This window comes from Equus quagga, chromosome 5 (genome assembly GCF_021613505.1).
Source record: "Equus quagga isolate Etosha38 chromosome 5, UCLA_HA_Equagga_1.0, whole genome shotgun sequence".
In the NCBI taxonomy this organism is placed as follows: Eukaryota; Metazoa; Chordata; class Mammalia; order Perissodactyla; family Equidae; genus Equus; species Equus quagga.
The window spans coordinates 50,473,425-50,545,513 of NC_060271.1; the positions used below are offsets into that span (position 1 = coordinate 50,473,425).

At 41.2% G+C, this 72,089-nt stretch overlaps 1 protein-coding gene and 1 pseudogene across 1 annotated transcript; both read right to left on the bottom strand.

Annotated features, from left to right (window-relative positions):
• Positions 1 to 18,642: 18,642 nt before the first annotated feature.
• LOC124239610 (wiskott-Aldrich syndrome protein family member 1-like) lies at positions 18,643 to 19,845 on the bottom strand (annotated as a pseudogene).
• Positions 19,846 to 32,175: 12,330 nt separating this feature from the next.
• LOC124240172 (sulfotransferase 1C1) lies at positions 32,176 to 56,191 on the bottom strand. The gene is made up of 8 exons (XM_046662936.1): positions 56,129 to 56,191; positions 54,678 to 54,877; positions 52,061 to 52,189; positions 37,890 to 37,987; positions 34,871 to 34,997; positions 33,863 to 33,957; positions 32,529 to 32,709; positions 32,176 to 32,295 (listed from the first exon to the last, which is right to left on the bottom strand). Exons 2-8 carry the CDS (start codon positions 54,847 to 54,849, stop codon positions 32,183 to 32,185), a joined length of 915 nt encoding a protein of 304 aa, XP_046518892.1. The 5' UTR covers positions 54,850 to 54,877; positions 56,129 to 56,191; the 3' UTR covers positions 32,176 to 32,182.
• Between the last annotated feature and the right edge of the window lie 15,898 nt (positions 56,192 to 72,089).

The following is a 72,089-nucleotide window of genomic DNA, read 5'->3' on the forward strand; positions in this document are numbered from 1 at the left end:
GAACAAAATTCTAGAGCCCAGGTGTGTATTTATTTGTACCTTGCTTTGTCCTACAGAGGATATACTTTCATGGAGGAAGATTATATTTCCTAGTTTTCTTGGCTACCTGGAAAATCAAAATGATCACTGTATTAAACAATCTCTGGGGGGCCGGCCCTGTGGCTGAGTGGTTAAGTTAGTGTGCTCCACTTCAGTGGCCCAGGGTTTTGCTGGTTCAGATCCTGGGCGTGGACATGTCACCACTCATCTGGCCATACTGAGGCGGCATCCCACATAGCACAACCAGAGGCACTCATGACTAGAATATACAACTATATACTGGGGGGCTTTGGGGAGTAAAAAATAAAATAAAATAAAAAGAAGATTGGTAACAGATGTTAGCTCAAGTGCCAGTCTTTAAAAAAAAAAATCTCTGAACTGTTAACAGTTCTGCCAACACCCTACCTTGCTCATGTAGGGGAGGAAGACATTTCCTCTACTCGCTCTGCGTTCTTCTGCCCGGAGAACGAATGAATTCACATGAGATTGAATAACAGGAGAAAATTAAACAAAGCTTTATAACATGTATACATGGGAGAGGCTCAGGCAAACTGAGCAACTTGCCAAAATAGTGGAAGTTCTCCCCTTAAATACCACCCTCAGGTAAAGACAAAGGAGGATGTTGGGGATGGGAGGAGTCATCATGGGAGGTTACCAAAAAGTACAGTAAATAAGGGTAAGGTTATTATGCAGATTTAAGTCCTTGCCTTCCACATTGATTAAGAGTTTCTAGAGATAAGTTCATCCCCCCTTCTTCCTGGTACAGAGAGGGAGACACCTTTACAGATGGAGATTTCCTTTACAAATATAAACGTATCTTAACAAAGGGTAAGTAAATTCTACTTTTCAGAGTAGAAAGAGTTTTCCTGTCTGCAGTTTTTTTTTCTGTTTTATCTCCCCAACCCCCCCCGTACACAGTTGTATATCTTAGTTGCAGGTCCTTCTAGTTGTGGGATGTGGGACGCCGCCTCAACGTGGCCTGACGAGCGGTGTCATGTCCGCGCCCGGGATCCGAACCCTGGACCACTGCAGCGGAGCACGCGAACTTAACCACTCGGCCACGGAGCCGGCCCCTGCAGTTTTTTTAAAAAAGTAGCCAGCCCCAAATAATCCTCATGTCAAAGAGACATATCTTGGAGTGGTCAATTCCAGTCCCTCACACTCATAACCCACTGCTTTTCTTTCTGGAATTAAGCACAACCGTGCACCCCAGCTGCCGTTCCTACCAAAGCTTCTCTTGGCTTCTTTGAATCTGTTCCCATGATGCTTCTTCACTGACACCTCTTCCTCCTGTTTTCAAAAGATTTTTTTCTTTAAATCTCAATCCATTTTTCTTCTTTCTGCTCTCTTCTCTCGGATAATTTCACTTATTCCAGTCCTGTCAACTCTCAGCAACATTTGGTGAACTCACAAGTTCTGAGCATTGACTCACAATCTTTTTCTATAAAGTCCCTGATTCCCAGCTGCCTGCTGAGGAGTCTGGCAGTATCAGAGTGTCCTGCACTGCATGTAGCATCTCTCCCCACCTCCGCTATCTGTGTGCTCCGTGCTCCTTGTCTGGTCACGATATCACCATCGTCCACACCTGAAACATCACCTTGGACTAAGGAGGGGGAACGCCCCCCACTTAACAGTGTCATTTATTAATTTAACATTGTGAAATGTGAAGCAAAACAGAGTCACTTATGTCCAAGGGCTTTAAATTGGAGCTGGGGAGCCATGAAGGAAATGGGTCTTGTGCACGTCCTCATGGGGCAGAACATGAACTTTGGAACTGAGTAATGCTGCAAGAAACCACATCACAGTGCTCATCACAGTGATGGACTTTTGCCTCCCTCTAGCTGGACTTAGCAGTCAATTTGTTAGCCAAGATTAGCTTTCTGCTGCCAACCTTCAGTAACATTCTTTGTAATACAAACCTCTCTTCTTTGCCTGTAAAAGCCCCTGATTTTTACTCCCTAGCAGGGACACTATTTGGGTTTCTATTTGAATTCTACTTGAATTGCAGTCCTTTGATACCAAAATAAATGCCTCTCTGCCTCTCATTTTGGCTCTTTATCTTTAGGTTAACAAAATATATTTACTGAGTGCAACTGTAAACAGTGAGTAAACCCACAGTCCTTTTGATCACAGAATTTACAGTTAGTAACTTACTGCTCATATCTGCTTCCTCCACATTCACACATGAACTGCAACATTGCAGAACTTTCTAGCAGATCTTCTCTTCTCTGACCTCTTCCTTTCTGGTTTCTCATGCACTTAGCATATAAATTTTTATCAGCTCACATCAAGTTATCCCCTGTTTGTTTATGGGCCAAAGTTTGGATGCTTTTGACTGGAATTCAAGGCCATCTTTAACATGACACAGTGCCCTCCATGGACCTCAAATACTAGCTCAACTGAATAACTTACTATCTTCTGTATGCATCCCATAATTCCTGCTTCCCTGCTTCACTCTTGTTCTCCTGCCAAAAATGCTCTCAATCCAGTTCCATAAAGAGTCAATGCTTTAGCTTTAGCATTTCCTTGGAGCCTTTTTTAAGTTCCACCTGAAAACACTTCTACTGTGAAGCCATATGCTTTTTTAAAATAACAGTTTTGTTGAAATCTAATTCATGTATTATACAATTCACTCATTTAAAGTGTACAGTTCAATGGTTTTCAGTATATTCACAGAGTTGTGTAACCATCACCACAATCAATTTTAGAACATTTTCATCTGTCAAAATTGACTATAGAGGAGGTGTTTTAAATGCAGTCGGAGCTGCCTTTCCAGAGAAATTGCCTTGCTGTCTTGAGCTTCAGACTCGGTCAAACCTTTGGACTGGGCCGAAAGGGCAATTGTTTTACAAGCAATTAGTTAAGAAGTCATCAGGAGAACTGGCATCCTGATCACAAAGGCTGAGGATCGTGGACTCTCTGAAGGTGGAATCAGTAGTGAATCAATGTTTAACCAAGACTAGCTCTTCTGCCTCCAGCTGAAATTTAAATTCTTTGTAATACAACCTCCCGTCTTTGCATTCAAAAGTCCCTGACTTTTACTCCCTAGCAGACCATCTTTTGGGTTTCTATCTGAGTCTCTGTCTCCCGAATTACAATTCTAATTGCCCAAACAAATATCTGCTGTTTAAATTGCTGAGATTTTTCCTTGGTCTACACATTACCCCATAAAAAAATCCCATACCCATTAACAGTCACCCCCATACCTCCTATGCCCCCAGCTTTAGGCCGCCACTAATCTACTTTGTGTCTATCGATTTGCTTATTGTGGACATTTTATGTAAATTGAATATAATGTGTGGTCCATATGATTTACTTGCCTTTCTTGTACAGCAATTTTCCTTTTTTACTTTAATGAGCAAATCACTTATCCTCCAGGGCTCAAGTGTCTTAGCTGTAATATTGGGACTTACAGGAGGACTAGCTCTAATGTCTACTTTATATCATTTTTTATGAATATGTCTTTTCTCCCAATCAGAATGGGCTACTGTGATGTTGTCATTTATAGTAAATATCTATTTTGGCTTCATCCCTGTTTCTGACAGACAGCTCCTAAAACCCTGGGAATTTCCAGTGTTGAGAGTGATAAAGGTGTCTTTTGTTATGCTGATAGGATGCCTTGGAAAGCACCCAAGGATGGAGATTTGTTGCCAGTGGAGGGACCATGGGATTAGAAGGTTGTAACTTTCAGTCCAACCCCCTGACCTCTGGGGAGGGGAGAGGGGCTTGGGATTGAGTTCAATCACCCAAGGTCAATGATTTAATCAGCCATGCCTATGTAATGAAGCCTCCATAAAAAACCAAACGGACAGTGTTTGGAGAGCTTCTGGGTTGGTGAACACTTGGAGTTTGGCAAGAGTGGTGAGCTCAGAGAGCTTGGAAGCTCCATGCCCTTTCCTCATACCTTGCCTTATGCATCTCTTCCATCTGGCTGTTCCTGAGTTACATCCTTTTATAATAGACTGATGATATAGTAAGTAAAATGTTTCTCTGAGTTCTTTGAGCCACTCTAGCAAGTTAATTGAACCTGAGAGGAGGTCATGGGAACCTCTGATTTATATCATTTGGTCAGAAACCCACGTGACAACCTGGACTTGTGACTGGCATCTGAAGTGGCTTGGGGGCCTGTTTTGTACAACTGAACCCTTAATCTGTGGGAACTGAGTCTATCTTCATGTAGATAGTGTCAGAACTGGGTTGAAATCTAGGACACCCAGCTGGTATCCAAGAATTGTTGGAGGTATGGGAAAACTTCCCCCATACACATTGAAATTGGGTTCAGGAACCCAAGAAGACTACCTAGCAGGATAGTAGTTTTTCACTATTTACCCATTCAGCTGGATTGATGAGACATTTATTGAATAGATAAATGAATCAACAAAAACTTTAATTTACATCAGGACAGGGACCAGGGTAGGCAAATGAGGTGCTAGAGTGCAAAGCGTAAGGAAACACTCACTCCCAGGGTTGTGCCCTTACCAGTGAGTGAGTGCTTTTTTCATTTTGTGCCCCATGGTTGCCTCACTAGTCCTGGCCCTGGTTTATGTGTAAGTACCATCCACATTGATTTTTCCTTCGTATAGATTCAGTGTTCCTCTTTGGAAATTTCTCAGAACCAGGTAAAGACGGCTCACTTTGGAGTTAGAAGAAATTTTCTACAGCAGCTTCTTTCTACCAGAGAGACCAAAGCTGCCATTGCCTCCTTGAATCCTTCAAGAGCTTCTTGAGAGATCTGATGGGGTTTACAGTTGGGAGGAGTGGCGAATTGCCTACTGCCACTGGCACAAAGGGGATGGTGTTTGTTTTCCCAGGGAGCTGGCTCTGAGGAGGGCTAAGAACAAAGGTCTCTCCCCATCTGACTCAGCACCTGTTCCTCTTTTCCTGGGAGTTCAGAGCTGCATCTCCTTGGGGGGACTTTGTATTATTGGTCAACCCCACAGGCACTCTGACCCAGCCACCAGTGAGGAGAGGAACTGTTTCTGGCAGCAGCCATTGTGCTGACTGGGGCAAAACTCTGACTGCTTTGTTAGGTCTCGGATGTTGCTGATAGACTGGGAAGCCAGCTCAGCGTTGTCCCCCTCTGTCCCCTCCTCTGTTTTTTCTTCTATTTTGGACCATCTACATACAATTCACTTAACTACGTTACTCAGACCATTTTTCTCACATAGCTCACTTGCTTTAAATCTGCCCTCCTTTTCCTTGTCCAGTTCTTTCCCAGTCACCTTGGGAAAGATGGATCAAATCTTTCTCTCTCCTTCACTTATCTCCTTTCTTTCAGTTTCTGCTTCTCTCCCTTCCATTTGCTGGCCCAGCCCCTACAGCCTTGGCTGATGGCTGTAGATACGGGGAAATGACATATTGTGTTAAGGAAAGGAGAAGCTCTGAGATGTGAAGCAAAGTTAGAAAGAATGAAGAACTGCTGTCTTAATTTCCTAGGGTTTTATACCAAAGTACCACCAAAGGTGGCTTAAACAACAGAAATGTATTGCCTCACAGTTCTGGAGGCTAAAAGTCTAAGATCAAGGTGTGGGCAGGGTTGGTTCCCTCCGAAGCTGTGAGGGAGAATCTGCTCCAGGCCTCTCCTCAGCTTCTGGTGGCTGCCGATGATCTCTGGTGTTCCTAGGCTTATAGATGCATCACCTTGATCTCTGCCTTCATATTCACATGGTTTTCACCCTGTATGTGTCTGTGTTCAAATTTACCCTTTTCATAAGGACACCAGTCATATTGCATTAGAGCCCACCATCATTAACCTCAATTTAACTCGATCATCGGCAAAGATCGATTTCCAGGTAAGGTCATATCCACAGGTACTGGGGTTAGGTCTTCAGCATCTTTGCTGGGGAACACAATTCAACTCATAACATGCTAATATCAACTTTTAAAGCTCTGAAAAAATAGCCAGAAGTCTTTTTCAAAATTTCTGTAAAAGCTTTCAACTTTGTTTACCATTTCTTCCAACTAAGTTAGCTCTTTGTCCTAAGGCATTGACATTCGAGATAAATGTAGTTGTCTCTTATTTTGTTTAATACCTAGTTTTGCAGTAGTATTGTGTTTTTCCTTTGATTCATTTAGAATGCATGATGTTTATGAGTTAACTGTGGTTTTTGTCCTAGCCTTGGGAACCTGTACTTATTTTAACATTGTTTCTTGGGAAAATGTCTTCCAAGTGTCAGAAGTCTGAAGGAAACTCTGGAGCACATTTGATTTTTAACTGAGGACTTTCTGTGCAGATTTCTGAATCCTTGCTGTCCCTGACGTGACGATAATTGTACCCTTCTAAGGCAGAGAAAAGCAGCCACATGACCAATAATTCACCTGGTGTTTGGATAGTGCCAACACACTTTTAGGATTTCTCAAATTACTAGTAGTGCTTTATAGACATGTTAGGACATTGAATGATTGAGCAAATTCTGATAAGGTAGCGAGTGAAACATCATATTACAAAATAATGTGTTCAATATGATTCTACCTTTGTAAAAAATGCTTTGTTTATCTATAAGTGTATGAAAAATCTATACATTAAAGTGTGTACCTCCTTGTTAGCCACAGGTTATCTCTCAGCATTGGGGGACCACCACTTGTCAGGTGTGATCAAAACGTAATCTGTCTCCTGATGCTCTTTCCATTTGTTTCAGTGGAGATAACCTTATCCTAACCCTGGGTGGGATCTTGGGCAGTTCCCATGATTTTTCTGCTCCCTTTTGGTTAATTGATGGTACTATTGTTCCTCTAACTCAGAGCAGTGGTGACTCCATAATTAGAATTTTTTAAATTGAGGTATAATTGACATACAATTTTATCTTAGTTTCATCATAATTAGTCTTTAAACTTGGATCAGTCTTCAATTTTCATCAGAACTAAGACTTCTGCCCATTCCCATGCTAAGGCCTGAATTGAGAGAACAGGATGGGATTGGATTTTGCTCTCTCTGTGCACCCCAGCTCATTTCCCACTCACTAGCTACATGTTTGGAACCCACCTGGGTCAAAGACGGGAAAGGGAGAAGAGGTAAGGGGTTAGGAAATTTCCAACATGGGTGGGGACCTTTGTGATCTCTTGGTCAGCGGCTCTCCTCTCAGTTCATGGCTCACTGTCCTGGGGTCCTGGGTGGTCCCTGGGCCTCTCTCATGTGGCCCACATGTGGTCCACGGGAAACACTCAGACATCCTTTGTGTGTGTAGGGCAATCCCAACCTGGCAGTCCTGTCTGGTTCCCTAGATTTCCCAAACGAGGCTTGGAGTCTGGAGTCCACAAGGCTCCCCTGTTGCAGAGCACCCCAATCACACTCTCCTTGAAGTCTATACTCTTCAGGCTGGAGACAAAGGAGGGAGCACCTCACCTATCCTTCCTGTCAGCGCTGGTTTGAGGATTCACAGCACACTAACAGCTCTCTCCGAAGAGATCTTGTCTCAAATCCTCTCTTCTTTCCACATCCCAACATCTTTTTATATTCTTGACCTGAATAAGAGTTCCAAGAATTAAGGAGAAATTTCTTGGCGATTTTATTTTAAATCCTGGATATGTGAATTCTATTTCATACTTATTTTGGTATTTAATATTTATTATATTGGTGCCTAAATCATAACCAAGGCAAGCAGAGTACTGTTTTTCAACTTTGTAAATTACACAAGTAGCATACACACAAAAAGGTGTTCAAATAAGCGTACAGCTTGATAAATTTTCACAAAGTGAAAACACCTGCATATTAGCCCCCAGATCAGAGGTTGGATATTACCAGCACCCCAGAAGTCCTTTGTGCATTTTCCTAGTCACTTCCTCCTTTCAAAAGTAACCCTGATCCATGGGGCTGACCCCGTTGTCTAGTGGTTAAGTTTGGCATTCCCTGCTTTGGCAACCTGGGTTCAGTTCCTGGATGCAGTCCTACACCATTTGTTGGTGGCCATGGTGTGGTGGTGACCCACATACAAAATAGAGGAGGATTGGCACAGATGTTAGCTCAGGGTAAATCTTCCTCAGCAAAAAAACAAAACAAAACAAAACAAAACAAAAACCTTGATCCTGACTTCTAATATTACTGCTTAGTGTGGCCTATTTTTGAACACTATGTTCTGTTGAACCAGATGAAATGGCTGATACTCATCTATATCTTTTCCCTTCAACATGGCGATGCTATTTTGTTCAACCTAATATAAATAAAATAAGATAAAGGTACACTGTGTAGGTATTTGTCTTTTGCTCAACATTTTGCCTTTGAAAGTCATTCATGTTGTTACAGGTAGTAATAATTTGTTCATTCTTGTTGTTTAATTTTTCCATTATATTGCAAAAGGGTGAAAAGTAATCCTAGGAGATCTGAGGACGATCAACAAATTTGTTTGCTACATAGAGTTTGAAGATGTTCAGCTTTAGTAGATATTGTCAATTTTCCAAAGCGATTGTGTCAGTTTACTCACTTACACTACATCCCAGCAACAATAAAGAATGAAAATTTTAAAATGATACAACTTATAATAACATCAAAAGCATCAAATACCCAGGAATAAATCTAATGTAAGATGTATAAGACTGCTGCACTATAAGCTGCAAGACCTTGTTGACAGAAAGTTAAAAATACTCAAATGGAGGGATATACCATGTTCGTACATTAGAAAACTTAATAATGTAAGGATGTCAATTCTTTTCAAATTGATTTATAGATTCAATGTAATCCTGATCAAAATCTTAGCAGAATTTTTTTCCCTGGGGTAGACTTGACTCTAAAATTTATATGGAAATACAAAAGGCCAAAAATGGTCAAGAAAATCTTGAAGAAACACAAAGCTGGAAAACTTAAGTTACCTAATATAAAGATTTATTATGAAAGTACATTAATTAAGACAGTGTGGTATTTGTGCAAGGATAGGCAAATAGTCCAATGAGGGAGAATAGAGAGTCCAGAAACAGATCCACAAAGAGATAGCCATTGGATTTATGATGACAGTGGCCCTGCAATGAAGAGGAAAGCATGACTTTTCCAATAGATAGTGCTGGGTCAATTGGATGTTCAGTTGGAAAAACCCTGAATTTTCACCTCATTGTATGCCAAGCATAAAAATCAGTTCTAGCTGGATTGCAGACCTAAATGTGAGAGGAACAACAACAAAACTTTTAGAAGGAAACACGAGTGAACATTTTTATGACCTTTGCGAAGGCCAAGCTTTATTAAACAGGCTAAAACAAGCATCTACCACAAAAGGAAAGCAATCACAAAATTAGATTAAATTAAAATGAAGAACTCTTTTCACCAAAACACCATTAAGAAAGTAAAAAGTCACGCCACAAATACTCTGATATTTGTCGAAACCTCCTATCCAGATTATATAAAAAATTCCTACAAATCCATGAGAAAAACACTAACAACCCAATAGAAAAATGGGCAAAAGATTCAAAGTGGTACTTCACAAATGACAACATGGCCAATAAATACATGAAAAGATGCTAACATCAGTAATTACCAGAGAAATAGGTTAAATCAATAGATTAATAAATCAATTCACATAAATTAAATTAAATCACAACCATTATTCACAATAGCCAAGACTTGGAAGCAACCCAAATACCCACCAACAGATGAATGGATAAAGAAGTGGTGTATATATATGATGGAATACTACTTAGCCATAAAAAGACAAAATCTTGTCATTTGTGATAACATGGACGTACCTTGAGGGTATTATGCTAAGTGAAATAAGTCATATGGAGAAAGACAATTACCTTATGACTTTGATCACATCTGCAAGATAGACAAACACATAGATACAGAGACCAGAAAGGTAGTTACAGAGGGGAAGGGGGTGGGGGGAGGGCACAAGGGGGAAAGGGGCACATGTGTACGGTGATGGATGGTAAATAGACTTTTGGTGGTCAACATGATGTAGTCTATACAGATGTTGAAATACAATGATGTTCACCTGAAATTTATATAATGTTATAAACCAATGTGACCTCAAAAAAAAAAAAATACTACAAGCCAGCCACCAGAATGTCTAAAATAAAAGAGTCAGGATATACAAAGTTTTGATGATGATGAGAGGCTAGGATCCAATTGCAGTTGATTTTCTTTTCTTTCTATTTTTCTGTATTTTCCAAATTTTCTACTGAATTTATGTTCTTTTGTAATAAGAATATAATGATATTTTTCTCCAAAGCAAATTCTTGTTTTCTTAGTGCTTCTCAGCTCTGCATCCAAAAGCAAAGGATGGACAGAATGGAGCGATATATCCAAATAGATCTGGTGGGTTTACACTAGATCCTCAGAGTGTGTGAGGTAATTTCATAGAACCAGGCTGTGGAGGGTAATTTAAGGGGCAGAATTTCTGACTACTGAAGGAAGAAGGTCAGGAACGATTCTGGGTTGGTGCATCTGAACAGGTAGAGTGTGGATGACTTCAATCTTGTCAGCTCATCGTACCTCTGAACTCTAATCATTTGATGCGGGCAATGACAGAGTCTTGGCTGTTATTGCTGTTTCATTGGCCTCAGTTCTTCCAGGCCTTTCTACTCTCATATCCTTCTCTCCAGAAATTGTTACAGTCCTTGGCTGTCCAAGTACTCAGCAGGGTCACCTAGTCCATATTTTGTCTCTAGGTACTTCTGCATGATGTAGACCTCAGCCAATGTGAGTGGCTTTAAAAAAAATATATATATATATATATATATGTTATAGTTATTGTTCTTTCAGATGTTGTTCTTTGAGGTTCTTTGAAGTAAGGTGAATAAATCACCTTAGCTCATTGTTTAGTAGCTTCCCTACTTTGAATTAACATCTCTCTTTTTATGACATTAATGATGAGATACTATAAGGCTTATTATATGACTGGCACAGTTCTAATAATTTCACATTTTTACTATTTTATTTAGACCTCCAGGAACCTTGTGGAGTGGCTGCTATTTTTGTCTCATGGCATGAAGACACTGAGGCACTTGAGGGGTAAATACCCTGCTCTACAATACAGCAGAAGAACCAGGATTTGAAGCCTGCAGGCTACATCCTTAGTCCAGGTTTTTGAGCACCACACTACTCTATGTTTTAAGTCCATCCTTTAGACCTTTGTTTCCTGGTGAATGTAGAGTAGCAAGACTGGCATCAGCATGAGAAGTATCCCAAACTGGGTCACTTCCTTTGAGGTCAGACCTCCGGAATTGATTTCTGGATGCAAAGGGCCTCAGCTACTTCCTCACAGCACAGCCTACTTCTGGAGCCCCTCCCCAAATGTCTGAGGGAACTCTGGGCCATGTCTCTAAAGCGGTTATTCACCTTATGCTCTAGAAAAATTATTTCATCATCCTTGTGGTCTTATATTTTAGGTGTAAAGGGTAATTTGATAGTTCCAAATATGGTGTAGTATCAACTTTTTTTTGAGGAAGATTAGTCCTGAGCTAACATCTGCTGCCAATCCTCCTCTTTTTGCTGAGGAAGACTGGCCCTGATCTAACATCCGTCCCATCTTCCTCCACTTTATTTGTTGGATGCCTACCACAGCATGGCTTGACAAGTGGTGCCATGTCTGCACCTGGGATCTGAACGGGTGAACCCTGGGCCACTGAAGCGGAACATGTGAACTTAACTGCTGGGCCACTGGGTCGGCTCCAGAGCAGTATCACTTTTTAAAAACATTTCTCTCACAGAAGAACTGAATGGACATTTTTCCAAAGAAGACATACAAATGGCCAATAGGCACATGAAAAGATACTCAGCATCTTGAATCATAAGGGAAACACAAATCAAAACCATAATGAGATATCACTTTGCAACTGTCAGAATGGCTATTATCAAAAAGACAAGAGATAATTGTTGGCAAGGATGTGGAGAAAAGGGAACCTGCAGTGTTGGTGGGAATGTAAATTACTATGGAAAACAGTATGGAGTTTCCTCAAAAAAAGTTAAAAATAGAACAACCATATTATCCAGCAATTCCATTTTTCTTTTTTTTTTTTTATTAATGTTATGATGGATTACAAGCTTGTGAAATTTCAGTTGTACATTTTTGTTAGTCATGTTGTGGGTACACCTCTTCCCCCTCCGTACCCTCCCCCCACCCCCCCCCTTTTCCCTGGTAACCCCCGATCGGATCTCCTTCTCAATATACTAATTTCCACCTATGAGTGGAGTCATATAGAGTTCGTCTTTCTCTGACTGACTTATTTCACTTAACATAATGCCCTCGAGGTCCATCCACATTGTTGTGAATGGGCCAATTTCGTCTTTTTTTATGGCTGAGTAGTATTCCATTGTGTATATATACCACATCTTCTTTATCCAATCATCAGTTTCTGGGCATGTAGGCTGGTTCCACGTCTTGGCTATTGTAAATAATGCTGCGATGAACATAGGGGTGCAACGGACTCTTGAGATATCTGATATCAGGTTCTTAGGATAGATACCCAGTAATGGGATGGCTGGGTCATAGGGTATTTCTATTTTTAACTTTTTGAGACATCTCCATACTGTTTTCCATAGTGGCTGTACCAGTTTGCATTCCCACCAACAGTGTATGAGGGTTCCTCTTTCTCCACAACCTCTCCAACATTTGTCGTTCTTGGTTTTGGATGTTTTTGCCAATCTAACGGGGGTAAGGTGATATCTTAGTGTAGTTTTGATTTGCATTTCCCTGATGATTAGCGATGATGAACATCTTTTCATGTGTCTATTGGCCATATTCATTTCTTCTTTTGAGAAATGTCTGTTCATGTCCTCTGCCCATTTTTTGATCGGGTTGTTTGTTTTTTTGTTGTTAAGCAGTGTGAGTTCTTTGTATATTATGGAGATTAACCCTTTGTCGGATAAGTGGCTTGTAAATATTTTTTCCCAATTAGTGAGCTGTTTTTTTGTTTCAATTCTGTTTTCCCTTGCCTTGAAGAAGCTCTTTAGTCTGATGAAGTCCCATTTGTTTATTCTTTCTATTGTTTCCCTCAACTGAGGAGTTACAGTGTCCGAAAAGATTCTTTTGAAACTGATGTCAAAGAGTGTACTGCCTATATTCTCTTCCAAAAGACTTATTGTCTCAGGCCTAATCTTTAGGTCTTTGATCCATTTTGAGTTTATTTTGGTGTGTGGTGAAAAAGAATGGTCGATTTTCAATCTTTTGCATGTGGCTGTCCAGTTTTCCCAGCACCATTTGTTGAAGAGGCTTTCTTTTCTCCATTGTAGGCCCTCTGCTCCTTTGTCGAAGATTAGCTGTCCATAGATGTGTGGTTTTATCTCTGGGCTTTCAATTCTGTTCCATTGATCTGTGGACCTGTTTTTGTACCAGTACCATGCTGTTTTGATCACTGTAGCTTTGTAGTATGTTTTGAAATCGGGGATTGTGATTCCGCCGGCTTTGTTTTTCTCCAGCAATTCCATTTTTGGGTATACATCCAAAGGAAATGAGAAAAGGATATCGAAGAGATATCTGCACTCCCATGTTTATTGCAGCATTATTCACAATAGCTAAGATATGGAAACAACCTAAGTGTCCATCAACAGTTGAATGGATAAAGGAGATGTGATATATACACACACATATATACATTATATATAGTCTATATATATATGGTGGAATACTACTCAACCATGAGAAAGAAGGAAATTTTGCCATTTGTGACAACATGGATGGACCTTGAGGGCATTATATTAAGCGAGATAAGTCAGATAGAGAAAGAAAAATACTGTATGACCCCACTTATATATGGAATCTAATAAAGCTGAACTCACAGAAACAGAGAGTAGAATGGTAGTTACCAGAAGCTAGGGGGTGGTAGAAATGGGAAGATATTGGTCAAAGGGTAAAAATCTTCAGCTACAGGATGAATAAGTTCTTGGGATCTAATGCACAGCATTGTGATTATAGTTAACAACAATGTATTATATACTTGAAAGTTGTTAAGAGAGTAAATCTTAAATGTTCTCACCACAAAAAAGTAATGGTCGTTATGTGGCATGATGGCGATGGTAGGTAACGCTGTGGTGGTAATCACTTTGCACTATATGTGTGTCAAATTAACACTCTGCACACCTTGAACATACACCATGTAACATGTCAATTATATGTCAATTAAGCTAGGAAAAAATAAATAAAATTAAAAAAATAAAAGTTAAAAACATTTTTTCTAATTGGTCAAAGTGACCTGAAATTTATTCTTGTCTTTTAAGGGGCTAACAACCCCACTCCCTTTCAAAATTAATGGCATAGTTTATTTTCAATGTTTTAATCCATTTCCTTTAAAAGACTAACTAAAGGAAGAGCTACAAATACATTCTCTCTGTTATGGTTACTTACAGTTGACGTTTAAAGGCAAGAGGTGTATCACCAGGCGAGGAAGTTGGGGACCAGGTCCTGGTTTCGCTGAGAGAGACTTTACCCAGGGCTCACATTCAGGCTGTCTGAGCACCCTGACCCAGGTAAACCGGCAGCGTGGAGGTCCAGTCACATTGGCCCCACCACTGAGTGTGTGGCCATAGTCTTGGCAAAGCTGCAGCCTGTATGTTGCTACAGTTTTTTTATCCAAGAACTCATTTTCTGGTAGCACCCTATCAGGGCTGTGACTAAAGAGTTTACTTTTGATAGCATTGACCACACCTAGGTACAGAATCAGGGTTGGGTTTCTGTCCTCTGGGGACAAGTGAACACAGGGTGAATTCATTCCCAAGTGTGGGAGGAAATTATGGAATGAGTACCCTTCCATGAGAATCAGGCCACAGTGAGAGGACAGGGCACTCTCTCAAGTTCCTATGAAATTTAAGGGAGTCTGTTGGGGATACCTACTAGTTTACATATTTGCTTCTGGCATCATGACACAGTTTGGAAAGCTGGAAAGTGCTAGAGGGCGTAGGGGGTAACTGGAGATTCTGTACAAAGGTGGAGAGGGACCCAATGGACTCTGTCCTCAGAAACAAAAGAGAACAAAGAGATACTGAGACTTCCATAGTAAACTGGTGGCTACTCTCATTTATCCATTCATTCAAGATTTGTTGATCACCAGGCACTGTGTTAGGTACTGAGAAAACAAAGAAATAAGAGCTTTCCATGATTTCTGGAATCTTTGCATGTGTGAATTTTGGTACTCCTCTATTTTCTTATAGTGATAATATCCTATATATAATATATATAAAAGTCTTAAAACAAAAGAGCCCTCATATGAATCAACAGCAAAAATTAATCCAATTAAAAAATGGGAAGAGAATCTGAATAGACATTTTTCCAAAGAAGACATACAGAGGGCCAACGGCTACATGACTAAGTGCTCAACATCACTAACCATCAGGGAAACCCTAGTCAAAATCACAATGAGCTACCATCTCACACCTGTCAGAATGGCTATTATCAAAAAGACAAGAAATAACAAGTGTTGGCAAGAATTGGAGAAAAGCAAAACCTTGTGCACTGTTCCTCAAAAAATTCAAAACAGAACTACCATAGGATGCAGCAATTCTACTTCTAGGTATTTATCCAAAGGAAATGAAAACATTAACTCAAGAAGATATCTGCACTCCCATGTTCACTATAGCATTATTCACAATAGTCAAAATATGGAAACAACCTATGTGTCCACTGATAGATGAATGGATAAAGAAGATGTGATACACAGGCACACATATGCAAATAATGGAATATTATTCAGCCATAAAAAGGAAGGAAATCAGAGGCCGGCCCCATAGCCAAGTGGTTACATTCACGTGCTCCACTTTGGCAGCCTGGTATTTTGCTGGTTCAGATCCTGGGTGTGGACATGGCACTGCTCATCAAGCCATGCTGAGGTGGCATCCCACATAGCAGAGCCAGAAGGACCTACAACAACAATATACAACTATGTACTGGAGGGCTCTGGGGAGAAGAAGAAGAAGAAGAAAAAAAGAAGATTGGAAACAGATGTTAGCTCAGGTGACAATCTTTGAAAAAAAAAAGAAAAGAAGGAAATCCTGCCATTTGCAACAACTTGGATGGACCTTGAGGACACTAAGCTGAGTGAAATAAGTCAGAGAAAGAGAAATACTGTATGATATCACTTATACGTGGAATTTAAACAACAACGAAACGAACTCACAGATACAGAAATTGAGGCTGCCAGAGGTGGGGCATGGTGGGTGGGTGAAAAGGGTGAAGGAGGTAAAAAAGTACAAATTTCCAATTATAAAAGAAATGTCATGAGAATGTCATGTACAACATGGTGACTATTGTTAATAATACTGTATTGTATATTTGAAAGTTGCTAAGAGAATAGATCTTAAAATTCTCATCATAAGGAAAAAAAATTTGTAATTATGTGTGGTGATGGATGTTAACTCAACTTATTGTGGTGATTATTTCACAATATATACATATATTGAATCATTATGTTGTACACCTGAAAGTAAGATAATGTTATATCTCAATTAAAAATAAAAATAACACAAACAAACAAAAATCAACCAACAAAACAAAAGGGCCTGTGTCCTTAGTCTCAGGACAGCTGGAAATAGAGTGCTGGGCTGTGCCTTTCTTTCTATAGCCCTGAGCAGAGAGAAGAGCAGAAGGTTCAAGTAGAGAGTGACAGCTCTGAGGAAGAGAAGGCAGTAGACAGAATTCCGAGGGCCTGTGAGAAGAAAGCATAAGGTCCAGGGGCAAGCATCTCTCCTTGTTTCTCCTCCATCAAATCTGCTCTCCAAGCAGCAACCAGAGTCATCTTCCTGTAAACCATCGATGGCTTCAACCTGCACACAGCAGGGTTAGCAAACTTTTCCTGTAAAGGATGAATGAATGAATATTTTAGGATTTGCCAATCATACAATGTCAGTTGCAACTACTCAACTCTCCATTTTAGCACGAAGCCGTCATAGACAATACGTAACTAACGGGCATTGGCTGTGTTCCAATCAAACTATATTTTCAAAAACAGAGCCATTGTTTGCCCACAGGTGTGTAGAATACAGAAGAAGCTCTTCATCTTGAAATAAAAGCCAAGTTGAGTAAACTCCTTCCTAACTACACCTCTAGGTTCTTTGCTGCTGTTCTTCCTCATTGCCCAGTCAGCCAGCCATCATCTTGAAGGCCTCAATGTCTTTTTTGTCTTTTTGTAACAGCTTTATTTATATATAATTCGCATACCATATAATTCACATATTTAAAATATACAGTTCGGTGGTTTTAGTATCCACAGAATGGTGCTATAATCAATTTTAGAACATTTTCATCACCCATAAAAGAAATCCCTTATTCTTTATATACCACTCCACAGTCCTCCCACCCTCCCTGGTCCCAGGCAACCACTAATCTACGTCATGTCTCTGAAGATTTGTCTATTCTGGGTATGTCATATAGACGGAATCATGCAATACGTGGCCTTTTGTCACTGAGTGCTCTTGAGTTCATAATATTCTCAATCTTATAATTTCAATTTCGTAATCTTTTCAAGGTTTATCCATGTTGTAGCATGTATGAGAACTTTATTCATTTTTATGGCTGAACAATATTTCATTTTATGTATATACTATGTTTTCTTTATCCAGTCGTCAGTTGATGGACATTTGGGTTGTTTCCAATTTTTGACTGTTATAAATAATGCTGCTATGAATCTTTGTGTACACATTTTTGTTTGAACAGATCTTTTTAATTTCTCTTGGGTATATACCTAGGAGTGGAATTGATCAGTCAAATTGTTACTCTGGTTAACTTTTTGAGGAACTGCCAGATGATTTTCGCAAGTGGATGCACCACTTTACATTCCCAACAGCAATATATGAGGGTTCCCATATCTTCACATCCTCCCCAGCATTGGCTGTTATCCACCTTTTTACTATAGTTATCGTAGTGGATTTGAAGTGGTATCTCACTGTGGTTTTGCTTTGCATTTCTTTAATAACTCAGGATATTGAGCATCTTTTCGAGGGCTTATTGACCATTTGTATTTCTTCTTTGGATAAATGTGTATTCAAGCCTTTTGTCTATTTTTAAAAAGCAAACTGTTTATTCAGTCGGCTGTTATTCTTCACAGTTATGTAAGTTACATGTCCGTTTAAGCCAGCCTTTCTCACATAGAAAAATGTTAAACTTTTATAAGCAAGCAAAATAGTTCCACACAGTATATAAGTGGAAAGTGGATATTACTAAACATTCAAATAAGGTAAGTGTTTAAAACCTATAAAACAATAATTTTTAAAAATTCAAATATTTCCTTAAGAGAATTTAACACTACAAGCTAAATATTCTTTCTGAGTTGTTCTTATAATCAAGGCAGTGTTTCTCCTTTTAAAACATCAGCAAACAGACTAAGGCTCATTAATAGGTACAGCTGCCCTCAAGATTTCAATCTCAGTGGTTTTCTTTAAATTAAAACACACAAATTGGATGATTAAGGTATATCAAAAACTAAATCTGCTACTCTAACAACAGATTTCTATGCTTAATACTTAGTGGTTTATTTGACCAAATTAGGTCTCTTCAGGAAAAAACCTGATAGTCCACTGTAAGACATTTAGTTTGAATGTATTTTAATATTTTCTTGAGAATAAAACATTATGGAGGAAAGGGATTATCACAAGGAAAAGAAAGGGAAGCACTAGAATGTCCAAAAATTTTCAAAGAACAAGCACCACAAGGGATGCTTGCATTCAGTTTTGTGATATTTATCAATGCATTTTTCTTATTCCAACTAATCTCCTTCATCAAATTCTGAATCATCTTCTGAATCACTATGTTCCACAGCAATACAGGGGGACAGGATGATGGCAACATCATTTTTAATGTGTTCATGTTTAGCTCCCTGTCCACACTGCTCTTCTACTTTGCATAGCTGAATACCTTTTGTTTTGGTTCCAGAAATACGTTCTCGGCATCACTGATTACAAGTATAATTGATTGGTGACACTTTGGCTCAGAAACAGGTATAACTTGTGATGGGGGAGATGGAGGCATTAATGGAACATGGGCACTTGGGGCAGTAGTAGGTGTTGTTGGATATAGCCCAGAGGGAAGATGAACAAAGAGCTGTAACTGTGACTGCTGGTGATGGTCAAATGCCAGGTGGAGGCAGAGGGGGAGGTGGTGGAGGTGAAAGCAGCCCCTGGACTTCAGCTTGTGGGAGTGGATGAACTGGTACAGTCTCACATACCAGTACAGGTCTAGCAACAGGTAGAGAGGCTGTACTAGAGGAGGTGTAGTTGGAGAAGGAGTTGGATGGAGAACTCCAGGGACAATCTGAAGAGGAGCTGGAGGTGGTGGTACTGTTGCAGCTTGCAAAACAGCAGTTGGAGCTGGAGGTGGGGGAAGTACTGGTGGGCGAGGAGTTGAAGTCATTGAAGCGTTTAATGAAGAAGTTGACAAGGGAGACGGAAGAAGTGGTGGACGAAGTGTGTGGGGAGTGGGACTCACAAACATAGGAGTTCTGACCGTGGTTGGTGACTGAGGGCAAATTTCTATCAAACCTGTAGCAGAACTGATACAAGTAGGTATAGGTTTCACGGCTTCTGTTCCATGCATTGGTGGAAGCGGAGATGACTCTTGTGGTCTGGGTAAGACTTTTTCCTCAGCTGTAGTTCACTCATCTGACTAAATGTCAAGGCAGAAAGAAAATAAAATCCATCCACATGATCACATATGGGGAGGCTGGGCCATTAGCAACTTGAATATGCTTCTGTAAGAGATCAGCACTGTCTTCAGCCAGCTCTGTATCTTGGGTCAGCTTCTGCCATTCCCTCTGCCTGCTGTGAGGTACCCTTGGCCTTTTTCTTACTTATGAAGATCAAGATTGTTTTGTGTTGGCTTCTTCCTTTCCTTCCTCTTATCTTCTGTATCTAACAACATTTTCTTCTTTTCATAGATCAAAGAAATATGAAGGATTGGCATATGTTTGCCCATTTTAAATTGGGTTATTTGTCTTTTATTATTGAGTTGTAAGATTTCTTTATATATATATATATATATTTGTGTTTTTTTTTTGAGGAAGACTAGCCCAGAGCTAACATCTGCCAATCCTCCTCTTTTTGCTGAGGAAGACTGGCCCTGAGCTAACATCCATGCCCATGTCTTTTTAATATGTGGGACACCTACCACAGCATGGCTTGCCAAGCGATGCCATGTCTGTACCCAGGATTTGAACTGGCGAACCCCGGGCCGCCGAAGTGGAACATGAACACTTAAGCACTGCGCCACTGGGCCGGCCCTCTAAATATTTTAGATATAAGTCTCTTGTCAGATATTTGATTTGCAAATATTTTCTCCTTTTCTGCTGTTTCGCTTTCTTGATAGGGTCCTTTGAAGCACAAAAGTTTTAAATTTTGATGTTCAGTTTTGTTTTCTTGTTTGTGCTTTTGCCTCTGTTCTTGATGGTCCTGGTCTTCAAGGTCTAGCCTCTCCTTTTCTGCTTAATAAACTCCTCTGCAGCCTTCATATTTCTGCTTTGTGAGGGTTTTCTGACTTTCCTCTTAACTTTCCCAGCATGTAAATCACTGACCACATCACATTGTAAGTATCTCTTCCCCAAGACAGTGGACTGCCTGAGGGCAGTTCTGGGTCCTCACTACCTATACCTATACCCATGATTAGAGGCACCAAATTCTGCCCTTTCCTCCTGTTTTGGCTTCCAAGTAATCTTCAATTGTCATCCCACACAGAGAGAGGGATGACATTAAATTAAGACTGGGATGAAAAGAAATCATTTTAAAGGAATTTTTCTTTTGGAATAGAAGTTGATGTGACTTATTATTTGTGTGGTTATTTTGTGTAGTGTGTGTGTTTGTGTGATGTTAGGGAGCAAGATTGCACTTGCCCTTTTCTCGTGTGTGGATTTATATATGTGTGTATTGAGGCAGGGGGTTATCTTATTGGAGTTACTTGGTTGTAAGCAACAGAAACTGACCATAGTTAAGTTAGACACAAAAACATTTTATTTAAAGGATACAGGATAGCTTGCAAAACTGAAAGAAGACAGGAACAACTAGGACAGGAAGCAAAGTAGCTTTGGGAATCCAGGAAGCAGGACCTAAAGGACAATCTTTCTTCAAGGCACTTCTCTCAAGTTGAGTGGGCACCAGCTAAATTTAGTAACTGCTCACAATTACAATTCCAGGGCTGAATATCTGACTGGTGTAGTTTGGATGGTGTGTTTACCCTTTGGCCAGAGAAGAGTGGGGTTCTTTGACTGATAATCCCATGAAATTGTATACATTTGGGGAGTGGCAGTTCCCCAAAGTAAAATCAGGATGATGAAGTCAGAACGAGGAATTAGTGTTGGAAAGGCAAAAACAATAGGTATGTACAAGAAAGGAATAAGACGAATACATAAACAGCAATAATGGATGGAGAAATGTTATAAGTACCATAAAAGAGATATAAGCAAAATACTTTGAAGATTCTAAAGAAGGACACACACACACACACACACACACACACACACGTGCGCGAATGGTGGTGGCCCATCATGGAAAACTGCACAAGGGCGAAGGCATTTAAGTTCCTCTTTCACAGGAGAAGAAAGAAGTCTTTTGACGTGGAATAGAGGTAGTGGGGCAGGCAGAACTCAGATTGAGGACGCAGCTTCAGTAAAGACAAGGAGATTGGAATGGGTGAGATCAATCAGGGGAATGGAGACTAGTCCTGCTTACTTTGATATTGAGGAGCAGTTCCCCAAAGTATGCTCTGGGGATCCCTAGCGATCCCTGAGACTCTTTCAGGGAGTCTGCAAGGTCAAAACTATTGTCATAACAATAAGATGATGTCTGCCTTTTTCAGGATCATTCTTTCAGGAGTATGCAGTGGGGATTTCCAGAACTATACATTATGTGTGATGATGCCATTATTTTGATGACAAGTGGGATGATGGAAGGAGTATTGTGTATTTCTGTGTTTTAAAAATTTCTCAGTTTTAATTTCTAATATTGAAACTATTGATAGATATAACCCATATAAGCAAAATATATTTGGGGTCCTTAATAATTTTTAAGAGTGTGTGGGGATCCTGAAACCAAAAAGTGTCAGAAACACTAGTATAGATCATATGGGGTAGAGAAATGGAGGTACAGTAGGGAGGCTCTTTGAGTTTCATGCCAAAGAGTGTGTGATTAGTTTGATAGTCAGTAAGTAACTGTCAAAGGGTTTTGAGCAGGAGAATGATATACTTGGAACTACCTTTTAAGAATAATATGAAGTAAACTATAAAATGGGTTGGAGAAACCAGAGTAGAGGCTGGGAGGAGAATGACAAGGCTCCTATAAGAGCCTAGGCAAGGGGTATGTGCTATTGAAGCAGGAATGAGAAGAGGAAAGAGGAGAGTGGCAGAGGTAGACGTTACTGGACCCAGCATGTGAGAGAATGACATATAAAAAATACGTGACTTCAATGTTTAAGCCTAGATGCTAGTGATGATTAATTTTATGTGCTAACTTGACTGGGCCATGGGGCCCAGATATTTGGTTAAATATTATTCTGAGTGTCTCTGTGAGGGTGTTTTTGGTGAGATTAACAATTAAATTGGTAAACTGAGTACCCTCCATCATATGAGTGGGCCTCATCCAATCATTTGAAGGCCTGAATAGAACAAAAGACTGACTTCCTCCAAGTAAGCAAATATTCTCCTGCCTAAGGGGCTTTGAACTGAGACATTGGCTCTGCAGATTTTGGTCTTGCAAGCCTCCATAATTGCATGAGCCAATTCTTTAATATATAAATAGAACCTATTGGTCCTATTTCTCTGGTGAACCCTGGCAAATGCAAATCTTGGTACCAAGAGTGGATCTAGAGGAATAGAATCTTAAGGATAAATTTTCTGAATTGGTTCTGGAGATGTCTGGAATTGGGTCTCTAATCTGATTAGATTTAAAGACACTAATGATTTTATTTCCAGTAGGAAAGAGAGCATTGATAGTCCATGGCATAATTTGGCAGTAGAGATACACAAAATATCAACATTAGATACTTCTAATCAAACATCTATAAGAAGCAAAGATCTGAGTGACCATGTCTATGATACATTCAAACATTTTTGTCAAACTGATGAGAATGTGAGATTGGCTAATGCTTCTAATGCCACTGGACAAAGATGTCACTGGACAAAGTGGGGAATGAAAAGGGTAAGCTTAGGGGCGCAAATTCTCAGCTCAAGTGCTACATAAGTGATCTTAAAGCTTCTGTGTCTGCCCTGAAAGAAACTCTATTTCCTATAGCTACAGGGCTGAGATGCTGAAAACCCAACAAGAATCCCATCTTGCAAGTGGCTGAGTTACAATGCAAATTGAATTCCTGGCCTTACTGTTAAAGTGAGGGTATTTATGGGGAAGAAATGGGATTCTGAAAGTTGGAATGGAGGTGTGTGGGACTATCCTGAGCTGGGGACATTGAGCCCCTAAATTCTGATGAATCTTCTTTGCCAGTAGAATCAGGTTCTCCACCTCTGTAGAAATGCCTTCCCCACTCCACTCTTCTTAGCAGAAGTGACCTCTCCACCTCTATTTGAAGGGATTAACCCTGTATTTCCTAAGGAGACTGTAATGGCCTCCCATGAAGCAGTTGCCTTACTAGACAATGCTGATTCTCCTCAGGATCCGCCCCCCACAACCCCTCTTTGCTTTTAGAACTATACTAGAGTCAAGACCCAGCAGACCCTTAAATGTGAGGTACAAAGTGTGACCTATGAGAAGGTGCACTACACTTCAAAAGAACTACTTGAATTTTCTAATTTATGAAAACAGAAAACTGGGATATATGTGTGGGAATGGATATAAGGGTGTGAGATCATGGTGGAAGGAACATAAAGTTTGATTAAGCCAAATTAATTCATAAGGGCCCACTAAGGAGAGATTCTGTATTTAATGTTGCAACTTTGGGAGTTAGAAAGGGCTGTAACAGTTTGGTTGGTTGGTTGCCTGAAACACAGACCAAAAAGTGGCCTACTGTGAGTAAACTGGAAATACTGGACATGCATTGGTTTAATGTAAAGGAAGGAATTCAAAAGCTTAGGGAAATTGGAATATTAGAGTGGATTTGTCATTTAAATTCTACTCATCTACACTGGTAGATCCAGAAGGGACACTTTTCACTATAACTGAGGAATAAATTTGTGAGGGAAGCCGTGGCATCATTGAAGAGCTCTGCAATCACTCTTCTCTGTAGGCCAGACCTCACAGTGGGAACTGTAGTCACCAAATTTGGAAACCTAATGTAATGGGAATAATTGGATTATGAAGTGGCAGAGGCCAAGTCGACACTCAATCACCTAAGAAAAGGTGAGTGTGGTTACTATAATGGACAGTAGAGTCAAAGTAGAACTCAGAGTTGTCTGACTTGTAAATACCTATGGTGTTGGCTGGTTGATGATGGTGTTCCTAAAAGTGAAATAGATAGGAGGCCTACTAAATTCTTATTTGATCTCTATAAGCATAAAGGTACTAGGTCAAGTGAAGAAAAGTCTAACCTCACTCATAAAAACAGAGTTACGGCTCCTCAATCAAGTCTGAGACTTGAGCTAGTTCACAGACCGAGAGCCTCCTGGATGAAGGGGAGGCCAGGCCCCCTTGAGGAAAGACCTTGGTACACGATTAAAAATTTATACTGTTAATCTTTCTCCCAGCCTTCTCCAAAGGGACCTGCAGCCATTTATCCAGGTAATTGTGCACTGGGGAAAAGGAAAGAATCAGATCTTTTGAGGACTTCTGGATACTGGCTCTGAATTGACACTAAATCCAGGAGACCCAGAATATCACTGTGATCCACCAGTCAGAGTAGGGGTTTATGGAAGTTAGGTGATCAATGGAGTTTTAACTCAAGTCTGTTTCATAGTGGGTCCAATGCATCCTCAAAACCATCTTGTGGTTATTTCCCTAGTTCTGAATGCATACTAGGAATAGACATACTTAGCAGCAGAAGCCAGCCCTACGCTGGCTCCCTGACTCACAGAGTGAGGTCTGTTATGGTGGGAAAGACCAAATGGAAGCCACTAGAACTGCCTTTACCTAGGAAAGTAAACCAGAAGCAGAGATGCGTTCCTGGAGGGACTGCAGAGATTTGTGCCACCATGAAGGACTTGAAAGATGCAAGGGTGGTGATTCCCACCACATCCCCATTCAACTCCCCTATGTGGCCTGTGCAGAAGACAGATGGATCTTGGAGAATGACAGTGGTTTGTCATAAACTTAACCAGGTGGTGACTCCAACTGCAGCTGATGTACTGGGTGTGGTTTCATTCCTTGAGCAAATTAGCACATCCCTGGTGCCTGGTATGCAGCTATTGAAGTAGAAAATCCTTTTTTCTCCATACCTGTTAATAAGACCCACCAGAAGCAGCTTGCTTTCAACACAACTTCACTGTCCTACTGCTGGGGTATATCACCCCTCCAGCATCATGTATTAATTTAGTTTACAGGGATCTTGATCACTCTTCCTTTCCAAAAGTTATCACACTGATTAATTACATTGATGACATTATGTTGATTGGATCTACTGAGCAAGAAGTTTCAACTACTCTAGACTTATTGGTAAGACATTTGCATTCAGAAGGTGGGAAATAAATCCACCAAAAATTCGGGGGCTTCCCACTCAGTGAAGTTTCTAGGGTCCAGTGGTGTGAGGCATGTCAAGATATCCCTTCTAAGGTGAAGGATAAGTTGTTGCATCCGGCCCTCCCACAACCAAGAAAGACACAATGCCTAGTGGGCTTCTTTGGATTCTGGAGGTGACATATTCCTCATTTGGGTGTGTTAATTTAGCCCGTTTACTTAGTGATCTCAAAAAGCTACCATTTTTGAGTGGGGCCCAGAACATGAGAATGCTCTGCAACAGATCCAGGTGCTGTGAAAGATGCTCTGCCACTTGGACCATCTGATCCAGCAGACCCAGTGGTGCTTGAAGTGTCACTGGCAGATAGGGATGCTGTTTGGAGTCTTTGGCAGGCCTCTGTAGGTGAATTGCAGTGCAGGCCCTTAGGATTTTAGAGCAAAGCCCTGCCAACCTCTCAAGGAACTACTCTCCTTTTGAGAAATAGCTTTTTGCTTGTTGCCAGGCCTTAGTAGAGACTAAGTGCTTAACCATGGGCCGCCAAGTTACCTTGTGATTTGAGCTGCCCATAATGAACTGGGCATTATCTGACCCACCAAGCCATAAAGTTGGACATGTACAGCAGCACTCTTACCAAATGGAAGTGATGAGGCCCGAGCAGGCTCTGAAGGCACAAGGAAGTTACATGAAGAAGTGACCCAAATGCCCATGGTCTCCACCCTGCTACACCGTCTTCTCTCTCCTAGCCTGTACCCATAGCTTCATGGAGAGTTCCCTATGATTAATTAACAGAGGAAGAAAAGACGTGGCCTGGTTTACAGATGGTTCTGCATGATATGCAGGCACCGCCCCAAATGGACAGCTGCAACACTATAGCCTTTCTAGGACATCCCTGAAGAACAGTGGTGAAGGGAAATCCTCCCGGTGGGTAGAAGAACTTCAAGCAGTGCACTTGATTGTTCACTTTGCCTTGATGGAGAGATGCCAGATGTGTGATTATATACTGATTCATGGGCTGTGGCCAATGGTTTGGCTGGATGGTCAGTGACTTGGAAGGAACATGTTGGAAAATTTGTGACAAGGAAATTTAGGGAAGAGATATGTGGATAGACCTTTTTCAATTGGCAAAAAATGTGAAGATATTTGTATTCCGTGAGAATGCTCACCAAAAGGTGACCTCAGCAGAGGAGGATTTTAATAATCAAATGGACAAGTTGGTCTGTTCTGTGGATACCATTCAGCCTCTTTCCCCAGCCACCCTTGTCATTGCCCAATGGGCTCAAGAACAAAGTGGCCAGTGTGGCAGACATGGAGGTTATGCATGAGCTCAGCAACTTGGACTTCCACTCACCAAGTCCAACCTGGCTATGGCCACTGCTGAGTGCCCAGTCTACCAGCAGCAGAGACCAACACTGAGTCCCAGATATGGCACCATTCCCCAGGGTGATGAGCCAGTTCCAGGTTGATTACATTGGACTGCTTCCACAATGGAAGGGGCAGAGTTTTGTTCCCACTGGAATAGACACTTACTCTGCATAAGATTTGCCTCTCCTGCATGCAATGCTGTAACCTAAAGTTACATTTGGCCTTGAGGCTATTTGCAGGGCAAGATAAAGAATTCATAGATGGGCGGCCTTGGCTGTCTGCCTCTGTGGCAGACAGTGCATTCCTCTGGGAAGCTTCAGTTTCTTGATATTCTCTGAACATTAGTTTCTCTGTAAAAGAATTTCAAGGATGCATGATTAGCTAAAACTTTAGTGTGATCCCAGCACCAGGGTACCTGGACTTTAATAATTTGCAAGTTCTATTTGGTTGTAAAGCTCAGTGAGTCAGAGGTTGAAGAAACAAATATTTACCTATGAGTTCAACTAAAGAAGCAGGGAACTGGGAACGTGTGCTTTTAGTTTTCAACCCATGTATGCTGGGTTCACCTTAGGGGAACCAATATCAGGACTAATATTAACCAAGAGCAGGTAACAATGCTTCTGCAAAAACTACCATCCATGGACTTATAGAATGTCTTATCCACCATCATGGTATTCCACACAGGATTGCTTCTGATCAAGGAACTCACTTTGCAGCAAATTAAATGAAGCGGTGTGCCCATGCTTATGGAATCAGTTTATTGATCTCACCATTCCCACCATCATGAAGCAGCTGGCTTGATAGAACCGTGGAACGGCCTTTTGACATCTGGGTAGTGATGCTTTGCAGGGCTGGGCAAAATTCCTCAGGAGTTTGTATTTGCTCTGAAGCAGCATCCACTACATGGTCTGTTTCTCCCATAGATAGGAATCATAGGTCCAGGAATCAAGGGGTGCAAATGGGAGTGGCACCACTCACTGTTACTCCCAATGACCCACTAGCAAAATTTTTTCTTTCTGTTCCTGTAGACTTATGCTCTTCTGGTCTAGAGGCCTTAGTTCCAAAGGAAGGAATGATTCCGCCGGGAGATTAAAAAATGATTCCACTGAACTGGAAGTTAAGACTGCTCCCTGGCCACTTTGAATTCCTTGTGTCTCTGAATCACTGGGAGTTACTATCCTGGGTGAGGTGATTGATCCTGACTACCAAGGGGAAATTGGACTGCTGCTCCTCAATGGAGGTAAGGAAGAGGATGTCTGGGATACAGGACATCGCTTAGGGCATCTCTTAGTGTTACTATGCCCTGTGATTAAAGTCAATGGAAACTACAACAACCCAATTCAGGCAGGACTGCTAATGCCCCAGACTCTTCAGGAATGAAGGTTTGAGTCACCACCCCTTCCCCATCCCCAGGTAAAGAACCAAGACCAGCTGAGTGCTTGCTGAAGGCAAAGGGAATATAAAATGGGTAGTGGAAGAAGGTGGTTATGGGGGCCGGCCCTGTAGCCGAGTGGTTAAGATCAGGTGCTCCACTTCGGTGGCCCAAGGTTTTACTGGTTTGGATCCTGGGCACAGACCTGGCACCGCTCATCAGGCCATGCCGAGGTGGCATCCCACACAGCACAACCGGAAGGATCTACAACTGGAATATACAACTATACACTGGGGGACTTTGAGGAGAAGAAGAAGAAAAAAAGAAAAAAGAAGAATAAAAAGGTGGTTATGAATACCAGCTATGCCTGCATGACCAGTAATAGAAATGAGGACTGTAACTGTCATGAGAATTTCCTCCTTATTTTGTTGTGAATACATTTGTGTTTACATACATATATGATATCTTTATTTTCTTCCCTTTAGTATCCCCTTGATGTAACATAAGATGTATTGACTTTACTTCATATTACTTAAGTGTTAACTTTACATCATAACATCATAGTATTTAAGTTATGGAATATCAAGGAGAAAAATACCCAAGAAAATAGTGCTCTCTAGAACAGCAATTGGAAGTCAGATGCAGTAAATAGTTTATGAGGAGGGAGTAGCAGAGAATAGGAGGGGAATGAGTTAGGTTTTAAACATTTCTTGGACTGAGGTGCCATAGGAACCACCGGTGGGAATATCTACCCAGCAGTTAAAAATATAACAATCTTAGAGAAGGTTTGGGACTGGAGATTTAGACGTGGGAATAAATCACATAGAGGTACCATTTTGGGTTTTCAAAGTGAGAAGAGTATATATTCATATCTGAATTTCAAATTCATAGACTCTAGCTTGGAAGGAGTCTTAGACTGTTCTCTTATTTCCATCTCCTACCCAGTTGGAAGCCTGTAGTCTTCAATCTCTTTCTTACAATGAACCCCCAGTCTCTTAATAATAAGTATATTTAAGTGAAATGCCCTGGATTAGCGGACAGAGGTGTAAGCATGCTCTCATAAGTTTGCAGGAGAAGCATGAATCAGATTCCTGAGAAATAGAACGCTTCCAGTTCTATTGATTACTGCCACAGGTTTAAGACAACATTCCAGAAACAAAGCTGAAATCCACAGTCTCTTATCACAAACTTTGAGAGGCTTGCTGTACGAAGCTTTGTATTTAGATTGTTTTATGATTTCAAAGTATTATTTTCTTTTTCAGCTTTAGATCTACTTTGACATAACTGCACACCAGCCTGAATGCTCAGAGACTGTTTGTAAAGGCAAATCTGTGGAAGACAGGAAGATCCTGCTGGGGACTGACGGGCCAGGCAAACAGCATTGTGAAATTGCTTGGTGTACAGGCCTCAGATATACCCACATAGTCAAATACACTTAAAAACAGTTGAAAAATTTTTTCTATCTCTATCTATCTATCTATCTGTCTATCTATCTATCTATCTATCTATCTATCTATTATGTATCTTTCTATTGCAATGAGAGGTTTCATTGTAAAATTTAATGTCAAGTAGAAAAGTATAAACATTTTCATACTTTCAGCTTTCTCTCAGAAATAGGTAAAGATCTGTTTCATATATCCAGAAAGTAAAGCAATAATTTGTCTCTTTAGTTTAAGTGAAGCTTGTCTGTTTAGGAATTTTGCCCTCATTATACCCCCCAATTCTTTCTGCTTTCTTGCTCTCCCCATTCCTCCTGGCCCCTCCCTGTCCCTGTGCTTCTTCAGCTTCATGTTTTAGCTGATACACACCTGGGGTCCTCCCCAGGCCATCTTCTCTGGCTGCCGTGGTTCAGTCCCCATTTCAGAATTAACTCTTGACTCTTTGCTCTCCTGATTACAGTAAGACTTGTGCCCTGAGGCCTCCACTGGCTGGCACCCCCACGCTCTGCCCCATGGAAGCAGACTAAGATGTTGTGTCTCAGGTTCTAGGTAGTTCCAACCTGAGTGGGCATACGTCATGTGTCAGGGAGCAGGGTATGGTGAAATAAGAAGGGGACTTCCACCTGCAGCTGAAGTCCACTCAGCTTGGGTGGCAAGGACAGGGCAGAGCTCATAATGCTGAGCTGGCAAATGGATCCTGCATGAGCTACCACTGCTGTTCCTCACCCTTACCAGCCCCCATCCCCACCCTGTATTCATCCAACCACCCAGCTTTCAGTTTCACAATGAAGCTTTCCAATCATACAGAGCTCAGGTTCTTAGTGGCACTCCACAGTGGCCAGCTTTTCATGTGGGACTCAGAAGCAGTTCTTCCTCATTAAAGCTTTCCGGAAATGGAGCAGTGCTGCTGGTGCTCTGCCCAGATTCCCTTGGATCTACGCCACCAGGCCTTTGCCTCGTCCCCCAGCTGTGTGCTTCCCTCCTACAGGCCTAGGCCTGCTTCCTTCAGAGAAGGAAGTATGTATACCCTTGGGTACTGGAGCAGCTTTGCCCAGAAGATCTAAGAGCACAAGAGTCTGGGAGCTGACAGTTCCTTGGGACAGCCCACAGAGACGGGCTGATGGCAGGAATAGGGAAGCCTGGCTCTCTTACTTGAGGAGTAATACTCCCTGAAGCACCCCTGAGAATCAGGTGGAGGCCAAGACTGTGCTAAATCCACACCCTCCTTGGCTTTTGCCTTCCCCATCTTGCTTCTCTGCTCAATGATGATTCCCTCCTGGGAGCACTTTTTATTTATTTATTTATTTTTTCAGGAAGATTAGCCCTGAGCTAACTACTGCCAATCCTCCTCTTTTTGCTGAGGAAGACTGGCCCTGAGCTAACCTCCATGCCCATCTTCCTCTACTTTGTACACGGGATGCCTACCACAGCATGACTTGCCAAGGAGCGCCATGTCTCCACCCAGGATCCAAACCAGTGAACCCCGGGCCAGCGAGAAGCGGAGCACAAGCACTTAACCACTGCGCCACCCGGCCGACACCTGGGAGCACTTTTTAAATAAGTCACTTGCACAGGAATTCTCATCTCAGGCTCTGCTTCTGGGAATCAACCCCAAACGGGATTCCACAGATTTCCTGAGCTGTTTATCATATGCTCCTCATCGCTTGTTGCCCAACTTTGGCCTTTCTCTTTGGTCTTCAGACCATCTCCAGCTTGAGACCACTTGAGTCAGGCTCAGCTCACTGGCTTCCTTTCTTCATTTCAACCTCTGCACCTCATAACCTAATATTGCTAAGAGTTGCGCCATCTTCTGTCTCTCATTCTTGACGGTTAAGGATAAAAACTGGTTCCCCTTTCACATTCTCTTTAGTGTTCACTTCTCATCCTCTTTGCTTCTCTTGTTCATTTTCTCTTATGTTGAAGTTCTACTCTTGTTTATTTCTCTTTTTTCATGAATTTGCCTCTGGGAGGCCAGGCTATTGTAAACTAGTGATGGAATTAACTCATATGTTTATTTTGCCTTAGTATAGATGACTATATTATCATGTGGTAGTTGTCTACATGAATGATCATGTAATTTAACTTTAAACATCTACTCAGGATTTGATTACATCGGTTTTTTTTTTTTGGAGGAAGTTTAGCCCTGAGCCAACATCTGCTGCCAATCTTCCTCTTTTTGCTGGGTAAGACTGGCCCTGAGCTAACATCTGTGCCCATCCTCCTCTATTTTATATGTGGGACATCTGCCACAGCATGGCTTGATAAACAGTGCATAGGTCCACACCCGGGATCTGAACCAGTGAACCCCAGGCCACTGAAGCAGAACATGCAAACTTAACCACTGCACCACTGGGCTGGCCCCTGGATTTGATTACATTTTGATGAAGCTATTATAGTGTCATAGGATCTACAGATAGTGTAGAAAAGTTTAGGATTAGAGGAAGGGTGTCATTATCTTAAGAATCCTTGATTATGAGTCTCGAATGTCTAAAATCTAGTAGGGAAGTCCTGACCAGTTGTCCTCAGATCTCTGTGCGGAAGATCAGGGTGCTTCCCGCCATCTTCTTCTGGTAGTCCTTGTCAAATTCCTCATTCTGAGCCACAGTAAAGTGGTTCTTCCAGTCCCCAGGCATCCCTGAAACCAGGCAAAGTCTTAGTGATAGCTACAGGAGTACAGGGAGAAGTGAGCATGCACCCTTAGAGCTAGCACAAGAATGGGGGAAAAAAGGGAGTTTGCCTCTCAAAAACGGTACAGTAGTGTCACTGACAAGAATAAGTAATGGAATGTGAAACGCTACTGGAAAACCTAAGCAGATCATGGGGACCACAGAATCTAATTTGACATCTTAGAATATATGTCTTATGTACCTTTCCTCATAAAAGGGGAGATAGAGTGGTCCATGATGCTGGTAGGCAAGGTGGTGTAGTTGGCCATTGGGTTTTGCTTCATTACATCAAATGAGGTGTGATAGATGATTTTATCCAGAACTTCCTCTGGTATGTCTTTCTCTAGGAACTTCAATATCTTCTGAATTTCCCGCCTTGGGTCCTGTGTGTACAATAGTCATACAAAACAAATAATTTTGGGTTTTCTGTTAAGGACGACATTCTGTTTGGACAAATAGGGTTTGGAGATGGATAAGTTAAGGGATAAATTTAAATATATTCAACAAATATTCCTCAAGTGGTGACTATGTGTGAGGCACAACACAAAGAAGAGAGCCATCCCTGCCCTCAGGATGCTTACCTTGCAAAGGGTATGAAATGTAAACACAACTAACTGCAATACCCAGCACAGAAAACATGCTGCCTGCATACAGAGAGAGTGCTATGAACTTTGATGGGGAGGATCAAATATATCTTCTGGGGGAGATCAGGAAATGTTGTATAAAGGAGGGAAAGTGCTGCTGGTGAGGCACAATATGGCTAAGTCTAGTTTTTGAGTTATAAGAGATGGCCAAAGAGTATGAATTTAACAGAAGGTCAGTAAGAGGATGAATGAAAGAGATCTCAAGTTGCCCCAGAAATGTGAATCCTTGTGCCTTGGTTCTATCTGATGAAAGAGATGGAGAAAAAGGAGCTGTAGCATTTGATTAGATTTCAGAGGACTTCTTCTTAGCATTGGCATAAGAAGTAGTTTTGTGATTATAGGACACTCATACACTGAGTCATAAGGGTGAATGTGTGATGCCACGCCTACACAATGACTTAAAATGGAGAAATCAGTCGTCAGACCCAATATGTGGGCTCAATCCTGCTAATGTTTATACAGGTTTATATGGATTTGGGGTACGGAAGAGGAAGAAGGAAACTAAATTTATTGAACACAACTAGGCACTTTACAAATGTGATCTCATAAATCCTTACAATAATTTCATGAGATACAAAATGAGATGATATCCATTTTGTAGGAGGAGAAACATGGTTCACAAGTGTCAGGATTAATTCGACCATAAAGGCATGTGATGTTTCCTAAGGAGGAAGGATCTTTTGGAAATTGCAAACTGAAGCAAAGAAAATTTAGAAGACCAAAAAATTAGTTAGAGCTTTTGAGGATAAAACCAAGTTGGAAAGAGTGTCATGGAGAGAGAGAATTCGCACTGAAGGCTTTTTGTGGGCAAGCGCACATGCGAGGGTTCTAATTGGGATTTGTTGCATTGGAGAATGTGGGAGGAACTGATAGAGATCGCATTGGTCCTCACCTCCTTCATGTCCTCGTAGAAGAGGTAGAGAATGTGGTGCTGGTCTTTCACATTCCACCATCCCTTTACATGGTCATACCAGGAGCCCCACAGGACTGAGGGGAAGGAAAAAGATGTGGCATCAATATCAACTTGAAACTTACCAGATGAACATGAATGTCTCACATAAAAAAGGACATTTAAGAAACACAACCAGAAGACAAAGACCCTGGGCAGAATTCTTATTTGCAGAAGACAGGGATTTTTTAATTTTTAGGGAGATGATAAAAAGTATTCCAGATTCCTTGGTTTATATTTCCACCCTTGAACTTACTACTACATGAAATACAGTCTTTTAGCCAGGGATTCATAATTTTTATTTCCCTTGCCTTACTGCATGGTACCTAGGTCAGAGTTATGCAATAAATATTGTTTCCTAACAGGCTGATTTTGAAAAGAAGACTTTCATTCTGAAAAATCCATAATTAGCAGATATTTGGGCACCTTTACTCTCTGTGATGGTGAATAGGAGGAAGAGAGGTGAACTGGGTATCTGTTGTTGACCCTGCCAAATCCACTCTCCACCCTCCTCCACACTGTGAGGTTGACCTCTATGGACGGTGTCAATGGGCTCCCTTGACCTCAGAAGGCTTTTGGAGGCAGGAAGACAGTGAGGATGGTGTGTTTATTTCCTTGATGTTCTTCCTGTTGGCTCACTATGGTTGACTGTTTCCCCTGCCAAAGGCCTTGGCTCCCGTTAAGGGGCCCTCTCCTTTCTCCAGAGAGCAATGGCTCCGTGCTGGTGCTGCCCCTAGAATATTGTACTATCACCGGTTGGTTTCTTTACACTTTGCCCACAGCTTTCTAAATAGTCTCTTAGCTAAACTCTCCCCAAATGACCCAGTTTGAGTGTGCTGTCTACATCCTCCCAGGACCTTGATAAATACAATGTTAATGCAAACACTTCCTTTGTGATGTCAGTATGCAAATGAATAAGTAAACATGAATCCACAATTTCCGTTTACTTACCTTTCCCAGCTTTGAATGTCTCAACATATTCTTCCCATGTACCAGGGTCAGGCACCATTTTATTCATTCTTGAGAAATGGTAGTAGGACACCAGACAGTCTTTGGCATTTCTTGCCACGTAGATAATCTCGAATCAGCAAGCAAGAGGATTTAGACACAGAGAGAAAACAAGACAGAAAAGAGGAACCTTAGACTATCCCATTTGAGTAATTGAATGTGCTTGTGTTTGCTGTGATCAAGATGACCATATCCTCCAGTTGCCCAGGCAGAGTTCCAATTGATATGTGTGGTCTTAGTATAATTATTACGAGTATCCCTTTTTTCTCTCAAAAGTGTTCTAATTTGCATGATAAATACTACAGTCACCTAACTACGATATTCCTGGAGGTTAAGGAGGCTGCTGTGGTAATTTTCCGTGTGTGAATGGAAGGTCCTCCTTGGCTTTCACTAAGCAAGGAATCTAACTAGGTTGCAGGCTAGAAGAAGCTAAAGCAGTTAGCCCTCCAGTCGCATTTGACACCATGAAGTGCAGCCTTACAGTGAATTATCACTCTTTTCATTTGCTGATAAGATTGCAGGACCTCTGAGGGCAGTGCTTAGCCTACCATTGGAGCTGCTTGTGATGGTGTCTTCTCATAGGAAAAGCAGAGGTATGATTTGGCTGAGGAGAGCTGACCTCTTGGCTTCTTGTCCCATTGTCCTCTTTTTCCCACTCACCACCCAGCTTCTGATCCCAGCCTGAGCTCCTGTGTGCACTCTTAGCAGAGCTGGGGTGGAGGAGCACATCAACAGTTTGTCAAGCATTTTCCCCTGTGTCTCACTTACTGAACAGAACTTCTGTGTCCATGCAACCAATCACCCAGTCATATTTTCCTCTTAGCAAATTACCTCAAGCTCCTGCTTTCCCAATTGCATTTCCTCCATTGCTCTCTCAGACAAACACAGACTTCCCAAGGCTCTATCTCTCTGCCCTTTTTCCTATTGCTGGATTTCTCTCCACTATTCATGAAAGCACTCAGGAAACCAAAAATATGACACAACTGTAAGGTCTAATTATTATGTAAATATATTTCTTAATGGTTATTGCCTTTTTGTAAATCAAAGCCTGAGTAACTAGAAGAGGGGAAGTCTGGGCTGGACAATGAACATATTCAAGTGTACTTGTCATGTGGAGTCGGATGGTTGGGTGTGATCTAATGTCAAATACTTAGATTTTCTGAGAGTCCATTGACCCACCTGTGTGAGTTTTCTATTGCTGCTATAACAAATTACCACAAACGTAGTGGCTTAAAACAACAAGAGATTTATTCCCTCACGGTTCTGGAAGCCAGAGTTCACTGGGCTCAAGCCATGCTTTCGGCGGGGCTGATTCCTTCTGGTGGTTCTAGGGGAGAATCCATTTCCTTGCTGATTCCAGCATCTGGAGGCCACTTCTGTTCCTTGGCTCTTGACCCTGTCCTCAAATCAGTCCAATCTATTGCTTCAGTTGTCACATCCACTACCTCCTCCTTTGATCTTGTTGCCTGTCATAAGGATCCTTGTGATGATATTTAGGGCCCACCCAGATAATCAAGAATAATTTTTCCATTTGAAGATCTTCAACTTAATCCCTTCTGCAAAGTCCATCTTACCATAGAAGGTAGCATTCACAGGTTCTGGTAATCAGGATGTGGACATCTTTCAGGGATTCCTAGTTAGTTCACCACTTCATCATAAAATGAAAAGCTTGGACTAAGCTCTCTAAAGCCACTTTCTACTCAAATAATCCACAATTCTAAGCAGCTAAAGGGAGGTGCTGCCATTGAGATTTTTACATTTTTAGAAGGGCTGATTTTACCAAAAGAAGGTGTTGGTATGATGACTAACCAAATGTTAGTGTGTCTTATGACAGAGTCCACAATATCATTTGGAAATAATATTGGTTCTTATACAGTAAAATTAACATATGAATGAAGTTATCTATCTGTGGGAATAAACCAAGAAGTTTTCACAAGTCAAGATGACCTGGGTATAACTTTAGGGAAGAAAATCAGGAATGGGATAGCATTTTGATACATGAAAATCTACTCAACTGTATTGTACCTTGTTTGGAGATAGGAGATGGGAAAAATGAAGAAATAGTGAGTCATGGAAACTCAGAAAAAAGGGAGAGTCAAAAGCAATCACTTGCATTGTATATCTGAGTACTGCACTGAGGAGAGCGTCTTGGCAACATTATAGTTTCCTTGGCAAGGGTTCAGTCCAAAAGTTGAAAGAGTCTGCAGCTGGGTTTCCACAGTAGCTTGCCCACTGGGAGAAGATGTGCTGCTGGTTCAGCTGATACAAGCATTTGACTCTGCTGGGTGGCTATACTTTTCACTGCAAATTTATAAATTGAAATTTGGTTTATATTCCATATTTCATTGATTTCAAGACTTGCTGATGAAGTAGGTATCAAAAAGAAACTCTAGTAAATTCAAATTACACTGCATTTATAGGATCTAAATTTTAAAGTGCCAAAATAAAATACAACTTTTGAAAATGGAGGACATAGAGGTCCAACAGTGCCTGGGAACCTACTCCATGATATGCTCTTTGTAAGGATGGACCAATTGCATCACGGTCTTGTGGCTCTCCATTCTCCTTTGTCTCGCTCCACTTTTCCCTCCACAGGTTTTCCTTAAATAAATCCCTTTCACATCTTACTCTGCCTTGGCTTTTGTTTCTTGAAAAATTCAAAGATAATAACCTTCCTCAGGAAATTCGTGCTTTGTTTCATTGCTCACTCTCTTTGAATGTGGCTTAATTGGCAGCCAATCAGAATAGTTTTGTCTGAAAATTTCCTAGTGTATACCCAGAAATAATATTTTGAAGGAAAGGTGGATCCAGAATAGAGTGTGTGGGAATGCGGGGGTAATGCCACCATTTGCCTTATACCTCCACTGGTTATCTTTCAATATCATTGATTGTTTCCACTTAGATAGAGACATTTTTTGGCCATACTGATCAAAACTGGGTTTGAAGAGTTGGCTCTTCCTACCTTTGAATTTTCTTTCCAGAAGGAAGGTGGTAGCATCTGAACAGGCAGATGAGTCTTCAGAGTTCTAGGAGAGGGCATTTTACTGGCCAGATCGAGACCTGGGAAATAAGCCCACACTATTTAGCTGAATATTTCTCAATATTATTATTTTGGAATATGTATTGTCTGGAATCAGGTTTATCAAATAGTTGGCTCTGCCTATAAAAGCCATAAAGTTACGGTTTTTACATGTCTAGTTTTCCTCCTAATGACAAGTTTATCATCCTTTCTGGTAGAGGAAAGCCCTAATGAGATACTGAAAACTACTGAGGCAACATTACACTTCTTATCTGCTAGGTATTGCTGTGTACTTGTATGGGAAATAAAATGCTTTGGGAGGTTTGAGGTTGGTGATAACTATGACCCCAGCAAGCTCTTGGATATTCATCCTTTAGGGTTTTCTCTTGCTGCAATGGGGAGTTAACAAAGGCAACTGGAGAAGAGCTGACATCTCTCTTTAAGGGAGGGAAGTTATTGGGCCAGCTCTACAGCCTTAGAAGCTTTGTCTAAAGAGCTTCAGTCTTTCTTTCAACATTTACTTTCAAGGCCAAGAACTACAATCGTCAGTAGTCACGTGCCAGCACTGTGCTCTGTGCTGGGATATATTTTCAGATGAAAAATTGAGCCTTATAGGGGTCAAGTAATTTTTCCAAGTTAGTAAATGCGAGAGCCAGGATTAGAAATTGGCCTGTGGCTGTGGAGAACCATAGAGGGGAGGCTTAAGAGACTTTGTGAAAAACAGTAGGGAGGCAAGGCAGACTTAGATAAATCAGACACAATCCTCTCTGGAAATAGTAAGTCCAATGCTAAATGTTAAAACACTGAATACAGGCTGGAGTTGGCCACACACAGCACCAACCTTGGGGAAGGGGCTGGCAGGTAAAGCACAGTGGCAGCCTTGGAGAAGAATAGCTTCTGATGGAAAATCAGATAAATAGAGAAGGGGAGGTACTCCCTGGAGACCTGGCAGTGAAGGGAAAGAAGGAAGAGGGAGAAGATTTAAAGATCCTGCAGAAATGAAAGAAAAACAGGGCATGCCAATTCCTCCTTCTCCCTCAAGCACTGATACCGCCCATAAAGAAAACTGCACGGCAGAGGGCAGAACTGACAGAAGAGAATGCTTTCAAACCCGGACTTATGGCCATGAAATGAATACAAACAGAAGGAAGCAGATTTCATTGATACAGAACTACTATAAAAATCAGAGAAGGCAAATCAGAGCCTCTAACCTGATGAAATATTCTCCCCAAAAGCCAACTACAAAGCTGAACAAAATTGTGACACAACACTCCAAAGCGAATTAAATATCCTGAAACCAACATTTAAGAATGTGATAAAATAACTCAAATATACAAAAATTCAGAACATAAAGAGACCAAAAAAAAAAAGTGAGAAGTGAAAAAAGATCTGATTGAACTCAAGAAAGAGAAGAAAAAGACAAAACAACATAAGACGTGATTAAATCATAAGGTTGACAATAGAGAATAGATTTAAATGAAAATTTAATGAAGGACATTGAAGAACAGAAGGAAATAACCAAGAAAATGGCGATGTGATAAGGAAAGAAGTAAAAAGGGTCCATCCAAGGGAAAGTGGCGGAAAGTGCTGACCTAGAAGATGGTAAAGGAGGTCTGACAATGGTATAAAGTAGAGTTTCTGAGAAGAAAAACTGAAATAGCAGAATAGAACTAATGTTTAAACCTCTAATCTGAAGAAACTTTATGGAAAAGGGGGCCTGAGTTTATGTCTGTTGAGAGTTTAGCTGAACTACTCCATAACACCTCTGTCTTGGCGTCCGGTCTGTGTGGCCAAGCAGGCTGGCCGGGGCCTTGAGCTAACACGAGCCCCTCCCGCCAGCTCATGCCCCAGCCAGATGGCAGCCTGCAGAGACCCCCAGTGGCCCTTGTGATAAACAGTCTCCCCCGCTCCCAGGGCCTTCCCCTTAGATAAGACCCTCTTGAAGCTTACCAATTGATCAGGTCGGCCTTATCCCAGGAACCCCAAAGCACTCCACCTGTGGACCCTAACAAGGGTGTGTGCCCCAGGCCCTGCTGCGCTCTCTGCCTGCACCCTGCCTCGACCTGTGTGGCCCCTCAAGGCATGCTGTGCACTCCTTCGAGGACTTGTGAGTAAGAAACCTCTATTTCAATTCCCCTTGGTCTTTTGTTGAACTGGGGCTCACCATCTGACACCCTGTGGCTCTACTTAACAAATGTTAATTTAACAAAGTCACAACACCTGGCTTCACAAGCAGGACGGTTTGGGTCAGCTTGCAAGAGACCATGGGGAATGCAAATGATTTACTGACTGGCTCTCTCAGAGGGGTAATTCTGTCTGGGAGGGGCCCACTGCCTGCTGGTGTTTGGCTGCACTGCTTTGGGCTCTGCGTCCTCCCTTTGCAGAGTGCTGCCTGAATTCCCAGAGTGCAAGCTCTGAAAAAAGCAACCAGAGTCCTCCTGAACCTCAGAGCATTGCTCTTCGGAGCTGGTCAAAGGGCCGCAGATGTGTTTTCTCCCAATAACTCCCCACGGGGTAAATGACCCCAGCAGATGTTAGACTTTGGAGGGGTTTCCCAACTCTAAGCGCAGACCCAGCTGCTGACTATTAGGACAGTTGGCTAAGATTTTCGCAAGGTCCTATCATGTTGGTTAACAGCCGGGACCTGTGCGTGGCCACCCCTGCCCTGCTGCAGGCTCCTGGACAAAAGTGCCAAGCAGCGTCCTTAGAAGGAGAAGAGGGAGGTTCCCTTCCCTGACCACTGTTCTTGCTGGAGGCTCTAGAACTCTGTCTAGGTTCTAACTTGTGTCACAGGGACCCTTGCTGGGGTGTCATGGCCCCTCACAAAGGCAAGAATGGCTGAGGCCTGCAGTCCTTCTGTTGCTGTGTACCTTGCTGCTGTCGCACCTCATATCCTGACCCTATGGGATATTGTGGGTCCCACTCCTGGTGCCTGGTGGCACAAAATCTAATGGCCCAATACAAACAGTCTGAGCACCTGGTGCCTGCACCAAATAAAATGCCCAAGGAAGTTAGCAAGCTCCTCAATAAATGTAGAATGCCCATAGTGGTGGCCTGGGCACTGCTCAGTGCCGTGGAGTACCAACATGCCAAGGTGCTGGGTCTATGTTCTCAGGGTCTAGGGGCCACCTAATCATCCTGCCACCACTGGGCTAGTGGAAGTTCACCTCAATCCCAGTGAGGTTGATTGGGACTCCCCGGAGAGGGAAGTGGCCTCCTAGGAGTCTGGCCACTGAGGATGTCCACCACAGATCTTTCCAGTGACAATTTGTAAGGTCAAATCAGTGTGGGATAATAGAGACTTAGAAACTGAAACTCAAAACTTTACACGCCTTGAGATTCAAAATATTTTAAAATACTTTGTACAGCAGGAGGGAGAAGAAGGGGCTGACTGGCTGTTGAGAGTATTTAATATTGGCTCTGAGCTCTTACTCACTGCCATAAAATGAGGCAACTAGCCCGCATTTCTAAGAACCCCAAAATTCATAGCCTTTAAAAGATCCCCAGAGCCTGAAGGCCAAATTCTTGAGAGACACAGGTGACTCAATCCTCCATTCCTGAGGGGCCGCCCAGGATTAATTCAACCAGAATTAAAGCAAAGGCTGCTGCCATGGACAATCCCAATATCATAATTGGGATTTCTAATCATGACGGAGAGTCCAAACCCAAAGGCACAAGCCCTAAAGATATAGAGGGAGAATCCCTTCCTCTGCTACTTGGATTTCTATGGCTTGGCATTGAGCCCACCCTTCTCTCTTGGTTGTTACCACAAAGGCTCAAAGCCAATGGGAGACATTAGATGAAGCCTAACTCCTTCCCTGTGTAATTGGTATGGTCCAATCGGTCTATCACTTCTTTGAACATAGCAACCCAGATGACCTGGGTTTCATCTCCAATCCTGAGGAGGCCCCAGTAGACCTTGAATCCAGAGAAATCTTCTTACAGGGAGCACCCCCACCCCGAATTTCAAGGCCATACTCCATTTCTTGGCGGCCTCCCATACTATTCAGGAGGTCATGCAGGGAGTAGACATGGTGGCCCATCATGAGGGAGATACTCATCCAGACTCCTAGATTTTATAAGACCAAGGCAGCCCACAACCCCAAGGACAGCCCTTGGGTGCCAGGCCCCACAACCCATCTCCTGGTCCTGGGCCCACCAGGCCAACCCCATCAGGAAGCAGCACCCAGGATGACTCTAAACAGCACAGGGCCTTATGCTGGCAGTTCTGACAAGTGGGGGTCTCAAATGATCTTATATCTGGACAGTCCTGGTGCAAGCTCCTCTCAGAAACAAGTGATCACCTCAAGACAGAGTCCAATCTCAATGGCCCAGAGGCCTGCAGAGGGTCCCAAGACTCCCTCTGCCTCAAACAACTTCCCTCACCTGCGGGCCCAACAATCCCCCAGAGCATTGCTCTAGACATCAGCAGCTGCCCGGAGCTTGTCACCTCCTGGGGACAATCGCCTCTTCATGACTCTGGTGGTCCACTGGGACAAAGGAAATAGACTTTCTTGGCTCTATTAAACACAACAGCCCAAGTCACAGTAATTTCAGGTGATTCTTCTCAATTCCCTAAGGGAGCCTTCCACAGCCTACGAGGCACAGCAGGTGAAATTGTAAAGGGAGTACACGTTAAGCTAGCAGGTCTATTGGCACCCTATTTCTAAAACAGTTGCCAATGGTGGTGGCCCCCCTGGCTCTGTGTTTTCCTATTAGAGGTATGGATGCCCCTACCCAGTGACATGTCTGGTGAGGTAAACCCAAATTCCTGGCCTTTCTTGTGGGAGCTGCCAAGTGGGAACCTGTCCGATTGCTTCCTCCAGTGAAAACAGTAAATATCCCACAATATCAGTTGAAGCAAGGTACACAGGGCCTTCACCCTCATCGGAGATATGCTTGACACTATGGTCCTTGGGCCACCATCTCACACTCTGGTAGCCCTCTCTGACCAGTGTTAAAACTGCCACCAATGAATGGAGATTAACAATTGACTATTGATACTTATATGCAGAGGTTCCTGCCATTAAGGCTCCCATTCTGAACATGATAGAGACAGAAGATGACATCTAAAAAGCTCAGGGTCCCTATGTTTTACTCAGTCCCGATAGTGGAAGACTCACAGCCTCACTTTGCTTTCATTTTTGAGGGCACCCTGTGCACCTTCACTTGGCTGCCTGGGCTGTCTCAGCAGCCCTGCCATCACATGCAACCTGTGCAGACAAGATCCAGATTCACTCCAACTAACCTACTGCTGCCTTCAGCATCACATAGATGATGTTCTACTATAAGGCCCTCTGAGGATACCATCAGGGAAGATTTATACCTAGTAGTGTAACATTTACAGCAGAGAGGATGGGCCATTGCCCTGAATAAGATCCAAAGACCAGTCACTTCTGTCAAGTTTCTTGGCATAATGTGGCAGCTGAGGGCACTTAAAACATCAGTTCCTCTCCATCAAGCCTCCCATGACATCACAGCAGGCACAACGTGTATTAGATCTCTTTACCTTTTGGAGGCAACACATTCCACAATTATGCAATTTTACTTAAGCCTATTTACGCTGTGACATGCCAATCAGCTTCTTTCTGTTTGGGAGAACCTCACCAAACTGTTTGCAGCTGGCCCAGCAAGCCAAGGAGCAGGCCCTGCCCTTAGCCTCTCGTGGCTCAGACTTCTGAGTTGAATCACTGGCAATACCTGATTATGCCTCGTGGCGTCTCTGGACTAAGCATGGCTCTATCTGGCTGCGCTTGGGGTTCTGGACCAAACATCTGCCCCAGACAGAAGCCTGGTACACACCAGTCAAGGACCAAATTGTGGCAGCCCACTGGGCCCTTTTAGAGACAGAGACATTCACAGCCTATACTGCTCTGCAACAAGTCCCCATCCTGCTTTGGTCAGGCATTCAACCCTGCATGGTCACTGAGGCCTCACTGTTAAAATGGAAATGGTACCTTCAAGAAAGAGCTAAATCTGATGCCAGGGCCTTTCCAGATTACAGGAGGATGTGGCCTCCCCCCGACTCAACCTCTTTCCCACTGACATGGAGGTGCAGCTAGTGACACCCCTACTGCCAGCCACTCTAGCAGTTTGGGGAGACCCTTGGGATCAACTGTCTGACATGGAAAGAGAGTCAGTGCATTTCACCTACAGCAGCATCACCATAGGGGCCAATGCAGCCTGCTGAAGGCTGTAGCACACCATCCTGCTAGTGTCACATCCCTAGTTGAAGAGGGTTCTCCTAGCTGGCCCAACTGGCAGAATTGGTATCAGTGTGCTTGGCTCTACAAAAGGCCACACAAATGGGACTCCCAAGGGCACACATTTTTACTGACTCCTGGGCAGTAGCCACTGGGCTTGCAGTCTGGTCTGTACCATGGCAGAAGGATAATTTTATGATTAGGGAAAGCCTCTCTGGAGTTCCTCCATTGGGAGAGAGCGAGCCTACCACACATTATAGACTCGGATCAAGGTACCCATTTCCCCTCCCAAGCTCTTCAGTCATGGACTCTAGAACATGGAATCTTGCAGAATTTCCACCTAGCTGACTGGCCCCAAGTGGCTGGAGTTACAGAGAGGCACAACGGCCTACTCAAAGACGTGTTCCTCAAGCTTTTAAACAATAGGTGGTCTCCCAAATTTTACCCCTGGTTCCAATCCTACTTAATCCCTGGTCCTCAGGTCTTCAACCCTCCCACACCAATTATCAATCTTCTCCAAAGACTCCCCTGCTAGTACTTACAGGGAATCCCCACTCCTTTGACACCAGAAAGGACGTCGTTCACATCTGCTTACAGGTGAATGAGTTTATCCCACCAGATGAATGCTCCCCACTAGTTTGATTTTTTGGTTGTCTCCCATTTTCCACATGCTGGCAACATGATCGAGGGTGGAATGTGTAATATGACCCTTATAACGGAGGGGACAAACCCCTACCAAATTGTGTAGAGATGATGATTATACAGATTTCATTGGCCAGACAATGTCCCAGTACCAGTGCAAAGCTAAGGCCCCCAGCTTTGCCTCATTATTTGGGTTATAAAGATTAGTTCGTTAAACCAAATTTGGAAAAAGTTTTGCAGGAGATTGAAATTATACCTCCAGAGTCAACTAGCAGAACTGTAGATCTCAGAGGGAGGAAAAGAGGCTCTCTGCCTGGTGGATGCCAGTCACATTACGAAATGAAGTCCTTGGGATGGCCCTGTGGTGTAGTGGTTAAGTTCGGTGCACTCTGCGTCAGCAGCCTGGGTTCATGGGTTTGGGTCCTGGATGTGGACCTACACCACTCACTGGCAGCCATGCTGTGGTGGTGACCCATGTACAAGATAGAGGAAGATTGGCACAGATGTTAGCTCAGGGCTAATCTTCCTCAAACAAAAAAAGGAGAAAGATTGGCATCAGATGTCAGTTCAGAGTGAATCTTCCTCTCCAAAAAAACAAAAGAAAAGAAAAGAAATAAAGTCCTCAAAGGAACCCTGGAATCCTGTGGTTGCTATCAGTGGAGTAAGGCCAGGTCTTTACCTTACCTCAGATGAAGAGGTAAATGATCCCTTGCTCCAAAGCAACCACATTCCACCTTTGGTCAGATTGCTGCCAGGAAGGATGTCCCTGAAAACTAGTCAAATGCAAAAGCTCTCCTTTATTGGCTCTATTGCTCTTATTGTGTACAGCCTGGATGATAGGGCTGCTGGCGGCCCCTCCAGCCTAACACTGTCTCAGGCTCTCTGGCTGGAACAAAGTCAGCCAGAGGCACAACTGCACTGCAGGATGCCTGAGCACCAGATGCTGGCAGGCCCTGTTGGAAGGGCTTTGGCCAGTGTGCCAGCAGGTGTGGATTCTGACCCAGAGCTCACATTCCTCTACATTAAATAGTGCCAATGGAAGTGATGTTTCAATGAGCTTCTCCCTCCTTATACCACTCCTCAAATTAGATCTCAGGCAGAACGGCCTTCCCCATGTAATCAAATCAGACCCATCTTGCTAGCAGGTTTGTGCTCCAATGAACCCACCATAGTTTTAATGGGACAATCTGTAAATTATAAAGCTGCCATGCACAAAATGTCCCTACAATTAGCCTATAAATGTGCTCAGAATCTATATGCATTGTGGATGGAGTCCTCACAAAGCTCAATCACGGAGGTCACATGCTTCTTTCCAAGGTGCCCTCTGATGAACTGACAGAGCTCACTGAGATCTCCTCACAGCAGCAGAGCCCACACTTGTAGTTCCATCCTGAGCCAGGCCTGTAGCATATACACTCAGAATTAACACTACTACTCGTCCTGGATCTCCACCTGGGAAGGCCACCCTCCCCTGGGCAGGCCTCCACCTCCCCCTGCCCCAGGTATACCAATGCCCTAGATGGTGACGTTACAACCCAAGAGAATGAGGAGGGAGACAATGCAGCTCAACCTCACTCAACATTGGAATTTCCCCCCCAAGATTGCATCTGCACCAGGAGAGAAATGACTGTGGTGACTGTCAACCTAGAGGCCAAATTGCAAAAATGCCTCCAGTTGATGGACCCTGAGGACCCTATAGAATTCTATTTTCTGAAATAGCCAACTGCTTGCCTTGAGAACCTTGACTCTATCACAACGCTTGCAAAACCATGAATAAGTCTCCTGCCGACTGTCTGGAAACAGTAGACACCATTTCACCTTTATGGCAAGCCAAATAATGTGTTCTAAACCACACTAGCCAAAATAAGGCACTTCCTTGCAGCATCCCTAGCTTGACCTGCTTAGAGCCCACAGTTAGGGAACTCTTACTGCTGTGTTTACTGCTCACTGTGCCAGACTACAGCTTTTTCTTTCCATCTGGTGCATCCATGACAAGCCCTGATCCTCTTGCCATTCCCACCACCACTAGGAACCGAACCCGGGCCACCGAAGCAGAGCATGCCAAACTTAACCACTAGGCCATGGGGCTGGCCCCTGGAGCAGCATTTTTAAATAAATTTAAGGAAAGAGAGTGTGAATGAATGATGTTATAGCCAGGCAAGCTGTGCTTCAAGCATCAAGACCACAGAAAATGGTTTAAAATGTTCAAGAACTCAGAGAACGTGGCATACACGTACCTTCCTGAGCGATCCACTAGAAGGAGTTTGATGCAACCAGGAGACGACCGGGAAAACATTACCAAAAGGACTGATGGTGAGCATTTCATATTATTTAACACTAGAACTAAAATTAAAAAGAGTGAGGTGATGGATAGAAGAATAATGTGTAAACCTTACAGGTTCTGACGAAATAGAAAGAATGCAACTTGAAATTTAGAATAAGATCATTGCCAGTTGTATAAGTAATAGATGGAGTTAAAGGATTCTTTTGAAACTGGCAGATCAGACAGGTTAAGTAAAAGAAAAGAGGATTAAGTCCTTATAGACAGTAAAAATACACAGGCAACCAACCACTAGGAAAAAAAATAAAACATTTCCTAAACAAAGCAAAACAAAACGAAAAGGATGTACCAAATAGGGAAAGAAATACAGTAAGTAGTACTTATTGTACATGAATTTTCAACATATGATAATATGACATAATTGTGACCAAACATGTCAGTCATATCAATAAATGCGAGTGGGATTAAATCATCTTTTACAAGGTTTCAAATTGGCTCATAAAGGAAAACCCAACTATAAGTGGCATACAAGAGACACACCTAAAACACAGCAGGGGTAAAAATAAAAGGATGGATAGAGATATACCACGCAAATGGAAACTATAATAAAACAGGGATTGTGATGCTATCAGATAAAGTAGGATTCAATTCCAAAAGCATTAGATAAGACAAAGAAAAAAACAGAGAGGGCCCAAATAAATAAAATTAGAAATAAAAGAGAAGATATTACAATGGACACCACAGACATACAAAGGATTATAAGAGATTTCTATGAACAATTATACAACAGCAATTTGATAACCCAGAAGAAATGAATAAATTCCTAGAAACATACAATTTTCCAAGACCGAATCAGGAAGAAGTAGAAAATATGAACAGACTGATACTAGTAAGGAAATTGAATCAGTAATCAACAAACTCCTAACAAGCAGAAGTTCAGGACTAGATTGCTTCACAGGTCAATTCTACCACATGTTTAAAGAAGAGTTAATACCAATTCTTATCAAACTATTCAAAAAACTGAAGAGGAAGAGGAAGGAGTGCTTCTAAACTCATTCTACAAGGCCAGAATTACCCCAATAACAAAACCAGACAAAAACACTACAAAAAAAAAAATACAAGCCAATATCCTTGATAAACATAGACGCAAAAATCCTCAACAAAATATTAGCAAAGCAAATTCAACAATACATTAAAAGGATCATATACCATGATCAAGTGGAGTTTATCCCAGGGATGTGAGAACAGTTCACTATCTGCAAATCAATCAACCTGATACACCACATTAACAAAATGAAGGATAAAAATCATGTGATCCTCTCAATAGGTGCAGAAAAAGCATTTGACAAAATTCAGTATCCATTTATGATAACAACTGGGTAAAGTGGGTATAGAGGAACCATACCTCAACATAATAAAGAACATGTATGGCAAACCCACAGCTAACATCATCCTCAGCAGTAAAAAGCTGAAAGCATTTCCTCTAAGATCTGGAACAAGACAAGGATGCCCACTCTCGCTGCTCTTATTCAACATAGTATTGGAAATTCTAGCCACAGCAATTAGACAAGAAAAAGAAATAAAAGACAACCAAATTGGGAAAGAAGAAGTAAAACTGTCACTATTTGCAAGTGACATGATACTATATGGAGAAAACCCTAAAGACTCCACACAAAAAAGTATTAGAACAGGAGCTGGCCCAGTGGCACAGCGGTTAAGTTTGCATGTTCCACTTTGGCAGCCTGGGGTTTGCTGGTTCAGATCCTGGGCATGGACCTGTGCACTGCTTGTCAGGCAGGCGTCCCACATAAAATAGAGGAATATGGGCACAGATGTTGGCTCAGGGCCAGTCTTCCTTAGCAATAAAAGGAGGAGGATTGGCAGCAGATGTTAGCTCAGGGCTAATCTTCCTCAAAAAAAAATTTAGAACAAGTTCAGTAAAGTTCCAGGATACAAAATCAATATACAGAAATCTTTTGTTTCTATACATTAATAATGAACAATCAGAAACAGAAATTAAAAAACAATCCCATTTAAAACTGCATTAAAAAGCATAAAATAGGGGCGGGTCCCACGGCTGAGTAGTTAAGTTCATGCACTCTGCTTTTGTGGCCTGGGGTTTGCCTGTTCAGATTCTGGGGATGGACCTACACATCACTCATCAGGCCATGCTGTGGTGGCATCCCACATAGAAGAACTAGAAGTACTTACAACTAGGACAACTATGTACTGGGGTTTTGGGGAGGGAAAAAAAAAGAGTAAGATTGGCAACAGATGTTAGTTCAGGGCCAATCTTCCTAGAAAAAAAAAAGAATAAAATACCTAGGAATAAACTTACCAAGGAGTTGAAAGACCTATGCTCTGAAAACTATAAGGCATTGAGGAAAGAAATTGATAATTTAATCACAATAATCACAATTTAATCACAATAATTTAATCACAAATAAATGTAAAGACATAGTGTGCTCATGGATTGGAAGAATTAAAATTGTTAAAATGTCCAAACTACCCAAAGCAATCAACAGATTCAGTGCGATTCCTATCAAAATACTAATGGCATTTTTCACACAATTAGAATAATCCTAAAATTTATATGGGGTTACAAAAGACCCTGAATAGCCAAAGTAATCTTGAGAAAGAAGAACAAAGCTGGAGCTATTGTGCTCCCTGATTTCAAACTATAATACAAAGTTACAGTAATCAAAATTGTTTGGTACCCGCACAGAAACAGACACACAGATCAATGGAATAGAATAGAGAGCCCAGAAATAAATCCATTCTTATATGGTCAATTAATCTATGACAAAGGAGGAAAAAATATACAATGGGGAAAAAGACCCTGTTTATCTTCAATAAATGGTGTTGAGAAAACTGAACAGCTACATGAAAAAGAATGAGACTGGACCACTTTCTTACACCATATACAAAAATAAACTCAAAATGGATTAAAAAGTTAAACATAAGAACTGAAACCATAAGATTCCCAGAAGAAAATATAGGCAGTAAGCTCTTTGACATTGGTTTTAGTGATACTTTTTTGGACTTGTCTCCTTAGGCAAAGGCGACAAAACCAAAAATAAAAAAAATGGGACTATATCAAATTAAAAAGCTTTTGCACAGCGAAGGAAACCATCAACAAAATGAAAAGGCAACCTACTGAATGGGAGTAGATACTTGCAAATGATATATCCAACAAGGGGTTAATATCCAAAATATTTAGAGAACCCATACAACTCAATGTCAAAAAAACAAACAATCCAATTAAAAAATGGGCAGAGGATCTGAATCGACATTTTGCCAAAAAAGTCATACAGATTGCCAACAGGTACATGAAAAGATGCTCAATATCACTAATCATCAGGGAAACACCAATGAAAACCACAATGAAATATCACTTACATCTGTCAGAAAGGCTATTATGAAAATGATAGCAGATAACAAGTGTTGGTGAGGATGTGGAGAAAAGGAAACCATCATGCACTATTGATAAGAATGTAAATTGGTGCAGCCACTATGGAAAATAGTATAGAGGTACCTCAAAAAATTAAATATAGAACTCCCATATGATCCAGCAGTTCCACTTCTGGATATTTACCCAAAGAGAATTAAAGTACTAACTCGAAAAGATATATGCACCTCCATTTTCATTGCATCATTATTTACAATAGGTAAGATATGGAAGCAACCTAAGTGTTCATCAATAGATAAATGGATAAAGAAGATATGGTATATAAGCACAATCGAATATTACTCATCCATTAGAAAGAATGAAATCTTGCCATTTGCAACAACATAGACCTGAGGGTATTATGCTAAGTGAAATGTCAGACAGAGAAAGACAACTACCATATGATTTCACTTCTATGTGGAATCTAAACAACAGAACGAATAGACAAGCAAAGCAAAACAGAAACAAACTCATAGATACAAAGAACAAACTGGTGGTCACCAGAGGGGAGTGGGATAGGGGGATGGGTGAAATAAGTGAAGGGGATTAAAAGGTACAAACTTCCCGTTATAAAATAGATAAGTCACGGGGATGTAATGTACAGCATAGGAAATATAGTCAATAATATTGTAATAACTTTGTAGAGTGACAGATGGTTATTAGACTTGTTGTGATCATTTCATAATGTCTATAAGTGTTGAATCACTATGTTGTACACCTGAAACTAATATAAGATTGTATGTCAACTATACTTTAATAAAAAAATTGGAAAAAAATACATTCTTTTAAAAAATAACAATAATGGGTTTCCAATAGCTATTATTTTATAAATGAAGAAATAGTTTTGAGAGGTTTAATAACTTGCTTTCTTATCTAGGTCACCTAGATGAGAATCCAAAGCAGCATTTGAAGTTGGACTGTTTGAATCCAAAGTCTATGCTTTTTCACCATTGGATTGTCTCCTATTGCAAAAGCTACTGTTTATAAAAACATGTCTTTTATTCCTAACTGATTGAAAGCTCTTCGAGAGTGCTATGTCATGTATTCCTTAGTATCTTTGGTGTTCAGTCTAATCATTTGTTGATAATAATGATACTATGTACAATTTAGCTTGATTGTCTGGTAGACAGGTTATAGACAAAGTATATTTGAAGACAATCCTCTATAAGAGGGTAGCACAATGACACAAGAATATGGTTCTTAATTACTGGATGCTAGGAGTCCTCAATGCTGCCTTTTCTGTGTTATACATTTATGGTCCCTCTCAAGTTCTCAATCAGCAGTAGGGTATGTGCTGTCTGATGCTACCCAATCATATATTAAAATCATATATTAAAATATTCCTGTCCTAAAGGAGAGGAATTTAGGAGCCTTTTTTCCCAGTTGAAGTGAGTATGTTGACCTCAACCTCCTTCAAACTCCTTCCTAGTTCCCTTTGGCAATATTTTCTAGAAGGCTGATTGCAGAAATAATTATCTTTTCTGGTGCAAACTGACCCACACAGTGGCTACAACCTCATGGGTCCCAGTTGAGCACTTACCTGAGTGGCCGGGTGGGGGTAGAGTCCACTCAATGAAAGGGTGTCGGTCAAAGGTGTTAGCCCGTTGGCACTTCTGCACATCCCCATCATTTTGGATCATGTCCACAATCTCCTGTGTCCAGGTTGTGCCTAAAAGCATTGGTTATTCTCAATTCTACCCACTCACCACACAATTTAGTTCTATTTCCTTGACTATTCACGTATTCAGTAAAATTCACATTTGCTGAGTGTTGAGTCCTATCAGCTCATTTGTCATCTCCTCTGCATAACACCCAGAGTGGACGAAGTGTCTATGTGACACCCAAGGTGGAGAGAGCCTCCGTGTGACATCTGGGATGGATAGGTCCTCTCCCTGAGCACCGGTGGCCCCTGTGCTCATTGTCAAGGTCAGTTTATATATCTGCCTTGTTGTGAGACTGAGAACTCAACAGAGGTAGGGCCTTGTCCTTTTGTTCTCATTGTTCCTAGTACCTAGCATAGGGCTTTGCACCTAATAAATGTAGCTTGCGGAAAAGAATATTGAATCAAATCAATGTAGGGAAATACAAAGATGAATTAGCCACTGTCCCAGCCCTAACAGCTGACAATCTTTTTGGAGGAGATAAGAAATGACAGAGATTGCTTCTTGCCTAGTTAATATCCATTCTTTCCTTCTTTCTCAAATTAACAGATGCTCAATTTTTAGCTGGGAATATAGCTACTTGGCTCAAAGGTGACATTTTTCAGTCTTTCTTGAAGCTAGATGTGGCCATGCCATTAAATTTTGGGAAGCTATCTTTAAAGGGAAGAAACATGACATTACTCCTCCCTTCCTACCTCCTTTTTGCTGTTTGGAATGTGCATGTGATGGCTGGAGCTCCAGCACTCATATTGGACTATAAAACAAAAGGTACATCTGAAAATGGTGAAGAAGAATGTCAGAAGGACCCAGGGTCTCTGATGACCAGTGCAGACACCATTTTAGCCCTGGACTATTAACCTCCAGACTGCTTTTTCTTTTGTGTTATTTTGAGTTTTTTGACACTTATAGCCAAATTGAACCCCAACTGATACAGAAGATGGGTATAAATAGACATATAAGTAGAAAAGAGCTAGACTGTTTATTGTCCATAAATATGCATTTTCCTCTTTACACCAAAGTGTTTGGTGTCTCTCTGACCCGTAGCCAAACCTGATTCTCAATGACATGTAAGACATGCACACAGATAACTGAAAGGTGAGCAGTCTACAGTAAGAGCCACAATGGATGTGCAAAGGGCCATAGGAGTTCAGGTGAGGAGGGCCAACTTACTGCGGAAGGGATCAGTCAGACTAGGTTGAGATGATATCTTTGGAGTGAAGAGTTAAAGCAAGACTACAATGTCTATCTGCAGTAAGAAGCTGAGCCATCCCAAGTGTGGAAACCTCAGGAGCCAGGATAGAGGCAGGCATATTTCCACAATGGGAAATGTAAGTAGGGCTCACAGGTAGTTGAGAGGTGGTGGGGGGCTGTGGGAGAAAAAGGCTGGAGAGAGTTTGGACTGTCATGTCGAGGGTCTTGGGGTTGATTGCACAATTTCCAAGGTGAGCTGAAAACAAATTTCTGCTATGAGGTGCAGTACAAATTTAAGTTCAGGTCTGGGCAAGAGAAGTACAAACCAGACAGAAAAGGAGGTTCTTGAGAAATTGAAAACAATTGAAACCAAGAGTAGGGCCAACAGGAAGACCCTACTCTAAGTAAGCCTGGTTAGCAGTGCTGAGTGGCAAGGACAGAGTGAGGTGGAAGGAGGGAATTCTGAGCCAGAGAAGACAGAAATGCCTTCTAATATGGTTCAAGAACTGCCGTGAATGGACTCTGCTCTGAAATCTTTCTGGTTATAAATATCTAGACTCTTCTTGAGTCAAACGGCCACTGGGAGACTTTCTCAAACTGGTTACAGTTTGAAGTTCTTTACCTCTCTGGGTCACACTGGTAGAAATTATAAATACAGATAACACAGGGGGATTATCAGCCATTATGTCACAGTCTTCTCTGGTTGCGATGTTCTCTATTCCTCTGCCCTGCACAAGCTTGGCACACCATTTTGCCTCCTCTGACTCGTACATTTTCCACAAACTCCTCTTCATTTTATAAGGTTCTGGTAAGTGTCACCTCCCCTCTCCCAGATCCTTCCCACTGTACTTGTGTAGGTTTGGACCCCACACTATTAGTACTTTCTATATCGAGGTGAGAGTGCTCAGTTCCACATCTGTCTCCTCCACTAAGAGAAGCTTCTTATGGGCAAGGACTGTGGTTACTTCCAGGAGAGCTTAGAGGGTAAAACAAAGAGTGGCTGAGTTTGCGAGATTTACTGTAAGAACTTCTGTACTATTTCTCAGATGCTATGCTTCTAAATAATTTTGTAATTCATTCAGTCCTTTGACAATTTTGGCTTCTGGCCATCTTTTTCTCTATCAGGGACCTAAATTAAAAAGGAAGATCTTGGATCCTGGGGGACTAGAACTCATAAGTGAGTCTGGTTTTCATTTTTTCAGGTGCCAGCCCTGGTGACAACCTGCATTTTAAAATAGAGAGGCCCTTTCAGGCATCCCAGCATCCCTAAGGCTGGCTTCCCCACGACCAGTTTCTGAAACCTACCTGCCTTTGCATAGGTTGCAATGAGGAGATCATCAGGTTTTGCTTGGAAATTCCAGATTTTGTCCCAATTATCACTCATTATCTTGGTCATGAGGACTCCATTCACTTCTTTGGTTTCTGGTTGAAGGTATTTTTCCTCCAGGCATAGATCTTTCATTTTCTCCAAGGACATCTTTCTAAGTAGACTTACTTGACAGGTGCTTAAAAGAAAGGTGTGCTTATGTCATTTCTAATGCTTAGAGTAGCCATTCCTTTTTTTAAAAATTATTTTCTGAGAGAGTTAGGAGAGATACTATGTTTAGTGTTAATTTGAGAGAAGTCAAAACTATGGGAGCTTGAAACATCTTAAATAGTTTTGTTTCAGCGGGTAAAGATGATAAAGAAGTAAACATATTTCTGATGGAGATAAGTGCCACAGAGGAAAAGAAAACTGGGTCATGTGTTAGACAATGGCAGTTTTGGTTTGGCTCCTGAGAGATGGCCTGTCTGAAGCCTGAGTGACAAGGAGGGGACAGCCACACACGGGGACCAGGGCGGAGGGCCATTAAGTTCACAGACTCTTGTCAAGTTTGAGCAACAAAAGAAGGCCAGGGTGGAATCAGCACTTAGGTGGGTTGGACACAAACCAGTGCTGGAACAGGCTGGGGCTGGCTTCATGAAACCACGTCTCACCTAGACAGCTACAGAGCTGAGAGAAGTGACAGGAGCAGGTGAGGCTTAACTAGACTCGTGGTGGGGCTCCCTGTTAGCACCAGACCGTCAAAAAGCGTCATTGTGGCAGTCTGGAGGACACAAAAATCTTGCAGCTTCCTTCTTGTAAACAAAAATGTTTACAGCTTCAGATGTCACATCCTGCCCCAAATCTCCGGGTGAAGAGCGACATCTGCCAGCTGAGGAGGTAGCCCCAGTTCGCTTGGAGGAGTGATGCTCACCGGCTTGGGGTGCCATAATTGTTCCCGTAGTAAATAACTTTGTTTCAGTCCCTTAAAGTCTTAACATTAAATTTATTACGGAAATATAGTCAAGTAAATCAAACTATAGCATTATTATTTTTGTTTTAAGTTTGAGAATAATCTTGGCATATTTAGTAAGTACTTATTATGTAGAAGAAACTTTGGCATATTGGAATATACAACAGATGAGGCTTACAATTAGAAGTTAATATATTATTGAGTAATTTAATATTTAGACTCGGGATTTTAGGTTGAAAGGTTAGGGAATTATAGTTAGTTTATAAATAAGAGAATTTAAGTCACTATATTCATAAGCTTAATTCACTAGATTTGTTAGAAGTAATTATTGAAGTAATTAGGATTTCTTTTTCTTTTTGTTATTGTTAAACATCTGAGATACTTAAAGAGTGGAATATGTTAAATTAAATGTAATTTAAAATATTTAGGGGAATTTTATTAACTAGGTTGGAAAAGCCTTTGTAAGTGGAAAACACTTACCATATTCCCCTGGTGCTCTGTGGTCCAGTGTGGGCTGGAAGACTTGGGTTCTAGTCTTAACTCTGAGTTTTGCTTTCCTCATGTGTAGAAGGAGGGGGTCAGACTGTAACTGTAAGTTCCCTATGATTTAATAATTGTTTATCTAATTTAACATTTTCCTTAGCTGAAACTCAAATAAAAGAGTGACCACTTCATTTACAAGAGGTTTTTGCTTTCTGAGACCTGTTTCCTCAATCCTAAAATTTAAAGTGATCAACCAGTATGTGCAGTTGTGCATTTGACAGAGCTTGACTTTGGGACTTCCCTGCACCTTTTCTGTCTTCCACCTTGCGGTTCCTCGTGCAGGCATGGCACGCCATACCCAGGCCTGTCCTTCACCCTGACTGTCTCTCCTCCTCTTTCTCCTGGCCCAGTTCAACAGTCTTAGTATCCATTCTCTGAGGTCTGCCATTTTCAAGCAACTGTAGATGCTGTGGATCACTTGGGATGCCTCCATGACTGCCGGGGAGGCTGGGTGTGTGTGGCCCCTGAGTGGATGGGCTCTGGGCCCCCCTCCCACCTGTTTTGACCTGAGCAGGTTCGTGTTTACTGTCTTCTGTTTTGGAACTCCATATGGACTTGGTTTTGAAGAAAAGGTTCTGGAATCAATAAGACAAGTGGACAACCACTTTTGTAGGACACTGCTCTACATGTCTAACGTGGCGATCAGTTCATGTTAACAGTGGGTTAAACTCTTCTAGGAATTAATGTCCCTAAAGTTGGAGGAGTTGAAGCATATTGGGAGTAGAGGTGGAGGGGCAGCTGAAGGTGCGCTCTAAAGAAGCCTGTGGCAAAAGAAACGTTTTTGGAGAACTTCTTTTATCTCGAAAATTAGACAAGTTACAATGGAATATTATTTCTCACTAAAAAGAAATGAGCTCTCAAGCTATGAAAAGTGCATATTACCAAGTGAAAGAAGCCAATCTCAAAAGGCTACATACTGTATAATTCCAGCTATATGACATTCTGGAAAAGGCAGAACCATGGAGATGGTAAAAACATTGGAGGTTGACAGGGGCTAGGGAGGAAGGAGGGATGAATAGGCAGGGCACAGAGGGTTTTTAGGGCAGCAACTCTATTGGGTATGATACTATAATGATGAATACATGTGGATGGATACATTACACATTTGTCCAAACTCATAGATTGTACAACACCAAGAGTGAACCCGAGTGTAAACTATGATTGAGTGATTATGATGTGTCAGTGTAAGTCAATCAATTGTAACACAGGTGCCCTCTGGTGGGGGATGTCGATAATGGGGGAGGTTATGCATGAGTAGGGGCAGGGAAGAGTATGGGAAATTTCTGTACCTTCTGCTCAGTTTTACAGTGAACCTAACACCGCTCTAGAAAATAAAATCTATTAAAAAAATTAAACACATTTTCCATTCCTCCTTGTAATATTTCTATTAATGTTTCATATAAAAATATTTTTTCTCCACTTAGAATGTTCAAGTAAAATCTATGCTTCAGAGATATGTAGTGTGTTTCAGGTCCACTACACACATTTTTTGTGGCATCTGTGATCTCGTTTGACAACAAAATTAATTAGTCACTGGTTTCTGGTAGGATGGTTTTAACAGGTCCATGGAGACATAAATCTACTTTAAGAAGCAACTCCAAAGGTGGAAAATCCAAATAGGCCAATGGAGCTGAATTTGTCAGTTGCTGTCTGCAATAAATGTTGGTGCTACCTCTCCCTCCTAAATGAAAGGTACATTCTACCTGAATTCTTTTAAAAATTGTTCTAGGTTTGAGTAGAGTTTGAAATATTAAAAATGGCATTTTTTTAAGGAGGAATATGATTCTATCAGCTATTCCAAAGGACTCAAGGAAGAGAGAATCTGGTCTCCGATGGACATTTCTTTACATCTGTCATCACTCTTCCTCCCCCCAATGTCCTGTTACCCACACTGGACTTATTTCCATTTTCTGAGCAGTCTTAGACCTTTCATCACCTTGGCTTTATGTATCTATGCCCACACCTTTGGGTAATCAGTTTTTCGCTTCTTCTTCAAGGCACTCTAAAATATACCTTCACTGAGCTTTGACCATGTGTCTTAACACACAGTACATCATCCTGCTATATCTGGGGAGATAGGGAGCTGCAACTGAGTGCTGCCACCAGGGAATATTATGGCACCTATGTGTGCGCTTAGAGGGACACATTTCCCCTTGACCTCTGAGCAGGAAGCAGACTTTTCACTAACTTCCTCTGCAATCCCACGGAACTGGAAAGAATTGAGTGGTAGATACAATAATGACCCCCAAAGACATCCACATCTGGATCCCTGGAAACTATGCATATGTCACTTTACATGGCAAAAGGGACTTTGTATATGTGATTAAGTTAAGGGTCTTGAGATGGGGAGATTACCCTGGATTATTCAGGTGGGCCCAGCAGAATCACAAGGTCCTTATATGAAGCAGGTAAGAGGGTCAGAGTCAGAAAAGAAGGTGTGATGATGGAAGCAGAGGTTATATATATATGTATACATATATATATATTATGTTTATATATATGTGTGTATATATATATACACACACATACATGCACTCACACATATTATGCTGCTGGCTTTTGAAGAAGGAGGCCACAAGCCAAGGAATGCAGGTGGCCTCTAGAAGCTGGCAAAGGCAAGAAAACAGATTCTCCCCTGGAAACTCCAGGAGGAAAGCAGCCTAGCAGATATCTTGATTTTAGAACTTATGATCTCTAGAACCAAAAGATGCCAATTTGTGTTGTTTTAAGCCACCAAATTTGTGGTAATTTGTTATGTCAGCCAGAGATACCAAAACATAATGGTGACATTACAGAGAAAACAGAAACCTTAGGGTTCACATTAGAGAAATAGGCCAGGAGCAGCAGCTGGCTGGAGCCAGGGCTGTGCAGAGCGCACTGCGGGAGAGCAAAGTCTTCTGTGAAATCAACTAGATAAGGATCTAAAGAAGGCCTATAATTCCTTATTAGCAATTGAAACTCCCAAAACTCTGACAACGTTTTTTAATAAATCATTTGATAGCAAACCTGCACTGACCTGTACTCATTAAAGGGCAAAATATGACCTGAATGGCCACGAGCCCCATATGGGTCCGCATGTCTCACTGGTGTGAGTGCTCATATGCTTTGTTCAGAAATATTTGCATACTTGCAGAACATGGATTCTGTTCCAGACCCCACCTAGGGTGGTATGCAATATGTGGCATACTCCCTCTATTATCTTTTTAAATCAACATGTTCTGAAACCTGAAATACCTCTGGACCCGGGGGTTTCAGATAAGGGATTGTGGACTGTAGTTCCACATGATAAGGATGCACGAGACACATCTTCATGAGAGAGTTAAGAATGTAGAGAGATCAGCCCTGAAGCACTTGGAGACGTCCCAGTATAGAATAAATGATCCCTGAGGGACGAGACCAGATGTGCCTAGACAGCACTTTCACGGTCAAACCCTGAGTGTGGAGGAAGCGGCAAGCGTCATCCTTATGTGTGGTTAGAAATACATAGTTCTTACCACAGACTGGATTCAGCTGTTCTCAACAAGCCTCTTTAATGGAGTTCATTGAATGTTGAGTTAAAACGTCCTCATTCGGTGGTTACAATAACCAAGACAAAAAATAACAAACGTTGGAGAGGTTGTGGAGAAAAGGGAACGCTCATACACTGCTGGTGGGAGTGCAAACTGATGCAGCCACTATGGAAGACAGTATGGAGATTTCTCAAAAAATTGAAAATAGAAATACCATATGACCTAGCTATGCCACTACTGGGTATCTATGCAAAGAACTTGAAATCAGCAATTCAAAGAGACCTATGCACCCCTTTGTTCATTGCAGCATTATTCACTATAGCCAAGACGTGGAAGCAACCCAAGTGCCCATTGACTGATGATTGGATAAAGGTGATGCGGTATATATATATATATATATGTATATACATATATATACATATATATATATATACAATGGAATACCACTTAGCCATAAAAAATGACAAAATTGTCCCATTCACAAAAACATGGATAGAGCCTGACGGTATTACGTTAAGTGAAATAAGCCAGACAGAGAAAGACAAACACTGTATGATTTCAGTCATATGTGGAAGATAAACAAACACAAGGACAAAGAGAACTATTTAGTGGTTACCAGGGGGAAGAGGGGTGGGGGTGGGCACAAAGGGTGAAGGGGCACATATATATGGTGTAAGACAAATATTAACGTACAACTGAAATTTCACAAGGTTGTAAACTATCATAACCTCAATAAAAACAACAAAAACAAAAAAGTCCTCATTCTATGTGAATCCTAATACCGGAGGGTCTCCTACCGAACCAGAAGAGTCTAGATTCTGGGGCCAGAGTGGCCAAAAACAGACCAGTCATTTCTCCTGCTTCTTATCTTTCTGAACAAGGCCAAAGTGTCTGGGTGTGGAAAGAAAAATTACTGGACTTCCCATCTAACCTCTCTAGAGGAAAGGAAATTCAGGCAGGAGGGTATAAATCGTGTTTTAACGTGAGTATCAGAAAGTGGTGTTACCATCAGGGCTGACATCTTTGTGGCTCTTGTGCAGCACAGACACCCACCGAACGTTATTCTGAGTTCGACTCTGATGTCCGTTCCACTCACCCTTTTTGCACTGAAGAAGCCAATGGCATTTTTGTTGGTCTATATTTTCAGTTATTAATTATGAAACAAGGCAAATATATCAAAAGAACAGCAAGAAATGAAACATTTATGTATGTGCAGGGAAATTTCAGGCACTGTTAACGTTAACCTGATGTGGTGAAATCAAGACAGGCTCATAGAAGCAAGCGCCGTCTCCAGGCCCCTTCCCTTCCTCCATCTTTCCCCAGAGAGAATCATGATCCCGAACTGGGTGTGTGTCGCCCTCAGAAATGTTTTTGTAATTTAATTATATCTGTATTCATAGTAAATGATAAATGCCACTTTTCTAAGTTAAAATTTTTTACATAAAAATATTATACGCATCCTTTTTCCTTTTCACTTAGCATTACATTTTTAAAGTTTTATTAATGTGGCTCATATTTTCTATAGTATTCTTGCTGGAATTATTTAACCTGAACCTAAACATGGGGAAACAATCATATAAATCCAAAATTTGGGACATTCTGCAAGACAATTGGCCTGAACTCTTAAAAAGGGTCGATGTCACGAAGAACAAAAAAAGGCTGGGAAACTATCCTAGATGAGAAAAGGCTAAAGAAACACGACCAAATGCTTTGATTGAGATTTGATTAGATTCCAATTTGAAAAAAAGCTATAAAAGATGTTTTTGTGACAGTTGGGAAACCCTGACTATTGACTGTATTCAACAGCGTTCTGCTTGCGTAGAAGAGCGTTCGTGCAGATCTAGTTCATTCATTCCAGTCACTGTGTCATGGTTCATCTATGATGAACTCAGTTCATTTATTTACTTCTCTGCTGACATTTGTTATTTCTGGTTAAAGTCTTCAATAGCTTAACTATATTTTGTCTGAGTCAACATTTATTGGGAAAGAATAGTTACTAAGATCATAAAATTTGCCAATTTCTTCTTGTAATTCTCTCAATTTTTCCTTTTATCATTATGAAATGCCATTTTTGTCTCTAATACTGCTTTTTTCTTAAACTTTAGTTTGTTTGATATCAATAACCACACAACCTTTAGACAGCATTTTTCAGATATACATTTTCCTAGCCTTGTTTTCTGGCCTGTTTTTGCTATTGAGAAATCCATTGCCTCTTAAATAGTTCTTTTGTAGCTAAAACATCTTTCTTCCCTAGTTTTAAAAATAATTTTTTCTTTGTTCTTAGATTTATAGGACAATATCTAGGCTTGTATGTATTTCTATCTATCGTTCTTGGAAGTTTTACTTTTTGATTGCAAGCCTTCATGAGTTTCATAGATTCTGGAACATCTTTAGCTCTTTACCTATTGTCTTTCTCCCACTCTCTCTGTTCTCTCCTTGTGGCACTCCAACCGGCTCTGTGTTTGGCGTTCTCGCTCTGTCTTCGTATCTCTCGGCCTCTCCTTCATGTTTCCCTTCACTTTGCTTCTCTGGCTACAGTCTCTATGATTTTTTAAGCCCTATTTCTATTGTATGAGTTCCCTTTTCAGTTGCATTGAATCTGCTATTTAACTCTTTCTTAGTTTCAATTATTGTGATTATTTTTATTTATAGATATTTTATTTGATTCTTAAAAATGTGCCTGTTTATTTCATAGGTTTATCATTTTTCTCTTTACATATCTTACTGTTCATATTTTACACTCTGCTGCTGACAGTTCCGGTATCAAATCTTCGCAGGTCTGACTCTGTTGACTTTTTATTCCAGGTAGCTCTTGCTCAAAGTGCCTTGTTCCAAAGGTGCTTTGTAATTTCTCATTGTAATTATGATCATTAGTACTTTATTTGTGGGAATTCTTTGGCTCTATTTTGGAGGTGGGCTTCTCCAGATAACATTTGTATTTGCTTCTGCCGGGCTCTGTGACTGCCTTTTAAAAGTCTCAGCTGATCTTTAGAGAAGAATGTCAACTAATAAAGGTAGAAGGAATGATAAAAATAAAAAAATCATGAATGGATGCTAAACATCATTGGATAAAATGTTGAGAGAAATAAGATATTCATAGTCTCAAAGTATCTACCCACGGATTGCAAAGGGGAAAATGTGCCTTCAGAATGAAGATCTGAGGTGATCACCCTATTCAAGTGGTGTAAATTAGTATCTTTGACAGCAGGACTACCTGGCATTATGTGCCAGTTGTGACGTAGTCAGAAATCAACAACATGACCTTTGTAGTTTTCCGGTAACAATGTTTAACCTGAATTTAATCATACATAAAGAAATAATCAGATATAACCAGAGTGTGGAATGTTCTGTGGGATAACTGTCCTGAATTTTTCAAAAGAATATCACAGAACTGTACAACAAAAGGAAATGAACTGATTTGGGCTGGTGGTACTGTTCCAGGTAGAAGAGACCAAAGAGACATAACCAAGTGCAATGCAAGAAACTTAAGTGAATTCTGAATTTGTTGGGACAGTTGGAGAAATCTGAACACAGACTGTATGTTTAGTTAGTGTTATGATAAGGGAGGAGAATGTCCTTATTCTTAGGAGGGATGAGCTGAAGCATGTAGGGATGAAGTGTCACAGTGACTGAAACTTACATTCAGATGTTTCTTTAAAATACTATACATTTAGCTGTATGTATAGTGAAGAAAATAATAAGAATAATAAAGAAGTTTTTGCATATTGAGGTATACGGGGAAGCCATTCTGGTTTAAATCAGATTCAGCCTAAAACTTATTTTTCCCAGAGCAGCCTGACTTATGGCCCAGTGAACATGCATTATACATCTGCTTCACTTCCTGAACAAAGAATGCACTCTTTACAGATAGGGATGAGTATCTCCCTTCCTCTGATGCTCATACCAGGAATTCTTTGAAGATAAGCTTTTCTTCCCAGAAAACCAAGGTCAAGCTGCCTGCTATGTATGTGCTAAACTGCAGCAAAATATGTCCTTGTGATTTCGGAAAAAAATTTGCATTCCTGTCATGCTTGATGTGTGTTTTGTTCTGAAATTGTATATAACCAAGCTGTAAATCATGTGACCCTGGGGCACTATCTTCCCTGGGGAAGGGAACGCCTCTGGGCTAGTCCTCACATTAGTTCATTAATTCTCTCTCTTATTTATAGGTTGGTTATTGATTATTTGCATATACCTTTCTTGGCGTAGTCAGCAGGATTTCAGAGAAATTCATGACCACTTGGCATTTCCTTTGAACCAGCACTGGTACCAGCACAGGCCCACTGAGCCTCTTTGGCTTCACTACGCTCTTCAGGTGCCTTCATGGGTTCTCCTAAATTCTGGATGTCCTTGCTTAAGTTCATGGTCCTGATGTTTATTTGAGCTGTTTCAGGTCTTAAGACTAGATGTCTTAAGGGAATACTGGTACATATCCTAGCCAAGAGGAACCTGGGGGGAAATTTCCTAGGCAAGGGGGCTTTGGGGAAACTGTGAAATGCACTGAGTTTTGGCTGTCCTTTCAATTTGGCTTTAATGAGAAAGGAATTGTGCTTATAAAGTCTGAACAAGCTATTTGATAGTAAAATGACAGACCGAATTCTTTCAGCTCTGACGAGAAGGGACACCAGCTCCTTCCAGTCATAAGATGTTCTCAGGCAACTGAGAACCTAGTGCAAGTGTCTGAGGCTGATCCTCATGATATGCAGTGGTCCTGTAGGGAATTCCGTCCTGATCTTCACTTTAAATAATTGAAGTCTCATCTGAGGATGTGCACGTAAGGATTAGTCCTCAGTGCTCTGAGCTCCCATGGTACTTTTAGATTACCAGCGGGAGAAACTGAGACACATAAGAGAGTGTTTCCAGCTTTTTAGGAAGTGACACTCACAAACAGTACACTTCTCACCCTCTACATTGTCCTTAGAAATTGTTCAGATTTTATAATAAAACAAAACTAAAAGAAAATAGGAAATTGTGCTTCTAAAGCTGACCAGCTCCCCAACTGGCAGCCACCTACTGGAACTCCAGGTGGCTTCAGGTACAATATGTACGGAGTCAATACTTGCAAGTACTTAACAAAATGGTAAGGTTTAACTAAAAATGACTTAAGTCTTAAATGGCCCAAGTGGGGAACATTCAACCTATCACAATTAGTTTAATTGTGTGCACAATTGGAAAAAGCTGGTTCTAAAATTAAACAAATAGAATGGGAAGCATATTACAGTTGGTATTTAGAAGCTTCAAAGCATGGTAATGACAAAATGACATCTTTACAGGAAACTAACAGAAAATTGGTAGAGACTGCAGCTAAATTAGGGAAAGAGAAAAATTCAGAGGCTGTGTCGCCTCCTTTGCCTCCTCCACCACCTTTGCAGCTACTTTCAGCACCTCAGAGCTGACCACCTCCCCCTCCACCTCTTCTCCTTTGGCACCTGCTCCCCCACCTCCTTCTTTGGCGACTTTATATCCTCTCCTTTCTGAACTTCCATGCCCTGACTTGTCTTCTTTGCCTCCTCCTCTACTCCTGGGGGAAACAATAAGTAAGTCCCAGGGAACAAATACTGAAAGTTAATCTCAGGAAACAAATGCTGAAAGTCCTAAAGTCATTGTAGCTCCCTTAAAAGAGAAGGCTACTGGGAGAGGTGAGCCTGCACTTGTGTGTACTCCCTGGACTAGAATTGAACCTAAAAATTTAACTGAGGACTCCCCAGACCCTTTACAAGATCATTTAGGGTTTGCTCAGGAATTTGAACTATTAAAACATATGAACCAGATTTAAACTCAGATTTATATCAGCCTGTGCATTTGCTAGTATCCAAAAGTAAAGCTAAGGATTGGCTAAAGGAGGCAAATTGGAAAGCACCCATGGAAGATTGTCATAAACATGAGTTTCCTGACCTTCAGAAGTGCAAGGAAATTTCTCTTAACTTGTACGAAGCCATTCCCAGGATTTTTCCTGAGAAAATAGATTGGACCAAGGTCCAGCAGTATAAACAAAGGCCCAGATAAACTATTTTTCATTATTTTGAAAGATTTGATAAAACCTTCAAACAATACTCCAAGATAGCTTCTGAGAGTTTTCTGCATCATCAAAATTATCCAATTTTCTATTTCATCTTTTTGGAGAGATTAAGAGGAATTAGCAAGGCTGGTGAAAAGACATGAATTGGATTGAAGTGCATTACACACCAGTGTGCTGGTAACTATTGCAGATAAACTCTCTAAAACTTTACAAAATAAAGAAAAAGAGAGAGCCACTGAGATTATGAGTGACTGCAACAGCTTAGCTGCCCAATTAAGACATCTTTTTCAAACCCTAACCAGAAGCAAAATGACTGCACTTGTGTCTATTGCAAAAAGCCTGGTCATTTCAAACGTGATTGCTGCAAGCCTATGTGGGAGTTAGAACACGGCCAAGTTAATAATGAATAGCAGTACTCGAAGGGTTGTGAGAGGGCATTTCCTCTTCTCCTCACTAACACCTTAGGGGAAACTGAAATAACTATCAGAGGGGAAACTTCAAAGGCCCTTGTAGATACCAGGGCTACATTACCTTTTCTTAACCCTACCTTCACTCCCTGCCTTCTCCCTCGGAGTAAACAAGCAATTCAAATGATAGGGGTTTCTAATTTACCAAGACAAGTCTTTAAGTGGGAGCTCACAGCCTTTCAAGGAGGAATAATCACAGGGAAACGTGTTTCACTTGGTAAATGTGCTCCAATTCATTTGATTGGACGAGATCTCCTAGAAGCATACAATGCTCCTAATTGCCTTTTTGCAAAAGGGAGAAATGCTTCTACATTTTAGAAAATTTGGATGCTGACCAAAATTTAATTACTGAAAAATTTATGATTATAAAATCAGTGACTCAAACAGACCAAGAAAAAAATGATCACTTGTTATTTCAAGTGCCTAAAGAGCTGTGGTCATCATCTTCTTCAGATATTGGAAAGATTAAATCGGCTACTCCTATGGTGACTGTTAACAATTCTAAGCCTCTACCTAACATTCAGCAATGGAATAAGAATTATTATTCAGGAATTTTCTGAGAAGGGGCTTAAAATTCATTTGTACCATTCCTTGTAATACACCTATTTCACCAGTAAGAAAACCAAATGGAAAAGATTGGATATTTCTTCAAGATCTGAGAGCTATAAATAATAAATATAAATATATATAATATTGTAATTCCTTGATGTCTTGTAGCCCCAAATCCACACACTTTGTTCTTGATCATTCCAACTAACAGCTGTTCTTTTTCTCTTTTTTTAATAAATATTGGCACCTAAGCTACCATCTGTTGCCCGTCTTCCTTTTTTTTTCCTTCTTCTTCTCCCTAAAGCACCCCCAGTACATAGTTGTAGATTCTAGTTGTGAGTGCCTCTGGTTGTGCTATGTGGGGCACCACCTCAGCATGGCCTGATGAGTGATGCCATGTCAGAGCCCAGGATCCGAACCGGTGAAACCCTGGGCCGCCAAAGTAGAGCATGTGAACTTAACCACTTGGCCATGGGCCTGGCCCCTGTTATTTTTCATTAACTGATTTATGCAGTGCCTTCTTTAGCATTCCAGCAGGAAAAGACAGCCAATATCTCTTTGCTTTTATGTGGGAAGATCAGTGATAAACCTGGACAGTTTTACCACAGGGCTATACTGAAAGCCCTACTTACTTTTCTCAAATGTTCAAGGCTTATTTAGCTAATGCAGATTTTCCAAATGACTCTACCTTAATTAAATATGTAGATGACTTGTTCTTATGCTCAAAACTGAATTAGACTCTCAAAATGACACAATCTATCTACTACAACTGGCATCTAAGAGACATAGAGTAGCCAAAAAACCCCTCCAATTTTGTTTGCCTAGTGTGAAATATCTAGGGTACCTAGTATCTAAAGATAGACTATTCATTGATTCTGAAAGGATTAGAGGAATTTTGGTTTTTTTGTCTCCTTAAAACCAAAATCAATTGAGAGCATTTCTAGGACTAACTGGATACTGCGGGAACTAGGTACCTAACTTTTCACTTATTGCTCAACCTGTATATGTATTACTTAAGTCTGACTAGTCTGACTGAATTGAATGGATGCTGGAAGGGGAGAAAGCAGCAAATACCTTAAAGTCCATCTTGGCTCAGGCACTAGCTTTTGGACACCCTAATTACAGCTTGCCATTTTTCTGCTTTGTGCACGAAGATAAAGTGAATGCTGACTCAAAACCATGGTGATTAACATCTTCCTGTAAGATAGTATAGCCAGCAACTAGATTCAGTAGCAAAAGGACTTCCGTTTTGTATGAGAGCTATTTCAGCAAAAGCTCTCTTATGCAAGGCCACTGAAGAAGTGGTGATGGAGTCTCCTTGAACTGTTTACATCCCACAGTCAGTTGAATCTCTTCTAAATTCTCATCACACTCAGAATTATTCTGTAAGCTGGTTAGCTTCTTATGAAGTTCTGTTGCTTTCTGCACCTAATATTACCAGGGCCAGATGTAATAGTCTTAATCCTGCAACTTTGCTTCCAGCACCACAGGAAGAAAATGACCATGACTGTATTTTAATAATAGACTACCTTTTTGCTCCTAGGGATGACTTATAAGAAACTCCCATCGATAATGTTGATCTAATTTGGTTTATAGACAGGTCTTAATTAAAGGATAAGCAAGGATATTACTGTGCTGGTTATGCAATAATATCCTCAGTGGAAATAATTGAGAGTTCTTATTTACCAGAAATAAAATCAGAACAGCAAGCCAAATTAATTGCTTTAATTCGAGCTTGTCAATTTGCTAAAGACATGGTTGCAAATATTTATACTGACAATTGTTATGCTTTTGGAGCAGCACATGACTTTGGAATGCTATGGAAACATTGGGGATTTTTAACCTTTTCAGGGCAACCTATAAAAAATGGAAAACAGGTTGCAGAATTATTAAATGCTATATCACTACCAAAACAATTGGCAATTATTAAAATACTGATGCATTCTGATTCTGACACTTTAGAAGCTAAAGGAAATCAACTTGCTGATGCAGCTGCTAAGCAGGCAGCTTTAAAAACTTGTTCTTTTCAGCCTCAAGAATGCCCTCTCCTCTCTGTTAACCTTGCTAACCCAGTGAAAGATTTCCTTCTATAGGCTCAAGAAATTGCCATGGAAGAAGAGAAACAAATATGGCAACAAAAAGGGAGAATTTTTGACCTCGACATACAAGTGTGGTTTGGGCCCAATAAAATATCCAAAGTGCCTATTGGAACACAATTGCCACTGCTCCAGCATATACATCAGTTAACCCATTGGACACCTGAGAAGATGATTTTGTGGGGAAAACAATATTTGGGAAACTTTCTCCCACAGTGGCTCATAAAACCTATGCTCTCTGTACTATATGTCCTAAATATAATCCTGGGAAACCACTTCATTAGTTACAAGGCTGCTTTTCCCTTCCTAAGGGACACTTCGAGGTATGGCAATTGGACTTTGTTCAAACGTCACCATCTAAAGGATATAAATATGTCTTAGCAATGATTTGTATGTTTTCACATCAGGTCAAGGGCTTCCCTTGCAGAATAGCAATGGCTTTAACAGTAGGTAAATTGTTACTAGAAAGAGTAATTCCTGTTTGGGGAATTCCTGTTGAGTTACACAGTGACAGAGGAACTCATTTCACTGGACAAATAATTAAATCTATTTGCGACATTTGGCCAGTAATGCAGCACTTTGTGCTTATCATCCCTAATCCTCAGGGTGGGTGGAAAGAACTAATGGCACAATCAAAGCTCAATTGGCAAAACTTTGAGAAGCATTTAATCTCTCATGGCCCAAAGCTCTTCTGTTAGTGCTCCTCAATCTTAGATCTACACCCTCTGGTAAACATCAACTGTCTCCTTTTGAAATAAAAACAGGATGGCCTATGCAATTAGATAAAGGAATGTATGAACCGACTTTGTTCAAAGGAGATATCTTGTGTTATTGTCAAAGCTTTATTAAGACACTAGAAGGAAATGAAAAATTGGTAGCAGATTCTTTTCACAGTGAGCTTCTGGGAGACAAAGACCTTAAGGATCACAGACTACAACCTGGAGATTTTGTTTAATGAAAGAGACATCAAGTCAAAGACTCTTTGCAGCCTCATTGGAAAGGATCATACCAGGTATTTTTAGCCAATCCATTCACTGCAAAATTGAAAGGCATAGACTCATGGATTCACATTTCTCATTTGAAAAAGGCCCCTCCTCCTGAATGAATTTCAACTCCTGTTACTGACACCTGGCTTAGACTGACTAGGACAAGTACTACCCAAACCAGGAAGAGAAGAAGCCAACATCTGCTGTAGACAGCTGTCCCAAGATCTTGGGCCAGGCCTGCATTCCCAATCTTACACCGCCTCATTTAAACCCTTATAATGCTTAAGCTGTATATCCATTTATAATTGCTGTAATAATCATATTCTTGAGTACACTAGCAATTTAATACTTGTACGTGATGCTAGTCAGCTTCCTTGTGTTTTAGATTGCCTTTTTGGTGCCTTTTAATTACTGTTCCTATAACTCTAATATTTTCTATCCCTCTAGACTAAAATAGATCAGAGCTTAAGTACAAAATCTTTTAATCAGCTACCAGAATGTCATTTAAGGTTTTCTGATACTATTGTTGTTTATTCAGACCACATCTGAATGGACCTCTAATGGCCATGTCTCCTTACAATGGGCTCACTCCTTTGCTTTACATAAAATCAGTCCAATTGTTGGATATGTGGCCAACTTCCCCTTTGTAGCACATCTGGGTTAACTTGGTGGGTATCTCCCTTTCAACGTACAGATTGGAAAGCTCTAAAACAATTTATTATAATAGAGAGGTTGAACTCCAATGTTCACAGTTCATCTGATATTACTAATTATGATCCTGAAATCTGGCCAATGGCCAATACCATTAATGTTACAGGGCATGGTTATTGCTTTTATGTTGCTCAAACTACTCAATTATCCTGAAAACTTGCTGCTAAACAAATGAAATTGGATTCTACACCTACAGGAGGTTTCACACAATCTGGGATGGATTTGTTTGATTTACTCCTAATTATAGGTCTTTAAGTACATTGGCACCTTTATGCTGGGAACAGAGGAACCATTCCAAACAAATTTATATTACTGTACCTAAACCATGGGATGGATATGCCTAGAATGGGGTCAAAATAGTATAATTGTTAAAGAAAGTGATTGGTTTGGAATAGACTCATCTCGAAGGCCGGGCATTTATTGAGTGGCACCTAATGGAACTCACTGGTGATGTGGGGCACACCTTTGGTCTTGGCTATGACCTGGATGGCTGGGACACTGCATCCTAGGGTTCCCTTGGGTGCAGGGAAGGAGTCATCCTAAGTCAACAACTGTTGCCAATCTTCCTCTCCTCCTGGACTCATTCAGTGTTCCATTGGAATGACCACCTGGCAGCTATATTCATTCCCTCCATAGGATTAGAAGATGTCATATTGCATATAGAACTGACTAAATTTACTCCACAGGCCCTTAGTGATAGCCAACCAGGAATAGCTTTATTGAATACTAAGATGTCCTTAATGAGAAAGGCTGTCTTTCAAAATAGAATGGCCTTAGATATTTTAACTAATGTGCCAAGGGGCACATGTGCTACAACTCAAACTAAGTGTTGTTTTTTTACACCTGATGACTCTTCCAATGTGTTCTCTCTGTTAAAACACATGAAAAAACAGGTGAATGTCCTAAACTATTCATCACCAAGTCTCAATTTGTTTAGTTGGCTCCCTTCATATATTGGTTCCCTTCTGTGATCCAGATTACAATTCTTATTTTTGTTACTTCTTGGAATTCTTGTATTAATCATAATATTCAAGCCAATTACAGTTTTCTTTACTCAATGTTGTCAGACTGATATGCAGGTTAGAGTAATGATCACTCAACTTGAGATGATCGATCATTCTTATAATTGTGACTGAGCCTCTTTTTCTGATAAGGATTGTGCTTAAGACTTGTTCTTCTGAACTAAACACATTATTATCATTACTATATATCTGCTCTATGTTGCTAACTGTTGTAAGTGATGATTACAAAATCTTGTTGAAGTGCATGTACAATGTTTGTGCAACACTGCAAAGTTATTGACCCGTGGAACGCTCGCCATCACCATTTACCTCTATGCTCACTAAACTCAGCTATTTTCCCCACAATATGAATAGCTGGGTAAATTAGTGAAATAAAAACCCAGCTCTGAGGGACATGATGGACCCAGGGCAGGCAGCATCCACCCTGGCACAGAGGGACAATAACTTGATCATCAATGCTTTCTACTGAAAGATTATGGATCAGAAGGGGAAAAATGATAAAGATAATAAAGAAGTTTTCACATATTGAGGTATATGGG

Bases quoted from the DNA above. Each gene is read 5' to 3' on its own strand.
- LOC124240172 (XM_046662936.1), bottom strand. From the start codon at position 54,849: ATGTCCTTGGAGAAAATGAAAGATCTATGCCTGGAGGAAAAATACCTT. The intron at 52,190-54,677 runs GTAGGTTTCAGA...CAATGCTTTTAG, and splicing joins TGCAACCTATGCAAAGGCAG to GCACAACCTGGACACAGGAG. The intron at 32,710-33,862 runs GTGAGGACCAAT...TTGTACACACAG, and splicing joins TCTACGAGGACATGAAGGAG to GACCCAAGGCGGGAAATTCA.